Below are 71420 nucleotides of genomic sequence, written 5' to 3' on the forward strand. Positions count from 1 at the left end.
TTTTGCTTACTCTTTGCTCGAGTTCTTATCTATAGATATCATGTCGATCCAGAAGACTTGCCTCGCCATCAACTTTGATTCCGTTGTTAAGGCAAACAACGCAGGAATAACTGAGGTCTTCACCATGCTTGAAGCCTCTGGACTGAGGAAATTTCTGGAATGCAGCGCCATCTGCGATTTGCCTGTTTTGAAGGAGTTCTTCGCAACCGCTCAAATCGAGCATGGGACTATCAAATGCTTGATCAAGACAGAGGTCTACTCCTTCAATCAGAAGTTCTTCGCCAGCACATTTGATCTGCCCTCCAGGGGTTTGACAAAATGCACGGATCTTCCAGATGGTAACTGCTCTTATTGGTTGAAGGAGTTCTCAACTACTGATGCTCCGATCAAACTGCCGGCCCAGAAGACATCTCTCAAAGCTCCATTCAGGCTACTGACTAATATCGTGGCCAAGAATCTTCTGGCCAAGGCTGGATCTTACGACAAGGTGACGCTGGAGAAATTTCAATACATGGCTTGTATTGCCTCCAAGATCAACATAAACTGGTCAGACATTCTGTTCAATATTCTATGTGAAATGATCAGGGGCAAAGGGCAATCCGAGGGATTTGCTTTGCAAATCTGCCACATCTTGGGCGTCCTTGGAGTGGACTTTTTCAAGACTGAGCCTCTGCATCCCACCAAATGGCTCAACAAGTCTACGATTCTCAAATTCCTGAACAAGAAAGAGACTGCGGTCGACACCTTGCCCTCAACCGCAAAGGTTATTGCTATCCCTCAACCGCTTTCAACGGTTTCGGTCGTGGCCAAACCAGTCCATACCAAAAAGTCTGCCAAGCGTCAACTGATCATCGAATCTGACTCTGAGGATGAATCACGTGAGAATGTTCCACTGATTCAAGCTTTCAGCAGGTCATCCCCTTCGGTCTCCAAAGCAGCTGTGTCATCCACGCCTGCAGGCGAGAAGAAGAGGCAGCACAAGAAGCTAAAGTCTCTTTCTGGACTTGCTCCTACCCTGCCAACGGTCGAGACTACTACCGTTGTTGCTTCTACTGCTCCTCGTCCTACAAAAGGTGTGATAATCCGAGAAGGTGCCTCATCAGCTCCTGAGGTCACTCTAGCTGATCCCAAAGACAAAGGGAAAGGTGTGATGATCTACACACCCAAGGCTCAACCAGCAGCTACGATAGAACTCAATATGATCATCTCTCACGTACTCCGTACTATCAAGCGTCATCTACAACGTTTTGACAGATGGCATCACTCCCGCACTCACTTGACACTCGCTCAAATATTTCCTAAATGGAAATCTCTAAACGTCATTGAGCAGAAGATGCTTCTACTTGCTGATACTGAAGACATCGTGGAGGCTCTGGGAAGAAGACATCTCATAGACTTGAAGCTTCGAGGAAGCCTGCTATCACTGCTAATTAATGAGCGTGTCAAGAATTTCAAATCCAAGAGTCCTACCGCTGCCGATGACTTTGTGATTTTGACTGGACTACAGGATAGTCTACGTCAAATCACTCAACTACTTCAGCACTTCCAAGCTCTCAACAATGTCAAAACACCAGCTTCAGCAGCCTGTTTGCAAGCTTATGTGCTGGAAGCACAAGTGATGATGAAAACCTTTCTCACTCAAGATCAGGGTGAAGAAGACGTCTATGCTCTTCCTTCTTCAGATGGGATTCTGACCGATCTCATCACTGCTGACCTCTTTCAATCATATGCTCTAAGATCGAGTGTAGCAGCATCTTCATCGGTCGAGACCCCTCCTCAACCGCAGTCCAAGTAGTTACTCCACCGGAAGCAGTTGTGATTGCTCGCTCCTCTCCCGTGACGACCGCTCACACTTCTCCCGGTCATTCACAAGATGTTTTAGAAGTGGTTGCACAAGAGATACCTGTCACCTCTGTGACAGAGGCTCCTTGCAGTAGTGAAGCAACAGTGCCCCCAACGGAGATATCAAGCACTATTGTATCACCTGCATCTCCAGAACAGCAAGTGACTGATGCTGATCCAGCACTTCAACCGTCTCCATCTACTGAAAAGTTTATGGAAGATCTCATTATGGATGAACCAAGTGCTGATCCTGGTACTCCACCAACCATATTGGCTGCAGTCGAAACTATTACATCTCCAACTGTACCATTATTGGAAGGTCCATCGGGTAGCTCTCCAGCAAGTTCACCCGCACCACATCATCGTGAGTCTAGCCCTGTTTCACCAAGAAATGACTCAGAAGGGCAAATGATTCAGACTGATGATTCTTTAATTGAAGCCATGGCCGCAGCTCTAGATCATAACTTGATAAATCGGCTTCATGAGCTCATGCAAACGGTTAGGTCCTTCTCTCAAGACATAACAAACTCATCCTTATCGGTCGATAATTCACGCCAGACGATGATTCGGCATTTCGAGACCGTGTCTCGAGACCTCGCTCGTCTGTCCACAGAGATCACTAATCATCATCGCACTCAAATCAACACGCTCTCTACCGTCTCCGAACAAGTTATCCGATCCGAAAATCGCCTTCATAAGCAGTTGAATGATCGGATGGACACTATGCAAGCCACTCTACTTGCTCAAATCGATGCAAAAATAGACACTATGCAAGCCTGCCTTGGCACTCAACTCACTGAGGTCATCCTTCGGCTTAACCAAGGTGATGCCAAAAAGGGGGAAGAAGAGCAACGTAGAGCAGCAGAGGCAAGAAGACGTGAAGAAGAGTCCAGAAGAAAAGAAGAAGCCGATAGAAGAAGAAGAGAAGGCGATAGGTCAGGAGGAGCCAGTTGGTTCAAAAGATGAACAACTTATCTCTTCTTTACTTATCGCAGCCGCATTTTTTTTCTGTAGGTGTAATAAAAATGCTTATTGTACTTAATGAAATTCATTCTCTCAATGAAGTTCATTTTAATGCTTTCATATTGTTCTTGGAGCACTTAAGTTTTGTCATCACCAAAAAGGGGGAAATTGTTGAATCCGATATTTTGGTGATAACAAACAACAACTCATTGTATAGGAATGTGCTGCCAACCATTGTATTTCAGGAACCTACTACAACTTCTACCGAAAGCTTGTCAACCGCCTTTGCTCTCGACCGGCTGAAGTCACAAGCCTATCAACTGGCTATCAAGACCAGCAGAGGATAAATCTATCTACCGGAAGCTTGTCAACCGCCTTTATCTCTCGACCGGTTGAAGTCACAAGCTTATCGACTGGTTATTCAAACCAGCAGAGGACAAATATCTCTACCGGTAGAATGCCAACTGCCTATCTAGATATCTCGAGACAAGTACCTATGACAAGATGTTCTTTGCAGGATCTTTTATTAAAAGCAGAACCGGCGTTTCAGAAGATTTGTTGACTCCTGCAAATCAAGACAACAGGTTGTACCAAAATGGCAAAAACACAGAATGACTGCAGATAAAGCATTCGACCGTTTATTCCAGTTTTGGACCCTGGAAGTTGTCTGCAGTGTACGATCCTCATGCAGAATCATCAATGCATTTATGAGCATTAAATGTGCATTCAATGCAGCATCAGAACGTTCAAAATAAAGACGTTGATGATTGACCTATATAAAGGGAAGATTGCTCAAACAACAACAACAAGTGATACGAGACAACGAAGAGAGACAAGCAACTCAGAAAAATTTCAATCACTTGACTAATATCAGAAGTCCTCATCTGATATACTTGAGCACACTTACAAGATCAATCATCTGCTGCTCAAATAAACCCTCGCCTACAGTTCACACATCTGATCGTCAAGGATCATCCTAGGGTTTTCAAGCCTCTCGACCGCTCTGCAGTCTGAGAAGCTCAACTCAACTATACTCAGTGTTGAAGAGACTTGAAGCTGCTTTGAAAGCTTCCACCAGTCTGATAAGAACTGAGAATCTTATCTGTGTAAATCTAGGAGTTTCGGATTAGGCATTGGATAAGTCCTAAGTCTGAAGTGGGTGTATTACAAGACGTTGTAATAACCAAAGTCTTCTAGTGAATTCCTTCCTAAGTGGAAGAAGGGGAGACGTAGAAGGATTAAGCCTTCGAACTTCCATAAAATCGTGTTTTAGCATTTACTGCCACTTATCTCACATCCTGCTCATACATTGCATTATAAACTTTGCATCACTAAAACCTCTGAACTATTTCCGCACTATTTAAGTTGTTCAAAACGTTTTAGAAGTTGAGAAAACTGATTAAGTGAACTAAACTTCACTTGATCATTTTAAAGAAGTAGAAGAAAAGTTTCAGAGTGTATTCACCCCCCCCTCTACCCTCTGAACCGATCCCAACAAGATATAACATTGAATATTTAACAAAAGATAATATTATTTTATCTAAAAAATTATATATATATATATATATATATATATATTTTAACCGAAAAATAATTTCTGAAAATAGTGAAGATATTATTATCATCAAATTTAAAAATTCAAATAAAATATTATTGAATTCAAAAATATAGATAGAGATAACATAGGATATTTAAGAAAATATAATATATGATTAAAGTGATATAATTGTTGAAATAATTTTTTTAAAAATATAGATAAATATAAAATTTAATTTTTAATTTTTTTTTCATTATCATACTTATAGTTGTTTTTATTTATTTAATTTTATATACTTTATATATTAATTTTTGTTAATATAAAAAACATTTTATACTAATTTTACAGAGTTTAATGTAACTTATCTTATCCAAATATTATGTATCTATATTTTATTTTATTTATTTTTATATTTTATTTTTTTTCTATTTTTCTATTTCAAATTAAAATTTTTTTAAGATTTAAAAAATTTCTATTTTGTTTTTGTATAGAATACAAATATTGCATGCATCAAATTTATAATTGTTCGATAAATAAATTACTTAGAAAATAATAAAATTTTAAATATACAAATGTAATTTGGAGATCGAAGTAAGATATTAAAATAAGACATTTCTAAAAAAATAGGGATGTAACAACTTTTTTATTTATTTATCAAAACATCTTAACGGATATCAAATAGCTTATCTCATTGACTCAACTGTTTAAAACTGTTTTTTAATAGTTTTCCAAAGAAATTTGTTAAGCTTATAAACTCCGTCAAAGACCCTCCAACCATAATGAATTTAAATTGATTCCAATACTCTAAGGATTTAAAATCCGTTGTGATCACCTCAATTGTAGTGTAATAAATATAAAGATAAATTTTATTTTATTTTTAAAAAGTTATCTAAACAATGAAAACACATTTATATTGATAAATTTTAAATCATTTAATCCAATTCAACCTTATTTTATTTATATTTTAATTATTTATTCAAACAATCATATTTATTAATTTTGCCAAAAATTACATAAAAATAACATTCTATGCATCGCACAGGTGGAATACTAGTATATATAAACACAGAAAAGTCTGCTAAAAATAGTTTCCCGTCCAAAAATAATTTCTAAAAATAGTAAAGATATTATCAATAATCATTAAATTTAAAAATAAGATATGGTTAAAATTAAAATTATAGATAGAGATAATACTGAAGATTAAAAAAATAATATTATGAGTGATAAAATATTTGATCTAAAAATTTTAAAATATATATAAAAATCCGATTTAATTTTAAAAAATTAATTACTATTTATATTGATCAAAAAAAAAATTTCTTTTAATAATGTGGTTGTTTTGTATATCTATCTATATATCTATGCATACGAGCAGAAAATTATGCTAAAAATATAAACCAACATTATCCAACTAAAAATTTGGTTCTAAAGAGAGTATATACATTAGCATTATATTTAAAAATACAAATAAATATATGGCTGAATTTCAAATTATAGATAAATGAAATATTGAAGATTTAAGAAAAAATATATGAGAGTTTTAGATTATTTTATCTAAAAATTTTAAATTAAAGATAAAAATACAATTGAATTTACAAAAAATTTCAAATAGTTTTTTTCGTGAGCAAACAAAAATTAATTTTTTTGCTTTTAATAATTTAGTTGTTTTGCCTGTATACATATATATATGTACGCTACAGATATTAAAAAAAAATAAAGATGATTTAATAAGTGATAGACTATTTTACCCAAAATTTTTTAAATATAGACAAAAATACGATTGATTTTTTTAAAAAATAAAATAGCCTTTTTCCTAATTAAAAAAATTTATTTTTAGTTTTTAAGAGCTGGTTGTTTTACCAAGCAGTATACATATATAGTAGAGATTAAAAAAATGATTTTATTAGTGATAAATTATTTGATCTAAAAATTTTAAAATAAAGATAAAATAATATTAAATTTAAAAAAAAATAATTGTATTTTTACTATATGTATGGTTTATAATCAATTTTTAGGTTGTATTTGGATTGAGTCATTTGAAATCAGGGATTTAAAAAGTCAAATATAATTGAATTATACTAAATTATCCTTTATTTTCATAATCATGAATTAGCTCATAAAAAAATCACAACAAATTATTCACACTTACAATTAGGTGCAAATTCAATTTATAAATAGTTAATTTAGCTATTCAAAATTAAACTAAAACAATATAATTTTAAAAAATTATGCTTTCAATCCATGAATTTTCAATCCCTACATGAAATTAACAACAAATATTAATTAACATCTAACATGAAATTAAAATTTAATTGAACGCCTCATAAATCAAATTTAGTATAACCAGAGAAAGATAAAAAATATCCCAAACAACTCAATCTAAGGACTCGGGGCTAGGAAAATTGTGATCACAGAAGGAAAATGTGGAACGATGATCAACAACAAACAACACTAGAGTAAGAGGTGATGAACAGAGAAAATAATAAATATTGGATAAATAAATTTCTTAAAAAATAATAAAATTTTAAATATACAAAGATAATATGAAGAAGTAAAATATTAAAATAATATATTTTTAAAAAAATAGGGTGTAACAACTTTGTTTTATAAAAACATCTTAAAGATATCAAATAACTTATTTAAAGCGTTTAAAACGATTTTCTAATAGTTTTCCAAACAAATTTACAAATTTTATAAACTCTTTCAAACGTTCCTCCAACCACAATGAATTTAAATTGATTTAAATACTCTAAGGATTTGAAATCCGTTGTGATTAGCTAAATTATAGTGTAATAAATATCAAGATGAATTTTATTTTATTTTTTAAAGATATCTAAACAAGAAAAATACATTTATATTGGTAGATTTCAAATCATTTAATTCAATTCAACCTTAATTTATTTGTATTTTAATTATTTATTCAAACACTCATATTTACTAATTTTGTCAAAAAATACATAAAAAAAACACTCTGTGCATCGCACAGGTGAAATACTAGTATCTATATATCTATATATCTATATAAAAGTAGAAAAGTCTGTTAAAAATAGTTTTCCGCCCAAAAGAAATTTCTAAAAATAGTAAAGATATTATCATTAATCATTAAATTTAAAAATAAGATATGGTTAAATTTAAAATTATAGATAGAGATAATATTGAAGATTAAAAAAATAATATTATGAGTGATAAAATATTGGATCTAAAAATTTTAAAATATATATAAAAATCCGATTTAATTTTAAAAAATTAAATTACTATTTATATTGATCAAGCAAAATTTAATGTTTTTTTAATAATGTGGTTGTTTTATATATCTATCTATATATCTATGCATAAGAGCAGAAAATTATGCTAAAAATATAAACCAACATTATCCAGCTAAAAATTTGGTTCTAAAGAGAGTATATACATTAGCATTATATTTAAAAATACAAATAAATATATGGCTGAATTTCAAATTATAGATAAATGAAATATTGAAGATTTAAGAAAAAATATATGAGAGTTTTTGATTATTTTATCTAAAAATTTAAAATTAAAGATAAAAATACAATTGAATTTACAAAAAATTTCAAATAGTTTTTTTCGCGAGCAAACAAAAAATAATTTTTTTGCTTTTAATAATGTAGTTGTTTTGCCTGTATACATATATATATGTACGCTACAGATATTAAAAAATAAAGATGATTTAATAAGTGATAGACTATTTTATCCAAAAAAATTTAAATATAGACAAAAATACGAATGATTTTTTTTAAAAAATAAAATAGCCTTTTTCCTAATTAAAAAAATTTATTTTTAGTTTTTAAGAGCTGGTTGTTTTACCAAGCAGTATACACATATAGTAGAGATTAAAAAAATGATATTATTAGTGATATACTATTTGATCTAAAAATTTTAAAATAAAGATAAAATAATATTAAATTTTAAAAAAAATAATTGTATTTTTACTATATGTATGGTTTATAATCAATTTTTAGGTTGTATTTGGATTGAGTCATTTGAAACCAAGGATTTGAAAAGTCAAATATAATTGAATTATACTAAATTATCCTTTATTTTCATAATCATGAATTAGCTCATAAAAAAATCACAACAAATTATTCACACTTACAATTAGGTGCAAATTCAATTTATAAATATTTAATTTAGCTATTCAAAATTAAAGTAAAAAAAAATAATTTTAAAAAAATTATGCTTCCAATCCATGAATTTTCAATCCCTACATGAAATTAACAACAAATATTAATTAACATCTAACATGAAATTAAAATTTAATGCCTCATAAATCAAATTTTAGCATAACCAGAGACAGATAAAAAATATCCCAAACAACTCAATCTAAGGACTCGGGGCTAGGAAAATCGTGATCACAGAAGGAAAATGTGGAACGATGATCAACGACAAACAACACTAGATTAAGAGGTGATGAACAGAGAAAATAATAAATATTGGATAAATAAATTCCTTAAAAAATAATAAACTTTTAAATATACAAAGATAATATGAAAAATTAAAATATTAAAATAATATATTTTTTAAGAAATAGGGTGTAACAACTTTGTTTTATAAAAACATCTTAAAGATATCAAATAGCTTATTTAAAGCGTTTAAAACGGTTTTCTAATAGTTTTCCAAATAAATTTACAAACTTTATAAACTCTTTCAAACGTTTCTCCAATCACAATGAATTTAAATTGATTTAAATACTCTAAGGATTTGAAATCCGTTGTTATTAGCTAAATTATAGTGTAATAAATATCAAGATGAATTTTATTTTATTTTTTAAAGATATCTAAACAATGAAAATACATTTATATTGGTAGATTTCAAATCATTTAATTCAATTTAACCTTAATTTATTTGTATTTTAATTATTTATTCAAACACTCATATTTACTAATTTTGTCAAAAAATACATAAAAAGAAGGGTAAATTGCATATATCACCCTTGTGAAATCCCGTGTTAGCTAATAACCCCCTGTGAAATTTTTTTAAGCTAATAACCCCCTGTGATTCTAGATTTGTAGCATACACACCCTTTCTGACTAAAAAATGACGAAAATGCCATTGACTTTTATGAACTATTTAATTTATCATTTATTTTATGTAGGGGTACTTTCGTCATTTTTTAGCTGAAAAGGGTGTGTATGCTACAAATCTAGAATCACAGGAGGTTATTAGCTTAAAAAATTTCACAGGGGGTTATTAGCTAACACGGGATTTCACAAGGGTGATATAAGCAATTTTCCCTGAAAAGAACACTATGTGCATCGCACAGGTGGAATACTAGTTTTTATAACAACTAATTCGCACACAGCTTTTTAATCAAAGTTGTCATAAGAATTTCATTATAAACAATAATATTGCATTTATGTTCATTATAAACAATAATATTGCATTTAGTTAGGTCACTGTTAGTGAGATGAGATTGAGGATAGGTTAATTAAATTAATGATACTTATGAGGAGGCATATGCATTGTGGTAAAGCCTTCTTGTTCGATCACGTGATTAATTAATTGGTGACATTGTAGTTTCTTAATTATAAGGAGGCATGTTTATTTATTATTGGATGATATTTAAACGTCTCGTACGTGTATCTTCTCTATTTTGAATGTTATGAATTTTGTGTAAAAAAAAACGAGAAAACGTCTCGTGTTTATTAGACCACACCACGTGAGATGAGAATGAGTTTTTAGTGATATTTTTAGGATCTAAAGAACCTTAGAAGATGCCTTGCAAGCGGCGTAATGAGTCTCGAATCGATCGTTGGTTTTAACTTCTCAGTTCAATGTGGAAAACTAATAAAATTAATTTATGTTATGCTTGGATGGAAGAATTTTAAATCTATGGATTTCGATTCTATTTAATTGTTAACAATAAAATATATAATAGATCAAATCTTAAATCTATCACTACTTATTTACACATTAGTTATATAAAGTAAAATACATTTCAAATGAATCCAATATTGGATAGACTTGAAATCTATCCTAACTAACATGAAAGAAGTAGATTTAAAATTTATGTTTTTACTTCTATATACAACAAAAATACATTTGAATATTTTCCTAAGGGGGTGTCCAAGTTGGTGGAGTATGTGAACTCTTGGCCAGAGGTCAGGAGTTCGATTTTTCCTATGGCCTACCAACACCTTCTTGGACTAGTCTGTCACACAGGGCTTGCCTAGTGTGGTTTACCTGAGTAACGTAGTTTGCAGGCTATTGCGTTAGTCCAGGAGCTTAATTACCCAGTGCACACCGAATGTGCGGCTGCGGGTTCCCACGTCACAAAAAAAAAATACATTTGAATATATTTGAAATTCATGAATTTAAAATCTTTCTATCCAAACACAACCTTAAGGAAATGGCAAAACCGAAAAGAAAACTTCATGAATTACAACAAAATCAAAATTTGCTCTTAATTGTGAACCAAATAAACATCATTTACAAGACAACTCGGATACATAGAAACCAAAGGTAGCGTTTGAAAATGTTTTTGAAAAAGTGACTCGATGAGTCCTTGGTTTGTTAGGTTTCTTTGAAGGTTAATCGAAGTCCATTGGATTGATTTTATTTCTTGGACCAAATTAATAGGGCTAAAAAAATATAACTCGACGGAAAATAAGCATGGTGTGGAGAAGGTTGTAGACTTGTAGTCTATAAATTAATATAGTGCACAAATCCGCATCAAAGAGAAAGTAATAAAATAGTGGTACAAATGTATAAAATAGTGGTAGGTAGAAGAGTTTGTAATCTATTAATTCCGAGTCATTTACTTGTTTAGGGACGCTTTATATGAAGGTAAAAATTTTTATTGTAATTGTGACGAATTTAAAATATATGTCATTTAAAATTCATTTATGAATTAAGTCGATAAATATCTTTCTTCATATCAATTATATCAATCCAAATCTAAGAAAACGAAGTCGAAACCTTGTGATCCTCAACGAATCAAACCGAACATGTCGTAGAGAAATTTCATTTCCACCTTGATATGATTGTGGAAAGACTAGTGTTTTTTTAAAAAAACAAAACAAAACTAGAAAGACTAGTGTTTTGGTTTGTCATAGAAAAGGACAAGTAATTGGACATCCCCTCTAGTTTTTGGTTGTCATAGTCAAGTATCCAAATGATAAAAAGTGAGGCAAAGGCAACACTTTTTTTTTTATCGGTAGATGAGTGTTTTTCTTTCCTTTCTTAAAACAATTTGGTGAGGGGTGTGTTCTTTTTTTAAAAAGTAATGAAATTATCGAATATCGACACTTTCAAAGATTTTAATTTGGTGTTGTTCGTTGATTGGCAATGGAAATCTGCAAAATATTTCAAATCCCACCATTGCATGCACCACAGGGCCACTAAGAAATGTGATGTCTAAATAATGTTTATGAGAAAATGGACCCTTTTTTAACCATATCTTAGATTCATACATACGAGAATTGATTAAAGTTGATGTATATATATATATTTTATAATTTTGGGAAAGGGGCTTCAAAAATTTTGTTTTATACTATTTTGTATTTATAAATATGGAAACTTAATGTATATGCATGTACAAACTTAATTTAGATTTATATGGAGAACGCTCACACTGATATAGGTGAGTTGGTAAAGCCTGAGGTCATGACGTGGGAAGAGATTCCCCAGCATTGCAGGTTCGATCCTCGTGTGGAGCATATTCTCTGCTGAAATATTATAGGGGTATGCTCTGGGAGTTGGCCATGTTGCTCCCTCCCTCAAGTCCCTGCCGCTCGTGCACATCCCTCGATTTAGTTCATGCATGAACCAATGAACCTCTTACTCATGTGAGATGAAGTCTTCTTCGGGGTCAGCCATTTTGAGATTTATATGAAAAACACATCCTAAAAACACCCAGTTTCCTATTTTAGGCCAATAAATTTGTTTTTAGTTTCACATGCATTTAGTTGGTTTTCTTAAAAAAAAAAAAAAAAAACTCTAATATCGAACAAATTAGCAATGTTCGATGTTACATCAATAGTTAAGATGATAACTCATCCATGATCCATCTCCCGCGCCAGATGAAGAGAAAAGGTATTCGTTCTCGGGAACCTCAAAGCCAATGCTAAAATGACAAGTTATACTGCAAATAGAGTGGGTTGGACCCATTTTGATTGGACACCATATTGCGCCATACAAAAATTAGTGGAGCTCCAAATACCGTGAGTTCAATAATTAGCATTTAAAAAGCCTTTAGGGATGATAATGAAATCAAGCCTCAGAATATTCCCAAAAAATGGGTTTAATTCTATGTTTGCATAAATAATAGCAAGCATATAATGTGTCTCTATGCATTGATGTAGATCCTCTTGTTCTTAGAGCAATATTGAGCTCAAATTGAACTAAAATCGAGTCAAGTTGGATCTAAGTATGTACTAAGACTAAGATCTTCCGTCATATTTCTTCTTGATTCACAAAAATCGTACCCGAAATTTCTCTTCAAGGATCTCGAATTCCTTGCTACTAGGATCAAGATGTGTTATATTGATCCTGATTAGATATGCGCTAGATATTTAAATTTTAATAATATATAAACACGTTGCAAACATCTAGTCAAATGGCAAATATACAAATCAACTTTATAATATTATTTATAATTAAAAATTGAGCAACAATTTTCACTTTTCCCCTTATATATGCTCTCTCTAGTGCACCACCTACTAAAAAGAGTCCCAACAACTAATTTCCAGTACTCCGGAAAACAAGAGAAATGGCTTCAAACCCCACTTCAATTTCCTCCTATTCAACCTCCATGAATCAAGAGTTCATATTCCAAGATTTACATTCAAGAAAATTGTTACTACACACTCCTAATTTATACATCTCCCCACCTCCATCGCCTTCCCCGACGACGACCCTAGATCCGACAAACCGAAGAGACAGCAACTCCATCGATGCAAATGTTATTATGGTTCTATCAGTCCTATTATGTGCCTTAATTTGCTCATTAGGATTAAATTCGATCATAAAATGTGCCCTGAGATGCTCAAGTTTAGTTTCCTCCGAGTTAACGACCGATCATGCCGGTGAAACGACGACCGCTCGCGTAGCCAACAAGGGGATCAAGAAGAGGGCACTCAAAACGTTCCTCACAATAAGTTACCCGAGTGAAGTCAAGCTGCCAGGTTTGGACACGGAGTGCGTCATTTGCCTTTCGGATTTCGGGCCCGGTGAACGTGTTAGGGTTTTGCCCAAGTGTAACCATGGATTTCACGTCCGATGCATAGATAAATGGCTGAACTCTCACTCCTCGTGCCCTACTTGTAGGCAGTGTCTCATTGAAACATGCCATAAAATTGTGGGGTCATGTGATCTAGCCACAACTAGCACGTCGTCGGGGGCGATACCAGAGACTACTCCACAGCAAGAAGTTGCGAGGATTGAGTCTCTCCAACCTGAAGGTTTTATAAGAAGTACTCATGAATCTTGAAAAATGAATATATATTAGGATTCTTTAGATTCTGTCAAGTGTAGTACTTGAGGTTGATTTGAACTTCTTTTAATCAATGTTTTTTTTTAGGAAAACTGCTTTAATTACTTTTTAGTAGGGCCATGCAGTTTTCATTAGGAAATTTTAAATTATGCAATAATTAGTGTATATAATGTATTTCGGCAGTTTTTTTTTTCCCTCTTGGTGTCATGATTTGAAATTCATAATTAACAAAGAAAACTTAAATGTAATAATGAATCGAAATCGAGTTGAACTCGTGAAATTTTGTGATTACAAATTTGAGCCAGCAAATGTAAAAAAAAAAAAAAAAAAAAAATCCATTCTTGGACTCGATAAATTTGAAGCTTGAGTTTGGCTATCTCATGAGTGTAGTCATAGTTGAAAGTCAAAAGGCACGAAATGATTTGTGAGTTGTGACGTATGTTTGTCTCTTTGCAATTTTGGTCTTCTATATCGTCAAATTTTAGTTTCAGTCTGTTATATTTATTTTTTCACAATTTAAGTTCATTTTCTAATATGACACATTGATACAGTAACGATATAATGCAGTGCGATGTGACGATGATTTGTGTAGCTCTATCAACACTTTCAATAAAAAAAAATTACTAAAATTTCCAAAAACTAAAAGATATATAAGACTAAGACTGAAATTTAATAATTAATAAATGACCAAGATCACAAAAAAACAAACATATATATGAGAACAAAAAATACAATTTTTTTCCATGATAATTATTTAATTTGAGGCACAACTACAATTTTTTTCTGTATAATACTATAATGTAAGTTGTGTTCATCCCATTTTCTCTTATTTTACCCAGTTTCATATATATTTTTCACAAATAATAAAAATAAATAAAAGTAAAAGTATTGGAAAAAATAAGAGAAAACCGGATCAACATTTTAATCCTACAAAAAAAATAAAAATAAAAATAGAAGACTGAAATTTAAACATATAGATCTTACCAAAATCACAAGCCGATGTATATGACCAAATCGCAAATCTTTCAATGGGAATTCTGAAATTTGTCACTTACCGATTGTGAGTTGGACCTAATTTTCTAACTAAATGATGCCTACTAGCTCCCCCATGAGGGCAAATAGAAAGGCAGATGCAACCTTGAAAAAAATTTGTTAAGGTGGGGGTGTCAAATGTATCTTTCAAATGGATTCTTGTTGGTAACATACATATGCACATGTATTCACACGCCTATGATATTGATTGACCAATATATATATGCCACATGGCCAGATATATGACCACTAATTTTCAGACGTGCCCACAACAATTTTATAACATCCCTAAATAGTTTCAAGAAATTTCGACTAAATCAACATTTTGGAGTTTGGATTTAAAATATTAAAGTTGGGTCATTGAATTAAATTTGTGACTATGAGGTATAGTTTAGTTTGTTTGTTTCAACCTAGATATGAGTTTTATGAGTCGAATTAATTTTGAAAACTAGCATTACCACATGATACGTTATGCGTGTGCATATGTAAATATAATAATAGTACCATCTCTTGACACACATACAGTGTTTGTATATGTGTTAAACTTTTTTTGATGTTACATGTTTTTTTGTGAAAGATCGAGATATCATATGCAATTAAAAAAAGCTAAAAATTGTATTTTATAATATTTTTTATGTTAGAGACTATATGATAAATTAAAAAGGATAAATGACATGTATCATCCTTGTGAAATTCAGAGTTTGCTGATGACATGACCCCCTATATATGAAAGTTTTTTTGAGCTAATTGCCCATTGTGATTCTAGATCTATAACATAAACACCTATTCCGGCTAAAAAATGACCAAACTAACCTTAAATGACTTATATAAACTCTTTTATCACTCTTTATTAAAATTTTAAATTAAAATATCAATGCATTAACTTATATTTTCAATTAAGTTTATTAATAAAATCACTTTAATTAATTTAAATATTAAATTTTTTTAAAAATAATTAATCTTATTACTTAATTTAATGTAATAATACAATTTACTATTAAAATATATTTCTAACAAATATTAAGATAAAATAATTATATATAATTTTCATAGTTATTTAACTAAAATCTGGTTATTTTATTCACTTAAATATAGAATTATAAGACAAAATTAATTTAATTATTAATTTAAGTAGGAGTATTTTTGTTATTTTTTAGCCGAAAGAGATGTGCATGCTACACATCTAGAATCACAAGGGGTTATTAGCTCAAAAAAATTTCATAGAAGGTTATCAACAAATCCGAGATTTCACAAGAGTGATATATGCAATTATCCCAATTAAAAGTTATAGATGAATGTTTTATGAGATAAGATATTTATAGATAAACAAAAAAATTATCAAAATATGTTTTTTTGTTATTTTTTATTACACGAAAATTAAGTATTTTTTTTGTAATTTTATGAGTATTTTTGGTTTATGAAAAATTATATTATGATCTTAATTAAAATGAATTATTTAGGGCTCTCATGATATGGTGTAGATATATAAATACTATACAAATAATTAATTTAGTTATGTTATATATATATAATATATATATATAATATATATATATATATATATATGATACAAAGGGGAGTGAAGGACTCGAACTCAAATTTTATTCTACACTAATTGACGGACATGTGAGACCGATTGGACTACAAGCCCGTCTCTAGTTATGTTATATATAAAGAATTTCCAAATAATTTATTTTCCATCAATATATAGCTAACTAAATAAATTATTTGAAAAATAAAATTATATTATTTAAGTGCAATTGACGCATTTTATGTCTCACAAATTACACTCCATTATTGGTTTTGAACTCCATATCCGTATATTTCTGTCAATATATAGCTCTTTTCAGCCCAAAGAAAGTTGATTAGTATTATGTGTAAAATCATTCTGGTGCACGTGAAACTAGTTCTGAAGCAGAGCATGAGGCAAGCTGACTAACTGAGAATGTGATGTAACAAATTCAAGATTTCGACAATTTTGAAAAAAAAATGACAATTTAGTTGATTTATACATGTAAGTCCGTTAGATTGGTCCGTTCCGCAATCTAAAATAGTTGGTCTGGACTAGTCTTTTTCTAACCAGCCTAAAATAGGAGCCGTCCCGTCCGTCTAATCGTGAGCTGCAACAGGTTATGGACCGACCCACCCTGTTAACTCGTTTTGACAACTCTATTTATTATCCTGTTTATAGCTCAAGTGTAATATTTTTTTCTTGTATGTGTACCACTCAATAGTAAACTATGCAATTGTACGGTGTAACCTATGCATAAGGCTATCTCCAGCCACAAACTCTATTTTGGTGCAAATTTTGCATTAAAATAGTGTAATTTCTGCACCAAATATAACATTTATCTTCAACTCATTTACTTTAAATTTTTATCAAAAGGAATATTCTCGTAATATTTTTTTTTATTTTACATACATTGTTTCTTAATATTTAATTAATATCTATTTATAAATTTAATAATATAATTATGATTAGTTTTTATATGATATAAATAATATTATATTATTAATACATGTATTTACAATAATAATTAATTATATCATGCAAATTAATAAACACATATTATTAAATTAAAATGGATAAATGACTAAACATTAAAAATAAAAATAAAAAATTAGACATCTAATTATAATTAAATTGTGTATTTGAATATTAAATTGCTCTAATTAAATAAATAAATAGACATAATTATATACACAAATTAAAATATTTATCAATCAATTGTTATTTTATAACAACTAAAAACAAAATAAAAGAATTAAAAAAGGAAAAGTTTTCCGTGCACCAAATTTGGTGCAAAACAAGGGGTGCGCTATTTTGGCACCAAAATAGCGCACCCATAGTTGCTCTAAGGACATTTAGTTGAGAAATATGAAAATTCATTTCTAATTCTAAAATTCTAATTCTTATTTGAAAATCATATTTTCTCTTGTTTATTATTTAATTTATAACATCTGTATATTTTAACATATCAATAAATAAAATATTTTATCATTAGGTTTAGATGAGGGCAAAAAAAATATTTGATGCAATATATCTCAACCCAAGACACATTGTTCATTTCTTTTTATTTTTAATTTACGTTTTTTTTAATACATGAGGGTGAGAGATTTTCTATCTAAAGTATCTACATTACCCATACAAGTTGGATTTTAACAAAAGATCGTATGGGTATTGTGGTCTCATGACCCTTGCAACTAAGTCAATTGATCCTTAGCTTAAAATCCTTTTATATTTTTAGGCATTTCTATTGTGGTGAATCGAGAAAGTGCATAATTGTAGGGGTGGATTTTCGGTATACCGTATCAAAAATATCGGTATGAAAAAAATTCATACAGGTATCGATACTGAAATTTTGAAATTTTTATGTAGAAAAAATCCATATTGATACCGTATAAATACCCAAAAAAAATTCCTTATACTGAAAAAATATATGTATATCGAAAAAATTTTGGTACGGTATGCCGAAAACTCGGTATTCTGGGTTCGGCATGCCAGCCAGTGGCGGAGCCACATATAGCGGCACCCGGGCTTTAGCCCGGGTGACCCGAAAAATATTTAAAATTTTAAATATATTGATTTTGAAAAAAATTTAGATTAATTCGATAATAGCTCGTGTGATTCGATTTAAAAATTTAAATAATTCTAAAATTTAAAATTTTAGCCAAGGTAATTTAGAAATTCTGGCTCTGCCATTGATATCAGCCCTACATAATTGTACTCATCGACCAACGTTATCCGACGTACTACTATAGCTAGAAGAATAGAGTTATCGTACATATGGGAAATGATTATTTCATGTTGGACAAGCGATAACATATATATAATTGACCATATTATATATTTTAATCGATCTAAACGAGACAAACATCGGATTAGTACAAAACGATAACATATCACTCAGATCATTCAGCCCACCTAACACTACCTCAAAGTAAACACAACTATTTTGCAAATTTATAGTTTGAAAACATAATTAAGTGAGTGGTTGGTATGTTGATACGACCACCTTTCACTTTTTAACCATTTGATAGCTATTTAATTACGAAAATATCATTTTTTTTTTCAACTTTGATGGATTATTATTTATGAAAACATTATTTTTGCATTTTTTCAGTATTTATTTTTTGATTAAAAATTGACTGTACAAGTACGCAAAGCTTGTACCCGAGTACTATTATAAAATTAATTATTAACACTTACTAAGACCAACATTTTCCTCTAAATTTAATGGTTATCATCCATAATCTCTAATTTTACTCATACTTAAACTGAAAGTTGAAACTCATGGTTAAATGCTTAAAGAGCAAAATGAAATTATAGATTATGGATTCTGCTTGTTCAATATAAAAAAAAGAATTATGTCAGAATCTCAACGCGAATTTAAAAAACGTGACGAAATTAGGACATAATCTACAACACGAGAGATATAATTCGCAAACACAAAATTAAAAGTGAAAAATTGAGAATAAAAATAAACTAAGTATTGATCATCCCAACAAAAATTTGATTATCCCCACAAAAATATGACCTTTTCAATTTTTCTTCAAAAATGAAAATAATGATCTAAAAAATAACATAATAAAAATAATAAAGCGTTCCTAAAATAATAATAATAATAATAATAATAATAATAATAATAATAATAATAATAATAATAATAATAATAATAATAATAATGAAGAATTTAAAACAAATTCAAAATTCAAAATTTCAAAATCTGAACACCATTCATGCTGTATATAAATAGACACTTCTGGTCTCTGCGATGTCACCTCATTTGATTCCTCCTTTAGCGTTCACACCGAGGCAGACGAGGTTGCTGCAGAGGAGAGCCAAGAAATACTCGAATTATCGCATCATCGGTGCTTGGATTTCCATTTAATCTTTAGTTTCTTGCTCTCTTCACCAGTTTCCTCTCCAAATCCAGGTAATTATTGTCGTTTATCATGTTTCTGTTTTCGTTTTTCCATTGATAGCTGATTGAATTTTGTTGTTCTTTTTTTGGAATCGTTCGATTTATGGGTAGATCTGGATTTGAGCTGCGTGGAATAGAGCTTTTCTACGTAGTCTTTTTAAAATATGTTATTTGAAAATGTGGGATTTGTGATTTTTGAGATGCTTGTTTGATTTCAATCCGATCTGTTGTTTTGAAAGCAATATCTTTATTGATCTATCTGTTTTTGTTTTAGATCTGATTCTTTATTATGTTTATTCTTGCTTGTTTTGTCTTGAAAATTATCAAGTTGAATTGTTTCCTGTGTGAGTGGATGGGGTTGATAAAGCATCTTTTGCTTAGAATTCGTATGCTTGTATGAACTATGAATATCAGGTTACTATGTAGAAAACATGTATTGTATCTGCTTGGTTCGTGCTTGATTCGATGACTTTGTCCTATGGTATTGATTGAATTGTTTGTTTGTTGCAGTTGTTTAAAAATGGCCGATGGTGAGGACATCCAGCCCCTTGTCTGCGATAATGGAACCGGAATGGTGAAGGTTCGTGTATAATCTAAAATGCCATCAAAGCCCTTTTAGTTCTGAATCTTTCGATCTTTAGTTTAGACTACTGCTAATCGTTGTATTTAATTTAGGCTGGATTTGCCGGCGATGATGCTCCAAGGGCGGTTTTCCCAAGCATTGTGGGTCGACCTCGACACACTGGTGTCATGGTCGGTATGGGGCAAAAGGATGCCTATGTGGGTGATGAGGCTCAATCCAAAAGAGGTATCTTGACCTTGAAATATCCCATTGAGCATGGAATTGTCAGCAACTGGGATGACATGGAGAAGATATGGCATCATACATTCTATAATGAACTTCGTGTGGCTCCCGAGGAACACCCGGTGCTTTTAACTGAAGCACCACTCAACCCTAAGGCCAACAGAGAGAAGATGACTCAAATCATGTTTGAGACCTTTAATGTTCCTGCGATGTATGTAGCTATCCAGGCTGTGCTGTCTCTTTATGCCAGTGGTCGTACAACCGGTGGGTATAAGGATTTGAATCTGAACTTTGTTGGCTTATACTCTGTGCAAACGGTTTTTACCTCATTTACATCAATTTATTTGGTTGAGCAGGTATTGTGCTGGATTCTGGTGATGGTGTGAGCCACACAGTGCCAATCTATGAGGGATATGCTCTACCGCATGCCATCCTTCGTTTGGACCTTGCTGGTCGTGACCTCACGGATTACCTTATGAAGATCCTCACTGAAAGAGGTTACATGTTCACCACTTCAGCTGAACGGGAAATTGTCCGTGACATGAAGGAGAAGCTTGCTTATGTTGCTCTCGACTACGAGCAAGAGCATGAAACTGCCAGGGGTAGTTCTTCTGTTGAGAAGAACTATGAGTTGCCTGATGGACAGGTTATCACAATCGGAGCTGAAAGATTCCGATGCCCAGAAGTCCTCTTCCAGCCTTCTTTGATTGGAATGGAATCTGCTGGAATTCACGAGACCACCTATAACTCCATCATGAAGTGTGATGTAGATATCAGGAAGGATCTCTATGGTAACATCGTCCTCAGTGGTGGCTCCACCATGTTCCCTGGTATTGCTGACCGTATGAGCAAGGAAATCACTGCCTTGGCCCCGAGTAGCATGAAGATCAAGGTGGTTGCACCACCAGAGAGAAAGTACAGTGTGTGGATCGGAGGATCCATTCTTGCATCCCTGAGCACTTTCCAACAGGTCAGTCATCTTCTCCTATATCTTTTGAAATAAATATTTCATAATCTGTTAAAACACAGAGAATGTTTTATAAATTATTGCTGATGCATGGTTTTATGCTTAAAAACAGATGTGGATTTCCAAGAGCGAATACGAGGAGTCCGGTCCTTCCATCGTCCACAGAAAATGCTTCTAAGCTTTATGAAACATTTATGGTGAGTTCAATATCAATCAGTTCTTTTAGTCGAGTCTTCATGTTATCTTTCAAGGATATTCAATTTGGTTCTCGCAGCGAAGTTTTGAGGTGCGGGGTTGTTAAAGGGGAGGATACTTTCTTATGATGTGTCAAGTGTCAACTTATCTCTGCTCTCATTAGTTCTCGTTCTCGCTGTTTTATGGATGATGAACATGTAATGACCTTCATGTGTTGTAGAATTATTTATTGCCCTTAAGATGGACGTGTCCCTTGTGGAGGTCGTTTGTAGAGTGAGTTATATTGATGTTGTCTGTTTTCCTTTATCCTACATTTCCTATTTTGGCCGATTTCTTTTGAAAAAACAAGGATGTTAATATATGTTGTATGAGAATTTTTAATCTTTATCTTCAGTTATTTATTCTTGAAAATCTTCTTCTACTAGTTGTGGATAGAAATCGAGTGTTAAATTCTTGGTCTTGGCTTGTGCACCTATCTAAATTTGTGGACAAAATCTTATTTTATGCTTGCCTCCTCTGTGTTTGTGATGACACAATGTGGGCTTGTCCTGATCTCAAGGGTCGCTACGTATTTTTTTTGCCTATCGCCTTCCTAGCCACACATTTTAACTTCGTTTCCAACTACTTTTTCCTTGTTTTTTTCATAAACATTTCTTGAATTTTCAATAATTATACTTTATATATGGATTTCATAATATTTTATAGATTCCTTGATCCATTTATGTGATGAAATTAAGTAAATGCAAACTTTGGGGTTTACTTTCAAATAATAGATAAATACTCTTAAATAATAATGTTGATTAAAAAAAATGAAAGCAATGAGTATTTTTACTTTTACAGCTGGGGATTCATCCGATGTAGATAGATAATTTAGATGGATTGTACAGTTCAAAAGGTGGGTTGGCATGTGAAGATGCCTTGTGTTCTTTTAATTGAACCTTGGCCATTTGCTCAGCTGTGATTCCATTCATATATACGTTTTCTTATTTAATCTAAATTAAAGGCTCATTGGTGGTGGCCATTTTCATCATTTTTAATGTTATATATATTGGAAATTTACATGCGTTGCTAGCATGGTGTATATTAAATTGAATGTTCTACTATTATCTAAATTTTAAATCTAAGTCGTATAATTTATTTAACTTAATTAAATTGATTGTCTGAATTAATTCAGGTTGGTTTAATATATCTCGATAACATAATTTGTGAGGATATGTTTTGGCGAGATCAACATTTTGAGGTAAATGAAAAGATAAAGGAATATTCTGGAAATTTTATTTTTAGAGTACAATTTGAGGCAAATGTGCTGTAGACGAGTTTTGTGTTTGATGTAAAAATCATAAGACATGAATTAAAATAATGCAATTTGGATATTGTGTTACATCTATAATTTGATAAACCTTTTTGAGGGAATAATAATAATAATAATAATAATAATAATAAAGTCGATAGAAATACTAATCACCCTCTCAAATTTCAAGGTGTTCAAATTTGTTTCAGATATTGTTCTAACATCCACTTATATGAAGTTAATTGATCACACAACATTATTATTTTTTCGATTTCGGTAATAAATTAAATAGAATAATAATTTATTAAAAACAGAGTTTCTATGTAAAAGCTTTCCATAATATGATAACTTTGTACTCCTTGTTTAAGTGGTCATTGTTGAAAAGTAATTTCGACTATATAGTAATATCAAGTGGATCCAATATCAAACAATTTTTTAAGCTCCCTCTCTTACCAATGACTGAAATTATAGAAATATTTTTAAAGGACAAGTTGGGAAATTTTTGTTTAAGGATCTCAAATAAGGCCTTTTTACATCATAAAAACTAGCGGCATCGTACACGCATTACGTGTGAAACTTAACCATTTTTTTTTATATATATTATAATTTTGCTAAAGTGAGTCGATATTAGTGTTTGATTTGGAGTGCAAAGATGTTTATTGTGATATAGAGAAGGTGATGATAATTGTATAACCTCTTTCCCACTTTTTTTCTCAACCTAATTGAGTGTTGCGGTTAAGTTTTGTTTTGTTATTTTTTAAAAAAAATTTGTAATTTTTTTTGTGACCATACCAAAAGAGACCATGCTATGACCCTCTTACATAATAAATAGGTATAGATAATAATGGAACCACGCCAATCTTATGTGATACCGTTTTGGATTTAGCTACACCAAATATATAAATGAGTTTTCATTTTCAAATTTTAGAAAACTCGAAAACAAAAAAAAAAAATCACCTGACAAAATCCAATGAAAATAGGGTTTAGAAATGATTATTCAAACGGACCCATTGGTTGTAGGTTCGAATCCTACTTAAAAAAATTTGATTCATTTTGAATTAACGAATTCAAATCTATCCGATTAAGGACATAACACAATCCGAAACCGAAATCCCATCAATCTGGATTAGAAGTATAACCCAGTTCGAAACCGGAATGTCATCGAACTGGATTAAAAGATCGTTGTTATCAATTTTTTTATTTGATAAATTTACAAAAATAAGTTTTCAATATATTTTTTATTAAATAAAAATGGAATTGAACACAATATTGATAAATGGAGTGTCCCAACCCTGGCAAGGTTTAGCCCAATGACGACTTGTATTTGGGCTCACTTTTGCACAGGTTGTCCGGCGTCGTTTTACAAGCTAAAACCCTCTCCAGAAATGCCCCAAATACCTGATTGATCAGAGAATGAAAACCCTAATATCTTACTAGATCTCTGAGCAATTTACAAACCCCAGAAATCTGCACACGATTTAGTGCATTGCATTCGTATATCTGCGGGCCCAACGTTGAAATGCTGAGGAGACGAGCGATCTCGCTTCTATCAACCTCAATCCGCGCAGCTCAGAGAGATTACCCAAAACCCATCTCGGTATCTTCGCCTTTCGAGCCCCACCGTCGCGATTTCCTGCAGACCTTGCGATTTCCGTGGGATAATTCGAAGCCAAGTTTTCATTTTCACAATGCGAGGGCTTACAGCAGTTTATTAGCGTTGAATGATCTGAGGGATAATCCCGGAGCACGAAAGCAGAAGACCCGGAAGGGTCGGGGAATCGGGTCGGGCAAGGGGAAGACAGCTGGTCGTGGGCATAAGGGTCAAAAGGCTCGTGGTACGATGAAGTTTGGGTTTGAAGGTGGCCAAACACCCCTCCGCCGTCGTCTCCCAAAACGTGGATTTAAGAATCCCTTCAGCCTCACATTTCAGGTATTTGCTTGTTCGCGTGCGTTGTGTGATGAATGAACTTGTCATTTGTTTTAGACTCCGCGCGTCAGTAATTGGTGATTAGAGCGCGGAGGAAGAGACGCTCTTTTCTTTGACAATCTAGTGGTTAATTCGTGCTAATGTCCTTTGTCATTGGGTGCCTGCACTTGCTTATTTCGTGAATTATGTTCATGGTTCATGGCTCCACATTTAATTTTTTTACTTTCTCGTGTTTGTCCCTATAGATGTTAGTGTGTTATCATTTATAGTTATTACATTGAGTTCTTCGTGGAAAAACAAATGATCATTGCTTTGCTCATTTAGGTGTATCAATGCATTCATGCCAATGCTAGTTAATCTGGACAATTAGATTTACCTTTTTATTTGGCGTGCTACATTGGTGCATCCTAACCCATGTTCAGTTCCTTAATATATAAACCACATCGACAAGGCTTATGCACTTTTGCTTCTTGTGAAAATTTTGTCGATTGATAGTCCTGTATGTGGAACTTCACTATGAGAATTATAATTCCAATAAATCGAGGTCTGAGCTAATGCAATTATGCTAGTATTTATAAGTCTTGTCATCCTCAGCTCTTCAAATTATTGCAGACACCATATGTTCAGTCGTAATACTTTTTGGTTTTGACCAACTCTGATGAAGAATGAGCGAACTGAATATTTAATATTATATAAATGATGCTTTCTCATTGTCAAGTGAGCCGATGCACAAACGTTCACGAGCATGATGGAACTCAAGGTTTCCTAAGTTCATGCTCAGTTTTAGTTTTTCAAGAGCTCACATGCATGAATTTTTTGCGAATAGTTAGTTATATATGTAATAAAAGTTAATATTTTCCGTGTTATATAAAAAAAAATATAGTATTATTTTAATTTATGTGTGAATTTTGAGGTTGCAAATTTGTTCATAAAATTTGAGCTTGTGAGTGGAGCTCATGAGCCAAAACTTGAGCTTCCTCGTGTGAAGTCAAATAAGATCGAGCTCAATTTTTTTGGGGTCAAATTTGACTCTTTTGAACCTTTAGTTAAATGCCATTCGTTATTCTTCAGTCATATGGTTTTCATTGAATACATGATCTGGTTGAGTCGTTGACAAGCTTGCTCCTCCCCCTCTATTGTGGCCCTATGAGGATTTTATTTAATAAAAGCACACTATCAATCTGAATAATATCTATATATATATCTCTCTCCTTTTGTGGCATTCTCACATTCACATGGAAAATACATTCTTGATTTTTTGTGCAGAAAAAAATGTTGCTTTTCAAGTAATTGTCTGTAATTATATTTCTGTGATTGTGACAGCCAGTCGGTTTAGGGAAAATTGCAATGTTGATAAATTCTGGAAAGATTGATTCCTCAGAGTTGATCACGATGAAAACTCTCAAGGTATGCACATTAGTTTTGCCCACATCTTCTTTCCCCACTTTATTTCTAGCTTTGTCTGACGACATTTTTTTTTTTAACAAAAGGACGCTGGAGCAATAGGGAAGCAAATTGAAGATGGTGTTAGACTGATGGCTCGTGGTGCTGAACATATTCAGTGGCCCATCCATCTTGAGGTCATGTTCTTTTTTGCTCCTTCTTGAAGCTTATTATAGATTTGATGTTTTTATTAATTCATATATACTCAGAACAAATATTTTTACATATTATATATGCACAGAATTGTGATTTGTGAGCTCCTTTCAGTCATTCAAATTAAGGTTTTGGCCCCTCCTAGGCAAAAATTCTAATTCCATGCTTCTCAGGTACGGAATTTAACAGTATCTTGGAATATTGTGGGTTTTTTATACAGGTTTCTAGAGTAACTGTGAGGGCAAAAGCTGCCGTAGAAGCGGCTGGTGGATCAGTGAGGAGAGTCTATTATAACAAATTGGGGTTGCGGGCTCTACTGAAACCGGAGTGGTTTGAGAAGAAGGGCAGGTTGCTTCCAAGAGCAGCAAGGCCTCCACCAAAACAGAAAGATAAAGTGGATAGCATCGGTCGGTTGCCTGCTCCAACCAAGCCAATCCCTTTTACAACCGAAGAAAAAGATGCCATGGCCGCTTGAACCGAGCTCGGAGTGATTCTAATGTTGTAAAGCATAGCAAAGTGCTGATTGTGGTTGTCTGAACGAAAATAAAAAAATTATTTTCTTGGATTTGTATTAGGATTTTCTTTTTGAGAATCAAACATTGGTAGGGATATAACAAAAGCATGATTATGATGCGCTTATATAATTTTCTTTCCCTTTACTGCGCCCCTAATATTTTTGTTTGTTTGTTTTTTTTTTATTTTTCAAAAAAGGTTAAAAAATTTTGTTATAATTTGAAAATATTGAACAATGTTTAAGAAATATTTTTATAAGACATATTTTTAAGAATTTGAAAATATTTGAATAATGTAATTCTCACAAAGGAAAAAGTTAATTATAAATTGTTCGAATTAAGATAAGTAATTAAATTAAAAATTAAACATAAATTCAGTGTTTAAATTATAAATTTATAAATTGATATTTAGATGGACAAAAAATGCAAGCCCCAGAAAGTCAATTGGTAAAATTTTTTATTGTCATATATATATATAATATGATTCGGATCATGAAAGATTAATGCTTATTGACAGAAATTTTATGCTTATTAAAATTTTCCAAGTTAGGCTCATCATGCTCATAAAAGGTCAAGGATTCTAATTTTGAAGGGTGGCTGAAATTTCGGGTACCCGAAAGTCGGGTAACGATTTTTATTCGGTTCGGGTAGTAAGAAATCACTACCAGATTTGTCGGGTACTCTATCCGAATTATCCGAACCCGACCCGGACGCCCACCCTCGGCGATACTTATCTAGCAGACTAGCACAGAGTACCATATTGGGATAGAAAGAGAGAGAACAAAATTCGAAAGAAACCCTCCACCCAGTCCGTCAATTGGGGGAGCTACTTAATCTTATTCAAGGTAAGGAAAAATGGGTTTAAGATGGTGAAAGTTGTGGTTTTGCAGAGGATGACAGAAGAAAGTTTTGGTTTTGCGGAGGATGGCAAAATTTCTTGGTTAGTTTATTGCAGTGTTTTATGTGCTGTGGTATTTTGTATAACTAAAGATTGAATTGAATACATGCTGAGATGTGGAAATTTTGAAGTAGTGGACTGAAATCTGATGAAATTAGGGCAGAATTGTGTCTGTGATTTTGCATATTTGGTTTATTTTATTTTATTCTGTTTTCTTTCGGCGAAAAATGCCTGGCTCTTGAAACTTGCAAACAAAATTCTTGTCTATGTGGAGTGAAATGGAATGAGGATGAAATACCAATTCTGTTTTTAAATTTAAAATATTTGGTCGATTGAAATATCTGATAAAAATGTTTTAAAGGTTAGCACTGTGAAGCACCCATATTTTATCTTGGTTTGCTCGTCAAGTGAAAATGGATTTGAGACTATGTTTGCATAATGCATAATGTTGTGTTTCACTTTCACCGTTGTGTTATATTATTATGTTGAAATAAGAGAATATCTGGCATCTTTTATTCACATCTGCACCATGCATGACCGTTTTGGAAATTATTTTGTATTATTTTCAGATTCAATATTTTAGTATCACATCGGAATTGTGCTTAAATAATTATTTTTGACAGTTTTGGTTTAGAAAGTAATGAAATATGTATGCATGATCTTGCTAATATAATTATTTATGAATATGTTATGTTAATTTTGGGATATAGTTCGTTATGTTACAAAAATTCAGATAGTAGCATCAGAATTCAGGTTGGTCCTCAATAGGTGTCTTTCCTTGGTTTTAAGTTTTAACTGGTCAAGTACGTTCATATTTTTTGCAAATAAAGAAAATTACTCACAGTTAAACAAGTTTATTGAAATTTGTGCAAGGAAAAGTTGATGAATTGTCATGGGGTGATTGTATTATTTCAGAATCTGGGAGGTTGATTTTATTGTGATTCTTTCTATGTAACGAACATGAATGCTTATGCTATACGTTCATGTCGTATGCAATTTGACATCTTAAAGGGTGTTTGATGATGATGTCGTCATTCAAATGTTTTGTTTCCCTGCAGCTGAGTAGCATTTTGTTTTGAGTTTGTGTGGGTCGGAGAGGACGAACATGTTTGCTACAGCAATAAGGTATGTTGCAAAGAAACCAAAACCAAAGATGAAGCCAATAGAACTCAAGACACCACCGGAGCAAACACAAACAATCACTAGGGTGATTTTTGACATCTTGAAAGAACATGGTCCACTAACTATTGCTGATACCTGGGAGCATGTTAAGGTATTGTCTGGACAATGGTGCTGATCCCAAATTAAATGAAAAACAGGAAGGAAAAAAAAAAGAAAAAAGAAAAAAGAAAATAATAACACATCTTCCTGTATCTCGTATATAAAAATCTGGTTGGGTTGGTTCTTCAGGAAATTTAGTTTTTGCGATCTCCTGCTTCAACATAGTAAAACTAGGCATAACGATTACAATTTAAATAATTGAATAGTTACATTAATTGTAGGTGTCAAATAGGCATTTGATCGTGGCTCATAACTTCAAAACAAAATGAATGATGTGGTTTTATCTGCTACATGGTGGTAATGATACGATGAATCATGTCTCCGGTAAATACTAGAATAGATTATTTAGTGCAGGATGTAGAATTATAGGTTGAATTTTGTTGAATGTAATATTTGACTGATGCTGTTTGTTTGAGCAGGAAGTTGGTTTGAGGGGATTGGATAGCAAGAGGCACATGAAGATATTGTTGAGATGGATGAGGGAAAGGCAAAAGGTGAGGCTACTATGCAACCATGTTGGGCCTCACAAGCAATTTCTCTACACTACCTGGTTTACAAAAGCTGGCATCAAGCCGACCAAATACCCTGGATTTGGCACTTCTACTTCAACATCTAAGTCGTCGTAATTTGTTCAAGGAAAAATGGAGGAAGAAGTGGTTCATAAACTAAAACTATGCATCATTTTTGGTTGTAGATGCCACTAGTTTTGTAGCCACTTGTTTGAACAGGTTAAGCTTTCCGGCTGGTGGTTGGAATGTTGTGAAGTTAGCTTTACTTGTTATACTCAAGAGAACGATGCGTGAGTAAAGTTTCGTTTAGTTGTAGACTTGACTGACATTGATTTTTACAAAATGCAATGGAATAACGTAAAAGCATGTTATGTTGAAATATAAAACCTACTGAATTTATGCGAATAAAAGGGACTTGGTACAAACTTAATAGTTCATTCCTGTATGTTTATGTGTGTGAGTAGGGCGGGGTAGAAGTCCTCTGGATTTATCATCAAAACCCTTCTGTTCTCTCATCTTCTTTGGATCAAGGAGCCTTGGTTTGGAAAGACGAGTTCTGTGAATGCAACTTCTTCGAAAATATAATCAAAGCAGCAGTGCTTTACAAGTTGAAATGATATGCATTAGCCGGTAAAATCCACCAAATGCATTCTGAGCCCCCTTTTCGTATAAATCCAAAGCCGAAGAAGTTATCTCAAGTATATATATAACTATTTACTCAACCACTAGCACGAGGAAATACAGACTCCAGCGGGTTTCCACACTGTCAACAATGGGATGCCAGTGTGGGCTAAAAAGTCAATATCAGATAGTAAAGAATCCAATATGAACTTTTAACGTATATGAACAGAATTTAACACAAATTGAATTTCTTGAAATTAATAAGGGATCAACACTGCAAAGGTTCAACTATTTTCTCGTGCACAAAAACTCACGTGAGACTGTCTCACCGTCATTCATTGTATATCTGCTGTTGGTAAAACTTTATCAACGCCTTGCAAAAATAAAACTTCCATTTTTGTTTTCTAAAACAGACAAGTAACTTCACTTGCATATTAGAACCAAGCAAGTAAAGAACGAACTCACTGGAAGTAAATATAATGCTTTGTTCAAGAATTCAAAATGAATAATGAAAGAACAAACAACTTGAATTTGAGGATCAAAATGACTCAAAATAATTGCACGACTCCTTGTAAGGATCTCTGGCTATAAAAACCCATCCCAAGCCTGATCATTAGCAAACTGCAGACATCTGCGGGCACTATTCCTCAGGCTGTTGCTCTGTATTTTGGGTATTTTGCACCAAGTAAAATTCCATGCTTGGAAACTGCAAGTGCGGAAGCAGAAAATGCATAACTGATAAAATACACAGAAATCATCAGCCAAAACAACGGAAAACCTTTGTGCGATAATAAATTGCAAACCATAGAGATGTAAATGATATATAAATTATAGCTACTATATACGCATAAAACACAATCAATTGAGGTCTGATTAAAGTTCAGACTCCGCACATAACACCAAAAACAGAGGAAACAATGGATTATACTTCAAAGAAGATCAAGAAACATCAACTAGAGGGGTAAACAAAAAAGATTCAAGAAATCAAATCCATTGAGAGATTACAGCCAATAACTCCCTCCCAAAACACAGGAATATGATAAGTCATGAGATCAAACATCCAACAATGAGAGATTACAACCAAATACTTCCTCCCAAAATATATAGGAATATGATAAGTACTGCTGCCTCTTTCTCACTAGTAGCTGCTGGGGCAGGAGGAGGAGCAAGAGATTGGGAGCTGTCCATGGTATAGAATTTTCGACTTGATCCAACATACATTTACTTCGATTGATGTTTGGAAATCGGGAACTATCTGTTAACAGCAACATTAGCAAAATTAACATCGGAAATTAAAACAGAAACTTGCTAAATCCAACAATACAACTAAAAATTTCACCTCATTCCATGACAACTTTTGCTCCCACCGCGATCATCTTCTCGATAATCTTTTCAGCTTCCCCCTTGGGGACCCCTTTCTTCAACAAAGTGGGCGCTTTCTCCACGAGATCCTTGGCCTCTTTCAACCCCAAATCCGTGCACGCTCTCACTTCCTTAATTATCTTGATCTTGGCAGCCGCATCGAAACCCCCCTCGAGCTTCAAATCAAATGCTGTTTTTTCCTTCTTCTCCTCTTCTTTCCCAGCTTGCCCGCCATTTGCTTTCCCCTTCACCCCCGCCATTCCCGGCGCAAATCCCATCCCCGGCATCATAACCCCCATCATGGGCATTTCTTCAATCCCCATCTTTTTACGCAAAACCTCCGCTAAATCTGAGATTTCGAGCAGTGTGAGCATCGAAACTTCGTCCACGATTGCTGAAACTCTTTCGGATGGGGGAGGCTTCGATTCCTGAGCTGAAGCCGCGAAATTTCGAATCAAATTGGAATTTTTCCGGCGCGTGATCGTTTGAGAGATCAATCGAGAACAGTGGCGCCTCATCTTGGATTAAAATGTCAATCAGTGGAGAAGAAATGGAGCTTTGCTTTCATCTCTCAGTGAAATCGCAAACCCTCTACTCTGAGGTTTAGAGGCCAAGATGGGCCGGGTCGAATTAGATAGGTGGGCACGGGTCGGGTTTTCCTACATTCGAGTCATTTAGTTGGATTCGAGATAATTAGAGTTGTCAAAACGAACTAGCGGGTGGGTCGGTCTACAATCCGTCGCGACCCACCATTAGGCGGGGCGAACCGGCCTACCTTTTAGGCGGGTTGGCAAAGAGTAACACTCTTTTAAGACGGTCTCATCCGTGAGACAGGTCAACCCTACCTATATTTATAATAATAAATAATTATTTTGACATAAAATATAATATTTTTTAATGGATAACTCATATAAGAGACCCGTCTAAAAAAAATGACCCTTGAGACCGTCTTATAAGAGTTTTTGTCGTTGGAAAAACATCAACCAACCCACCTATTTTAGGTGGCGGATCGGGCCTACGTGTAATTTGGTGGGTTTTGACGGACCAACCCGCAGCCCACCACAACCCACCATTAGGCGAGACGAGCCGACTCACCTTTTAGGCGGATCGGAAAATGCCAAACTAACTCACCAATTGTATATGGGGTGAGCCTATCGACAAACCTAGCCCATTTTGACAATTCTATATATAACTTTGAGCCCGTTTGGATTCTGTAGTCATTTTTTAAAATAAGTGCTTTTTTAAGCTATAAATTTTGACTTCTAAAAACCAAATTTTTTTAATTAAAAAAGTGCTTTTTTAAGCACTTTTTTACTCATCAAAACACCTTATCAGCTGAAAAAGCACTTTTTTTTAAAAAAAAAAGGTGTTTTTTTGGGCTGGCTTCTCATTCCAAACGGGGCCTTTATTTATCTTAGGCTAAAAATTGCATATGACTGATTTTTTTATTTGATTTGTTTGTAAAAAAATTATTACGATTTATGTTCAAATTATTATGTTTTATCATAAATAAAGTTGGCAAAACTCATGAAGTCATGCTCTCTTTCATTCCCATCAAATTATATTATCTAACAATATCAAATCCAAGAATAACAATAAGTTTTTGAAATAAACAGTAATCATTATATACGAATACATAAGTTCGGTAAAATGTAAATATCATAATTCTAACTATTTTTTGACACACAATACATATGTGGAGTTGTGTGAGAAGGATTTTGTTACAATTGATTTTGAAATTTAGACCTTGAGTTATACATGAGATTTTTATGTCGGATGAGTTATATGACATTTGTAGTAACCTAAAACCCATTTTAAGATAATAATATGATAAACATGATTAATTGTTAGTATTTAACCAACTCAAGGGCTTAACTGGACTTCAGAAGCAAAAGTTGGACTTTTGTGCATGGGCCAGTTCGGAGGCTCCGAACTCAGCATTTCGGAGGCAACGAAGTATAGTATTTAACTTCGGAGGCAGGGCAGGATCGGACGCTCCGAATCCTGATCGGACGGTCCGAACTCACTCAGCCAACAATGCACGATGACTAAGTCACGAGTTTTGACATGTGTCCAAGAGTCAGTAGATCGGACGGTCCGATCCCAAGTTCGGACGCTCCGATCGTCACGTGTCATGCATGCAGAGTTCGGACGCTCCGAACCCGGAACGGAGGCTCCGAACTTCGCCGAGATTTTGCCTATAAATAGGGTCATTCGGATTCAGTTTTGAAATACGAATTCCGAGTTTTCTTCTTCAGTTATATATAGTGTGAGGTATACACTTGAGGGCTCTATCGGTTAATAGAGAGGTTCTGAAATAATAAAGGTGTTGTTATAGTCCTCCAAAACAAGCGACTCCAAAGCGCTTACTACGGACGAAAGTATGGTCCGGAAACCTTATTAAGTTTTGGAAGTATTTACTAGCTTAGTTAAGGCTTATAGAACTTATGTAGTGATACGTTGAACTTTTAAATATAGGCTTGGAACCTAGGTCCTACTAGACTTGAACTAGTTTAAAGATATGTACACATTGACTGAAATTGTCAACGAGTATACATGTTTATATGTTACATTTCTATGACATTATTATGTGGCATGATGTATGGTTTACCGCATTTCATATTCATATGTCATGTGCACATACCCGCTGAGCCTATTCCTTTGTTATACATGTATTTAGTCTAGAGCCGGATGTACCGCTATAGCGGAGGGTTCTAGGATATATTCTAGAACCGGATGTACCGTTATAGTGTGGGGTTCTAGGCGAGTGTGGTTGTACCCAAAGATTTGATCCGAGCGGTCACAACACTCATTGACGCCGGTTATTAGCATCACTTTCAGATGACTTATTAACCGTCATCACGATTGCATGCATCATATACATATGTTTACTCATGTTTATGTACTGGGCGTTAATCGCTCACGTCCTAGTTATTATCTTGGACACCCCATTTCACGGGGCAGGTCGCAGGATGAACGAAGCTGGTAGTTCGAGGCAGGACGAGGAGCAGGAGCTTTCAGTGAAAATTTTATACAGCAGGATTCGATATAACTATATAATTTTAGACAGTTTTATTTAAATCTTTTCGATATGGTTGTATCACTACTAAGTTTAAGTTTTGAACTATTGTATTAAGTTTGATATGTAAATTATGTGTTATGTTTCAGTATGTTTTAGTCTGTTAAGTGATTATGTTTTAATTAAGATTAATGCATGTCATAGTTGCCAGTTAGTAGACAATTCAATGGTAAGTTAGATCCTACCTATACAGGCACTAACGATGGACATTTATCAATAAATGTGGGATCCATTATTTTTTAGTGGATCCCGCGTGTATTGATAAATGAGGATCATTAGATCTATTATGTGAGTAATGTCTTTATAGGTAGGTTGAAATGAACCGCGATTCAATGCAGGGTCACTACAACATTATTAATATTAAATTTTAAAGTTTGTAGAAAAAATATATATTTTTATAAACAAAAATATAATAATATGGATAAATGTTTTATTTAAATTTTTATCGACCGAAACTTGCATTAGTTGAAATCAGCAGAATTAGGTTAGAATTGTATTAATTCCCAAAAGCGATACACGAAACCCTAATTGTATTTGGGTTCGCTTGCGTTGCACCGATCTATTTCCATCTGTTCGGGATAATATTATTCAAACTAATTATCAATTCTCGTTCGGTGGTTTTATCCTTCAATCATGGCAACAAGTAAGTACTCGCTGAGTAGTTTCATCATTTTGAAGATGGGATAACGAACTTTATTTATGTGCAGGACTGCAATACGAAAATAATTGTGAGATTGGTGTTTTTTCCAAGTTGACCAATGCTTATTGCCTGGTCGCTATCGGTGGTTCTGAAAATTTCTACAGGTATCGGTTTAGTTGAACCTATATGTTGTTTATTTTGTTGGACTTTCCTTAGATGATAGTTTTAGATACCCAGCAACAACCTGGAAAATTTCAAATATTGATTTGGGATTTCTCTAAATATGTGATTTTCGTGCAAAAAAATGCATTTTTTGGCCTGCTGGATTAATTATCTGGGTTAAAATGATGTTATGGTTTGTGCAGCACGTTTGAGGCTGAGTTAGCTGATGTTATTCCTGTGGTTAAAAGCTCTATCGGGGGCACTAGAATCATTGGGCGTCTTTGTGCTGGTGAGAATTATGTATTTTTTTGGCTTTGAAGGTTATAGCATTTGTGCTGCTTCCTTGATTACATATTTAAATGTTGGCTGATTAATCATTTTTGCGCCTGTTTTCAAAATTACCTTTGGCAGGAAACAAGAACGGGTTGCTTTTGCCTCACACTACTACCGATCAAGGTGACCTTGTGACTCACAATTTACTGATTTAACTTGGTACATGAATAGTCTAACAAAAATATGATGAATTTGAACTTTCACATTCAAGAGTTAGACATTGATCAAAATTGTCAGGTAAAAGTCTTTTTATCGCAGAAAATACCAAAAACTGATTATAGGGAACCATTTCTACCGAACAAAGAGGAAACTAAATGGAAGATTCTATGGTTTCAGAACAGTGTGCTGGTTTAATATTCCACTTTTCACCTTGCTAATTAAAAAATGTGGTCAGAAGACTCAGAACTAAGTCTTGTTTCTTCAATAGATTACTTGAAAATGGACTAAGAGTGACTTTTCTACATGCCATGTTCTTGTTATACGTTTTTTGTTTCGCTGAATTGAATGTCTATCTTTTGTCTTCTGGTGTTAAAGAATTACAACATTTGAGGAACAGTCTGCCAGATTCGGTGGTTGTGCAGCGCATTGATGAGAGATTATCTGCTTTGGGAAATTGCATTGCATGCAATGATCATGTTGCCCTTACACATCCTGATCTTGACAAGGTAAACTTTTTTGCACTTATCTAAATTCTAAACTTCCTATTGTCAAGAAGTTATACGTGAACATAGTGAAATTGTCAATATTTTTGTTAGAAGAGTTTGATTCTTGTTTTATTTGAGCTGTTAAATTCTCGTGGAAGAAAATAATTTTCTTTTTATGGGAACTGGCAAATATAACCTACAACTTATTGATGTATTTTTATTTTTTTTTGCTTGCACAAAAATGTGTTCTTGGGTCGTTGTATTGGTAATAGCTCTTTGCAACACTCTTCTATCTTGAAAGTTTGTTGTTCTGGTTGGGCACTGGAGATAGGCAAATATCTCCAGTAATAGCTTGTCTTGTTGGCAAAATGTGTAGATAGAGTTACTTTTGAAACCTTGTCAATATTCTTCCATAACTTTAGTGCTGGGCGATGGGACTTTTGCATTTTGGATAGGACAATTTTGAGGTGGGTGGTTGTATGGACTTCCTAGTGACCTACTTATCAACAAGGACCATTACCGATTCTCTTAATTAGTCTATGAAAGTAAACACGCTAATTAATATTTACCACTTAACGGGGAAATTGGATCTTACTTGCTCATCAATCTAACCCGAATTTATGCTCTAAATGAAAGTTGAAATTTAAATTACATGCCAGACTCAGTATTCTTTATCATGTAAGCCAACAAAACTTCAGAAAGGTAATGAGTTAATGTTCTTTTGGTGCTGTTTGAAGTAATATGGTCTTAATGACTCGTTATGGAGAATTATTTCCCTATGCTGTTTACTTTGTTCATGTAGCAAGAGAAGTTACCAATTTTCAATCTTATCAGGAAACAGAGGAGATGATAGCTGATGTTCTAGGTGTAGAAGTTTTCCGGCAAACAATTGCTGGCAACATACTTGTGGGCAGTTTCTGTGCATTTTCCAATAGAGGTGGCTTGGTAAGATTCACATCCTCTTATTCAAATCACCTTTTCCGTATAAAGTGAATATATTTTTCCTTTTTTCTGATCCTATGCTCAAAACACGTTGGCTATTGAGCAGGTCCATCCTCATACATCCATCGAAGATCTAGATGAACTTTCAACCCTTCTTCAAGTCCCTTTGGTTGCTGGAACCGTGAATCGTGGCAGTGAAGTGGTAGCCGCTGGCTTGACAGTAAATGACTGGACAGCATTCTGTGGATCAGACACGACTGCTACCGAGTTATCTGTCATTGAAAGTGTCTTCAAGTTAAGAGAAGCTCAACCTAGTTCCCTGGTCGACGAGATGCGAAAATCGTTGATTGATACATATGTTTGAGTTCCTGAGAACATCAAGTTTTACTGTGGCTTTTTACTGTATTTTTAGTATGGAGATTTTATTTGCAACTGTCAAGGCATTATGTAACTGTCTTGACAATTTTTAATGTACGGTGTTCTACTGTCTTATTATTGTTATTATTATTGGATCTTTTTTTTTTTGAAACTATTATTGATCATATCTACCGTCTTATTTTGATTCTGAGTGAAGTTTCATTTAGCCTTGTGGTCGCCTCTTGTAGGAACAAAGAGGTCACACACAAATTCTTAAAATTATCCAAATATTTATTTATAATATATGGAAAAATATTTTTTTTGATCCATTAACTTGTCTATTTTTTGGTTTTGGTCCATTAACTTTTCAAATTTTGGTTTTGATACACTAACTTTTAGTTTTTGGGTATTTTGGTCTAATTGTTGATGTGATACCGGAAAATGATGACGTGAAATCGAAAAAGTGATGACGTAAAATCGAAAAATGCTGACATGTCTAGCTGTTACATCAGCAATTGGATCAAAATCAATGAAAATTAAAAGTTAATGTACTAAAACCAAACTTTGAAAAGCTAATGGACCAAAACTAAAAACTGAATAAGTTATTAGAACAAAAAAATTATTTTCACTTTATATTTTTAAATTAAACTAAAAAAATTTACGCTATTCAAACGGTCGCCCAACTTGTTTTGTTAGGTTATAAGACTAGTGACAAATAACAATACAAGTCTTCCTTCTAAATTTCATTCACTATGCCATATAATACGACTCAAATTATTATTTCACAATAAATGTCATGGTATGGTAATACAATGAGTGACCATAATAAAATGCACATTATAATTGATGTAAATATCAATGCATTATATATTTGATATATTTTTAGCATTATTTTACTACGTACGCTTGCATATTAGAATATGTAGCTAGCGTTAACAAATTTAGGATTCTTTGTAAATTATAATGGAATTTATGTTAAAAAGAATAGTAATAAATTAAATATTAATTTAATAATAATATTAATTGACCATTAACCAATTTATAATTACATCTTTGGTTTTTAATAGATATATTCAAATAAGATCTTTAAAAAAAGACAGGATTACCTAACTTTTTTTCAAAAAACAATACAACTTTATTTGATAACTTATAATAATAACTTATAAGTTGTTTTTTTTTTTAAAATTACCAAACACAATTTCATGGCTTAAAAGCTCTCTCAACCTTTTAATGTGAAGATTATACTATATTAGTTAGTTTCCCTGTGCAAATTAGATTTCTTTGCTACTTTGTTTCCTTAAAACAAAGTTTTTCCTTTCCCTACTGATACGTATATTTAATACATAAAAGCAATTTTAATTTTCCTACAAATCTAAAGATTCTTTTCACGGCTACGAGGTTTCTTTCCACATACAAAGAATCCCATCATGATATATATTATAAACCCATATATATCTGGCACTTTTTTCATGCTAAAGAGGGAGCAGTTGGATACTAATTTGGGAAATAAGGAGGAGCAAGTGTAGTGAATTAATTGGTTCTTGATTTTGTTTATCGTGTAATTGGAAACCATTTTATGAGGGGATTTTAGATTATTTTTGGTGATTACATGTTATATGATGAGGTTGTGTTTGTATCGATAAATTTGAGATGATGGATTTTAAATCTATTGATTTCAATATTATAACGATGGAGTTACGTAGCACAAGAACAATGGTAATTCCAATGATTGAAAATTAATATGATTCGTCTCTTAACTTGTTCAACTTCAACATGATGGGGACCTAATATATTTATGTCAACACATGAAATCTTAGATATTTGAGTCATTGGTGGTCATTAAATTTACAAAGGGATAGTAACCGACACTTTTCTTCTTCAAAAATAAAAAAAAAATAATGAGAAGCACAAGAATTTGCCCGGTGAAAATCCTCCGACATTTAATGACAAATGAAGGAATAGGTTGAAATGTTCAAATGAGAAGTTATCTTAAAATTAAATAGACATCTTCACCTTATTAAAATTTGGTTATTACCCATCAATAGTACTATAATAAATAAATCATTCTCATCAATTCTGATAAAAAAAATTGTATATCATAAATACAAATTAAAATATATGTATCATTGAAAAAAAAACGGTCGATTTTAAAGGTCGGAACACCAGCATAACATCACGTGGATCTTGTTTATTGTCTCGATTTACACGACTATGATTGAATTTTTTTTACTTGATTTAGATATTTCTGAAAAATTACATTGTATTTTTCATTAAATATTTAAATATAAAAAATTTACTTTATATAATATTTTTACAAATATAATAAATTATATTTTAACTCAGTATATTCTGAATTGTAATTTTGTTAATATAAATAATAATATTATAGTATAGATAAAGAGAAAAACATCATTACATTATATATTTATAAATAATTTTTAATATATATTACTTTTGAATATATAATTTGTTAGTTATATATATATAAAAATTTTTAGCTGCACAACCAATGATGTCCAACTCGATTTCGATCACTAAAATCCGATCCGTGTTTTAGTTATGCGAAAAAAAAAAAAAAAGTGTAACTATGTGTGTAAAATTTACGCATTCATTGTACATATCACATTTTTCTTGTTGAGACGTCTTTAAAGTTGGGAAAATGATCCTCTCATGTGAGAGGAAACAAGTTAAATAAATTATTATTTAATCTTGTGATATGAATAAGAGAATGTTATTACAATATACAGTATCTCGTGCTGTTTTTTTTTCTCCACAACAGAGGATCCGGATCCCTTTATTTGATACTTTGTTTAAATAAACATCACTTTTACAAGCATATTTCTACTCGTTTATATTTCTACTCCAGCCTATATCAAATATTAATTATATATATATATATATATTATATATATTATATGATAATAAATAACAGAATCACGTTAAGTTTAATTAAAAGCAATATAACATGAAAGAAGTATGAGAAGTACCAAACTCATATTGATTATTTTTTTGAAAAATATATATAGGAGGGTTTTTTAACGGTTTATTGTATAATAAAATAATTGTTTCGCGTTTGAGGTAATTAAGAGGGAAAAATTTATGTTTCTAAAGTATCACGTCAAAGAAAGAGGCGTGAATAACTTTAAATCACGCCTTCAAAGTAGGCTTGACTTAAAATATAATAATTTTTTAATACTTGAAATCACGCCATATTGATTGGCGTGATTTCAAGTGTCAGAGATTTGTTTGCATGTCTGAGTGACTTGATTTAAATATCAGAAATTTGTTTGCATGTCTAGGTTAGTGGAGAGACTATGCTAGCACATGGACATTGCTACATCTAACGGTTTTTTTTTTTTTTTTTTTGCATTCCAGATGTTTTACATCCAACAGTTGTTTTTTGTCATTCATACCCATATTAAATTATCTGATCGACGCACTCTTAGAGTGTTATCCAAATTATCGGGTGTAATCAGACTAGATATATGTGTTTGTTGCTGATAAGAAACACTAAGATCTGTAGGTCCAGCCTGTAATGTAATCCTATTATAAATGAAAATAATTAATTTATTACAATGAAACTAGTAATTGATTAAAGACAATTAAAAATAATAATAATAATACGTTAACGATAATAATAATAATAAGTTAACGATGATTATGAAATAATAAAAAATAATTGAACAATGAGTAAAATAATTATAGCAATTAATTTTAATTATAATCATACACTAAAAATAAAAATATATATATAATATGACGATATAAATTTAATTTAACTTAACCGAATTTTGTCCTTACCCTATTCAAAATAAAAAAAATACTTTTTATTTGTTTTCAAATCATAAAAAACAAATAAATTAGTAATTAAGTAAAATTTGTTCATGAACATGAAATAACCACCACTACAACAACAAAAATAATAATATTGGATTGTAATCTCGTTAATTATTTATTTATTTATTTAATAACAATCATATATTGTAACACTCGGTATTTTAAATACGTAAATCCGCATGCATAATTAGGATATTTAATTATTTAAATTTTAGATTTATGGGTTAAATAATTTTGTGAATTATTTGTGCATGATTTAATTTATTTTTAAGCATTTAACCCATAATTAGTGATTTTTATGATTTTTAGTATTTTAATTATTTTATCGCGTAGACGGGACCGTGGACGGACGAGATGACAACTTTCTAGCCAATTAATTTCATGAGCCTTTTTAGAGCCCTAAAATATTATTTTGAGTTTTATTATCTCAAAATTTTTAGTATTTAATTTTATATAATTTTAGGAGTCCATTTTTATTCAAAATAAGCCAAAATATTGACTTTTTAGTATTTTTAAAATTCCCTTAATTATGTATTTCGGGATTGTTAAATTTATTATCAGATTTTAATTGTTAGTTAGAGTTTTAAGTTATATATTTTGAATTTAAAAACCCTTATTTATATATTTTAATTATCCTAAAACCTATTTTAATAAAAAAATAAAACTCTAACCTAATCTACCCCAAACCCATCGATCCCTCACACTCTCAGCCGCCACCCCCACTATTCATCATCTTCCTCAACCGAGCAGCCCTAAGGAAGAACACCATAGCCTCGGTTTTTGAAGGTCCAAAGCAAGTCGTCGTCGTCTCGGAGTCGTCCCACGCCCGTTTTTCTCTTCATTTTCGGTAAAAGGCATGATTTTCTTCCAACTTTTTCATACCTATCAGATATTATATTGTGTGGATTGTGTATGCATAAAAAACTTTCAAGTTTTTCAGAAGATGGTTCGGTTGTCTCAGGTTATGCGTAAGGTTCTTTGTTTTCCTTCTTCATGATCACGTTTTCAGGTCCACCATGGCTGGTATGGCTGCTGGTCAGAGTCCTAGGTAGGGTGAGGAGGGTTTGGACCGAATGGCTCGAGGGGCTCGAGCCAATCGAGCCAGGAAACCATCTAGAGTCGATCGGCCTCCATGAGGCGCAGGATTAGGGTTTCAGGGAAGGGGGCTCGGCCTTGGCGGTTCAGGCTGCATGGGGTCGGGGTCTTGGCTAGGTTCGAATCGCCCAGACGTGGGCTACGTCTGGGCGGCGGGGCTCCGGCCAGGGGTGGCCGGAGCAGGGCGGCAGCAGCCCTAGAAGGGCTGCTGCACGCGGCGGCCGAGAAGGAAAGGAGAGGGTGAGTTCGGGTTTAGGTTAGGGCTGGGTCCGGGTCGGGTCAGTAGGGTAGTGGGTCGGGTTTAGTGGGTTCGGGTCCGGGTTTGGTGGGTCGGGCTCGAGTATTTTTATTTTTAAAATATTTTATGAATTAATGGGTTTTTGGGCCAATTAATTTGAAATAAAATTATTTGGACTCTATTTGGGCTTTTAAAATTTTAATTAAGTTAGTCCATTAATTTTATGGGCTTTTGAGCCCATAAAAGTTATTGGGCCAGTCTATGGGTTTTGGGCCCATTGGGCCAGTTTAAGTTGTTATTGGGCCTAGAATGCTTTAATGGGCTTTAATTATTTAATTGGGCTTAGAATAATTTTTATTGGGCTTAAGTATGTTATTGGGCCAGTCTCAGTGTTAATGGGCCAGATTTAAGTAAATGGACTTGAGTGTTAGGTCCAGCAGTCCAGGACCATCCGTGAGAAATTTGCATGTGTCCTGATTATATATTTAATTATTTTATGCATTGAAGTTATTTTAATATTTATATGTTAGTAAGAAATTAAATTAAATATATATGAAGGACACACATTTTAATTAAGTACATGCATTCATGAAATAATTTTATGCATAATTAAATGTTTAAGGTTGAGTAATAATAAAATATTTTATGTTGGAAGTTGAAGTAGTGTGACAATTTAAGGGGGATTCGTCCCCATATGTGAACTATTGAAGGGCAGTTTACTGCCAATTTAAGAGGTGATTCGTCACCGCCACGTACGTTGGTTTCCACGTTGATCAGTATTTAATGTATGATTTAAGGTTACACTACGGATACAACCATGCGATGTTAGAAAATTAATTGCTCAACAATGTTTATGTATTATGTTATTTAAGTTATGTTATGTTATGATATTTTCAAGCATGCTCATTCATGTATATGTATGTATTAGTATTTAATTGTTTTAAATTATTTTAAACCCTTGTTATGTTAGCATGTTGGGCCTCTAGGCTCACTATACTGGTATGGTGCAGGTGAGTTCGTTGAGGATGAGGTTGTACCCACCGGAGGCGAGGATGTATGAGCGGGCATGCAGTGACCCTGTGACCGTGATAGATGTCTGAGTCACATGCATGTTTAGATTATGTCAGCACGTTACGCATTTTATAATATTTTTCAGTGGTTGTGAGTTTTGAATATTTTATTGAATATTGTCAGTGCATGCAAACTTTAATCATTTTTCTTATACAGTATTTTTAATTAAATGTTTGACTCAGATATTTATTTTATTTAAAGAATGCAAATTTTTATTTAAGTTATTTATTTATTTATTTATTTTTAAATCTTTTTATTCTGTGCATATATGTATGGGCATATATGTACAACTTTTATTTAGTAAGTATATATAAAAAAAAAAAATTTCCGCATATTTATTTATTTATTAATTATAGAGTTAGGGTCGTTTCATATATTGAACATTAAATAATTTATTCTCGTATTTATTTATATAATAATAACGACAAATAAATATATATAATAAAAAAATAAATTTGACACTAAATAAAATAATAATAATTTATAAATTATTATTATTATAAAGTTAGTAATAATTTACTAATTCGAAAAATAAGAATAATTATATAATGAAATGATAATAATAATTTTCTTAATATTTCGGAACAAATTTATATGTTTTATACTTATCACATTAATTAGATTATTTGTTCCATGTAGTAAAAAATGATAATAATAATAATAATAATAATGATAATAATAATAATAATAATAATAATAATAATAATAATAATAATAATAATAATAATAATAATAATAATAATAATAATAATAATAAAAATAATAATAATAAATTCGGTACTCATTCAGAAAATAATAATCATGATAATAATAACAATTAACCAAATTATTTTAATTGTAAAAATATATTAGCCTAATACACAAATAAATTATACTACCATAATTAACAAAAAATATTATTACCATATTACACAAATATACGATAATAGCATAATCAAAATTTACAATCATTAATTAAATATTGAACATAATTAAATTGAATAATGAAAATAATATTCAAATATTCACTCAACTTAGTATTTTTTTACACAAATGTACTTCGATCTGAAGATTTGAACCAAATTTACCTGCAAAAATACAACACGAACAACAATTTTTTTTATTGATAATTTTGATACTAATAATGAAAAAACTTTCAAACCTTGTGCTGCTCGGGAGGAAGCGTGAAATACTTAATTGGGGGATAGATGTCAATATGGTTCAATTCATAGTAAGACAATAAAAAATAAAAATAAAAAAGAATTTGAACAAATTAATACATCCATACCCAAGGTTCTAAAAAGCGTGAAACGCGTTAAAACGTGGATGTCAAACTTCGAGCTTTTCGAGCTTATAAAGCGAGCTTAGAACGAACTTAAGCGTGAAAAAATGTTTTCAATATTTACTATAATTTTAATTATTTTAAGACAAACATTAAATAAAATGTTAGTTTAACCATAAATATAAAATTTAATAGATAATTCAAGTTCTAAACTATAAATACACATATTTATAAAAATGTTTTCATTTAAAAAAAATGAAATCTTCCGTTCTAAAAAGCGGTCACTTAATCAAGTTTAAGTATATTAAAGCTTAAACAAAATTAAGCGTCGCTTAAGCGAATTAGAACACTATCCATACTCGTGACTTTGCTTCTGACTAATCTTCCTTGGTTATCAAACCAAGACATGCAAACAGATTTTTGATATTGAAATCAAGTCACTCAGGCATGCAAATTTGAACAAATCTCTAACACTTGAAATCACGTCAATCGATGTGGCGTGATTTCAAGTATTAAAAAATTATTATTTTTTAAGTCACGCCTATTTTGATGGCGTGATTTAAAGTTATTTACGCCTTTTTTCTTGGCGTGATATTTTAAAAACGTAAATTTCCTTTTCTTACCTCAAACGCGAAATAATTATTTTATTTTACAATAAAACGTTAAAAAACCCATAGGATTTTATGTTTTGGTGACTAAATCAATTCAATTTGTATTCAAGATAGCTGCAACGTATTGGTTCAGCCCATGCTCCAGTTCTCAGTAGAGAAGATGAGTCGTCGCGTTCGGAATATCATTTTTAGAATGATATATGATATCATTTTACCTATTGAATTTTAAAACAACAATATAATAATAAAAATATTATATATATAGATATATATTGTCCAACAAAATTATTATTTATAATAAGTCTGGCATAGAATCATTTTCCCAACAATTTTTACTTTTGTAATAAAATTAAAAAAAAAACTATAATTTACCCAACCATAAAATATTATTTATAATTGTGTCCCCCTAATTCAAAAACCAATATCTATGAGCAGTGATGGAGTCAAGAAATTAAATTAAGGGACGCGAAAATGATTATTATTGGACGGAGGGACGACATCGATAAATCATTTAGAAAAAGAATTAACTATTATTGCAAATTTGAAAGATAAAATTCTATAAATAAGACAGTTGAAGGGTGACTAATGCAACAACTGAAATCCCCATTGGCTCCATCTCTAATAATTGAAGACTATGACAACATAATATTTTTGGGCAGAGAGAATTAAACAAAGTTAAAAAATTATCATTGTTGGAAAATAAAGATAACACTTAAATCAAAACATATTTATTCCACAAATAAACAAGTGATCAAAAAAGATTTCTACTTTTTTTATATTAAAAAAAAACTAGGTTGGCAGGAAACTAAAATTCATATAGGGGTGTGTAACTTGTACTTCCGGGAAGCGATCTCCGCATAGAAAATGAATCCAAAAATCACAATCTGCACAATGTAAAGCCATCCCATCTTCGAAGCCTTCAATAATATAATGGCAAATCCCACAGATTTGGTTACCAATACTCAGCATCCTCACCAAACTCAATGGATGATCATTGTGACTAGGATGTTTCACGGTGCCAGTACCAAACTTGATCTTCGAAAATTTCCCTAGTGAAGGAATGCAATCGACATGAAATGATTGGTCACATTCCGCGCAGTGATAGAACCAATACATGGGATCAATGTCTTCTTCGCAGAATTCACAGAAGCATTCGGTGCTATCGGAGTGGTGTTGGGAAGAAGACGCGAACACTAGAGTCAGGGGATGTTCGTCGAATTTGTGGGTGACTGTCTTAGGCAGAAATGCGCAATGAATGTCTATGTTGTAATCACACACACTACAGTTGTACACGTAAAGTGAGAACCTATGTTCATTACCACAACACGAAATCGACGCTTCAAATGGACAATAACCAATGAGAATAAGAGGGTGTTGCCGGTGTGAATCATGCCTGATAACTTTCGGAGCCAAGGCACATTCAAGACAAGCAACTATGGATATACGCTCACTGTATGAGTATCCGAATCCGTTACAATACATGTGGCAAAACTTACACCGAAAATGAGAAAAGATATGTTCATCCCATATTGGTGAGGCTAGGCTTGCCATGAATTCTGATTGGTAAAATGAGTCACTGATAACAAGAGGTAGATCTGCACAAAACTTGTGGAGGAGGAAATTGCATTCAGATTGGGCACTACATCTATAATATGGAGGTGAAATAGGTTGAATGCATGCATTGCAAACCGATTCTTGCGTGGTAACGTCGACCATCATCAAGACCAGAGGATGCGGGTGGTACTTTTCTGGCATGTTCTTAGAATTATTACCCTCTCCCATAGTCCTCTCCTTTAACACTCTACGCATTATCAAACTTAGAAATGTATCTCGTGACATAGTCGGTAATTGAAGCACAATACCTGGAAATTTAGTCATATGTTTTCGTGAGAAACTCTACTAGTTCCTAAAAAAATATAGGAAATGAGAAGCAAGTATACAAGTTACCTAAATTCTTCATGTCTGATGTTGCACAATCCAAATGAGCCTTAAGATGACATACAAAACAAAAATAAATCCCGAACCTTTTTGTTGCCATTTCCCCACAAAGTAGACAGTTGTGACTTGCAATATAGTATTCTAGCAATGCAGAGCTTGAGTAAAGGAGGGAGAGAGTGTGATTATGCTCCTCGACTATCGCGAAGCTGGGTAACAAGGCGCAGTCCTGATGAATCCAAAAATTACATCGGTGACACGAGTAGAAATAGCCCTCATGTTCTTCTCCACAAACGTCACACAACAACAAAACCACTTTACATGTAGCTACAATGGGGTGTTGCCTGTGGCTGATATGTTGGATTTGGATGTCTAAAGGAAAACCACACAAAGGGTGGAGAACAAATTCACACTCGGAGCAATGGTAGGTGAAATTCTCGCACGACTTCCCGCATTCACCGCACAAACAGTTCACGTCCTTTGGCTCTGCAAACAAAGCAAGAACATGTCTTCTAACAGAGTATATAGTGGCGAAATCGTGGTGCAATTCGTGGGGAAGCTGTGTGCATGCTTGGTGGAGGTAAAAGCTGCAATCTTGAAGGCCACAGAAGTAATATGGACTCGACAAAATATACAGCCCACATGCGTTGCAACAGAAGGGAATTTCCTCCGATTCATTAAAAAACAGTGCATGTTCGTGACCAAAATGTTTAATCTCCTTCTTTGGTTTTTCGGAAATCTCTCCCACGCTCTCTGTTTGGTTCATAGACATTTTTTTTTTCCTGTGACAAGATGAGACAGTTAACATATGATGGTATATATATATTGGTCTTCAATCTTAGCACTTGCTCAAAGTTGAGTTCTTGGAGTATGATATCAGCAAACATCAACCCTTTTCAACTTTTACTATTCTTCAATTCTACTTGTACACTTCATTTGAATATTCTATATATGAATATATCTATATACTTCGATCATTATTTTATATGTAATTTGTAATACGTTTTGGGGAAAATTGAAAATTTTAAATGAGTTAATTATAATGAACTATAATTGACTTCTATATCAACTTAGCCTAGTCATTTTTTAAGGGTCAGTTTGAATACAAAAGTAGTTGACTTAAAAAAGCACTTAAATAAGTCCAGCTTTTTAAAGTTGTTTTCTTAAAAAAAAACATAAGCGCGCGGTTTTAGCGTTTAGATAAATATTGAAAAAGTGATTTTTTAAATAAAAATAAAAGTAGAAGTCAAAAAGCAAAAATTTTTTGCTTTTAAAAAAGCACTTATTTGGAATTAAATAAGTATTTTTTTTAAAAAAAAATAGCTGTTGTAACCAAACCCTTAAATTTTAAGAAAATTATTTTTTTTAAAAATAAATAAATGCTTTTTTTTTATCGACTTCCGTAACCAAACGGACTCTTCGTACAAACAAGGACAACTACAAAATAATTGTTACATGAGCTCATCGTTCAATCGTGTTACCGTAGGCATGTCTCTGTGCATGACAAGATTATTTCTTTTACACTATTGTAATCTAATTTAATAATTATCTCACATACAGATAATGAGTAAATTATTTTAAAAAAAATTCACGTGGATTGGTTGTAAGTACGAATCCTATAGTCAATTTAGAGATTTATTTTGTTGTATTTGTATTTATCTATCGTTTTTTTTTCCTTCAAATTTTACGCTTCTTTTGTCTCATTTTATATTATTTTCAATTTTTTAAAAATGTGGGAAAAAAACTTAAATATAATAAGCTGGTCAAACAATTCAAGGCCAGATCAAATCGTGATCTCATCCAAGAACAACCTTAGGGTTTTGATTCCTATTAAAATGTAAGAAATAAGTTCCAAAAAATGGATCCGAACAGTAAGTAAAATTGAAATCAAAACCACTAGGGATAGGGAACGAGAGTAGGTCTCTTCGTATTTTTATACGTGAGACGGGTCAACTCTACCTATATTTATAATAAAAAGTAAAAAATAAAAAAATAATATGTAACACTTCAGTGAGACGGTCTCATTCATGAGACAGGTCAACTCTACTCATATTTATAATAATAAATAATATTTTTGATATAAAATGTAATATTTTTTAATGAATAACTTATATGAGAGACTCGTTTCAAAAAATAATTTTTGAGACCATCTCATAGAAGTTTTTGTCAAAAATAATATTTTTTTTATGGATGAACCAATTAATAAGAGATCCGTTGCACGAAATTGACTCGTCAAACCGTACCATCTCACAAACAACTTAAAAAAATATATTTTCAATAAGCTCAGTATATAAGATCGAAAACCAATTTTCGAAACAACCAGGTAAAAACAAAATTAGATTTATCAAATTTGTATCATTGTATGCTTAGATTTTAATACGAGGCCCATGAGGCCTCAACCTTATGCCCCCACTTTTGGGGGACCCAAAAATTTAAGTAGACTAATAGTTTAGTTATTTTTTTTTCGAGCATTGGCCCAAAATATATGGCCCAGTTAGATATATAATAATTATAATAATAACCCGTTTCCAAATCTTGATGATGTTAAATCTATTGCCAAATCTTGGAACACCTCACGTTTAATCTGCTGATCTCATTGGTTCTTATCCAATTGAAAATTATCTATTTATTTTTGTGTAGGTAGGTGTAAATGTGTATAATATATGTTTTATTTGTCGGCAAAAGAAAGAAAGAAAATTAATTAAAAACAAGTGGATGGCAAATGGCAGCATGTGGCAGAGGAAAAATTGTGGCAAGCCATGTGTACGTACAACAAAGAAGGGAAATTCATATGAGAATTTTCTTTCTCACAAACATACCGAGGAATTGCCCTATAAATAGGTGCATCTGCTCCTCATTTCCATTATCCGATCTTCTGAGTTCTCTTCCTTAAGATTAAATAGCATTCAATACATTTGAGTGTGTTTTATAATATTTGAGAGATAGGTTTTCTCCTGAGAGTGTGTGTCTCTTTGCAAACACAGAGAGAGGTTGTAATTCTTCAAATATTATAGTGGAATCTTTTGGTCTTGCCCGTGGTTTTTACCTTAATAGTTTTTGGGGGTTTTCCACGTAAATCTTGGTGTCTATTTTATTCTTCAATTTCCATAGTTTCTATCTCGTGATGCCGCACCTGGGACCAACAAGTGGTATCAAAGCCTTGGCATAAAATTTCTTAAAATTATGAGTATGCTCTGTGGTTGCAGCTGTGACTAAGGGTGAGCATTCGGTTAATTCGGTCAAAAACCGAATCGAATTAACCGAAACCGAATTAACCGAATTGCATTTTGATTAACCGAACCGAATCGAATTTATACTAAAACCGATTTAACCGAACCGAATTAAAAATCGGTTAATTCGGTTAACCGACCGAATTAACCGATTTTTTTTAAAAAAAAAATTAAAAAATTAAAATTTTTATAAAATTAATAATTTAAATATGACATTTTTAACATTATAAAATATATATTGAGATTAAAAAATTAAAATAAGAAAAATTAAATAAAATATTAAATATAAAAACATTTAAAATATATTATAAATTATATATAAGGCCTAATAAAAAAAATTCAAAATTTAATTATTTATAATTCGGTTAACCAAATTAACCGAATTTTTTTTTAAGAAAACCGAAAACCGAACTAACCGATTTAACCGAAATTTTATAACATAAAAACCGAATTTCCGAATTAACCGAACCGAATTTTCGAATTGATTCGGTTCGGTCGGTTAATTCGGTTTAACCGAAATTTTGCTCACCCCTAGCTGTGACTGATCTTCCACATCAGAAAAGATTTTTTGAAGATTGTATAAGGCAGGATTCTTGTAGTTAAGATGACGGCAAAATATGAGATATAAAAGTTCAATGGGAGCAATTTTTTGCTGTGGAAATTGAAGGTGCAAGAAATTCTAACAAAGGAGCGTTGCTTGAAAGCTATTGGAGATAGACCAGCGGAGATCACGGATGATCAAAAGTGGAACGAGATGAATCACAATGTTGTTGCCAATTTGCACTTGGCTATAGCGGATGAATTATTGTCAAGTATCTCTGAAATAAAAAGCGCAAAAGTTATTTGGGATACGCTGGCAAAACTGTACGAGGTCAAGTCACTACACAACAAAATTTTCCTAAAAGAAAAAGCTTTATATTCTTCGGATGGCGGAATCCTCATCGATGACCGACCATATCAATACACTGAATAATCTATTTTTCCGGCTCACCTCTATGAGGCATAAAATAGAGGAAAAAGAACGTGCGGAACTTCTACTTCAAAGTCTACCAGATTCATACGATCAGCTCATCATCAATGTTACCAACAATGTTCTTTCGGATAATTTAAATTTTGACGACGTCTTAACTGCGGTTCTTGGAGAAGAGAGTCGTCGAAGGAACAAGGAAGATAGGTTGGCAACGTCTAAACAAGCAGAGGCTTTACCGATGACGAGAGGAAGATTGATGGAGCGTGACTCCAGTGGGAGCCACATATATCGTAGATCCAAGTCAAGAAGTAAGAAGAAAAATATTTACTGCTTTAAATGTGGCGGTAAAGGGCACTTCAAAAGAAAGTGTACGAAGAGCATCGATAAGGGATCTCAAGAAAATGTGGCCAGTACTTCAGGCGGTGGTGAAATATTATTCAGCGAAGCAGCAACAGTTGCGGAAGGAAGACACAAATTTTGTGACGCATGGATTATGGATTCATGAGCGACGTGGCACATGACGTCAAGGAGATAATGGTTCGACCAGTATGAACCAGTCTCAGGAGGATCTGTATTCATGGGAAATGATCATGCCTTGGAAATCGCTGGGGTCGGTACCATAAAAATCAAAATGTTTGATGGTACTATTCGCACCATACAGGAGGTACGACATGTGAAGGGCATAACAAAGAATCTTTTGTCTTTGGGGCAATTGGATGATATTGGGTGCAAAACTCGTGTTGAGAAAGGAATCATGAAGATTGTGAAAAGCGAGCTTGTGGTTATGAAGGATGAAAAGGTTGCTGCAAATTTGTATGTATTGTTGGGGGAAACACACAAAGAGACGGAACTAGTTGTTGCATCAATTGGTTCGGGAGAAGAATCAACAGTGTTGGGGCATAGAAAGCTCGGGAATATATCAGAACGAGGAATGAAGATTCTCTCAGAATAGAAGCTGTTGTCGGGGCTTACAAAAGTGACTTTACCCTTTTGTGAGCATTGTGTTACCAGTAAACAACACAGATTGAAGTTTGTCGCGTCTACTGCCAAGAGCAGAGGAATATTGGAGCTGATTCATTCTGATGTTTGGCAAGCACCGGTGGTATCCCTAGGAGGAGCGAGATACTTTGTCTCGTTTATTGATGATTTCTCTAGGAGATGTTGAGTGTATCCAATCAAGAAGAAGTCAGATGTTTTCGAAGTTTTCAAAGCGCGGATTGAACTTGATTCTGACAAGAAAATCAAGTGTTTGAGGACTGAAAATGGAGGAGAATATACCCGTGATGAATTTGATGCATTCTGTCAGCATGAGGGCATCAAACGACAGTTCACGATGGCTGACACGCCTCAGCAGAATGGAGTGACGGAGCGGATGAACAGAACTTTGTTGGACAGAACAAGGGCCATGTTGAGTACTGCGGGTTTAGCCAAGTCATTTTGGGCAGAAGCAGTTAAAACCGCTTCTTACATCATTAATAGTTCTCCTTCAGTGGCGATTGATTTGAAGACTCCGATGAAGGTGTGGACCGCCAAGCCAGCTGATTATTCTCGATTACATACATTTGGAAGTCCGGTGTACGTTATGCACAATGAACAAGATCGAAGTTGGATTCCAAATCCAGAAAGTGTATCATCTTGGGCTATGCTGATGGAGTAAAGGGGTTTCGCTTGTGGGATCCTACTGTCCACAAACTTATCATCAGCAGAGATGTAACGCCCCGATTTTATCTTAATTGTCTTTATTTGAGATAATCGGAGATTCCAGAGATCAAGAGCCGACTTGATTTTGATCAGGGTCCTTTTTGCAAATTTCGGAATTTTTAGGGACTAAAATGCAATTTTGGAGTTTATTAGATATTTAAGCAAGCTATTGACTTTCTCTTCACTCCATCTTCCTCCTCCAAGCCGTTTCCTCCATTGATGAAAGAGAAACGTGAGTTCAAGCTTCCAGATTTCAGTCCGAGCTCGATCCGTCCGTTGGAATTTATTTCTGAAGGCAGATTAGCGATCACGGCTGCGAGAGCTTCATTTTATTGTAAGTTTTTCTACGATCAGATATATTCTAGTTTTGGGATGTTTTTAGAATCGATTGAGTTTCTAGTATGTTGATCTAGGCAGAGTTCTGATCGTTTATTCTCTGTCGGTTTCGAAATAGAGCGTCGTTCGGATTTGTTATGAATTTTTGAAGGGATTTTCGAAAGTTGAGTTTTATGATTTGTTAGAATTGGATTGTTATTGTAACGCCCCGTTTTTATCTTAAATAAATTTATTTGAGTTAATTGGAGATTACAGAGTTCACGAGCCGACTTGATTTTGATTAGGGTCCTTTTTGCAAATTTTGGAAATTTCAGGGACTAAAATGCAAATTTGGGATTTTATATATTATCTACACTTGTATTGACTTTTCTCATCATCCTCCTTCCTCCTCCCAACCGAGATACTCCATTAGAGACGCCCCATATCTTGCTCAAGCTTCCAGATTTCAGTCCGAGCTCGATCCAGCCGTTGGAAATTATTTCTGAAGGCAGATTAGTGATCACTGCAGTGAGAGCTCCGTTATACCGTAAGTATTTCTCTGATCGGATATGTTTTGTTTTTCGGAGGTTGTTAGAATCGATTTAGATTCTAGTATGTTGTTCTTGGCGGAGTTCTGATCGTTTATTATCTGTCGGTTTTGAAATAGAGCGACGTTCGGAATTGTTATGATTTTTGGAAACCATTTTTGAAAATGTTGGTTTTGAGATTTGTTGGGATTGCCTTGTTGTTGTTGTTGTATTAGCATTTAATTGAGTTGATATCGGTAATGAACTGCTGTCTGCGTTTCCGGTTTGTTCAGTTTTTAGCCGTTATGCCGTCGGTTTGAGTTTTGGGATTTCGAACCGTTTTTGAGTTGTTGAACTTGGCTTGTAAGTTGATCATGGTTATTGATCTTTGATTTGTATCTGAACAGATTCGTTTGGAGTTAGTCAAGCCCAGGGTTAACAGCATTTGTTCGTTTCAGAGATTTGGACGAAGAACGGTATAGAGAATTACCTTGAGCCTTGTTGTTGTTTAGATTGGTTAGACTTTGATACAATCTTTTGTTGTAGATTCCCAGAAGTTGGAACTGCTGCCTTGAAAGGTAAAAGTAGTCATCGATAGCGGGATAGCATACTCGGGACAGTTGTTTCTCGAGTTTTCCTTAAAAGCACATACTTGCATCTACACTTGTTCTAGCATGGGAAACTTGTGTCTTGTTGATTTGCTTGAGCTTTTGTTATATGGCTATGTTTTATGTTTCTGTTATGCATTCATCTTGAGCCAACTTTGATTTCAGCGGGCAGAATAGCCCTTTTTGTTTAGACGTTTGGGAACTATAATTGAGTGGCCTAGGTCGTAGTTGTTTCGCCTAGTGCTAGCATACTCATTATAGTTGCTCAAAGTCTAGAGGAGTGGGATACGTGGCACCACCTCGATTGGGAGAGTCGGTGAGTCGTTACATGATCTCATCCTCGGGATCCCAAAAGCACAGCAGCAATCCCTCGTTTATCAGATTTGATATCCCGGTTTAAAGACATGCATTTCATTTCATTGTTATTGATTACGTTGTTGTCTTGAAAGCATGTTTATTGTTGTATTACTTGATATGTTGCTTTTACTGGGATTATCATTTTCACCGGTTATCCAGCTGTTGCTTTGTTTTGTATGTGTACTTGGCAACAGATGGGTCAGGAACAAGTCAGAAGAGGCATGGTTAGCTTCGAGGAAAAGATGTAGAAGTGAGACTCGGTTTAGAAGTCGATTTCAGCATGCCAATCTAGTTTATGTTAGAACATGTTTAGTTATCGAACTTCATCGTTATATTGTTGTTGCATGTTCTCGACTTTGGTTCGGTTGTTGAACTCCAGAACTCATGTTTTAATTTGAGGAATCAAGTTTGTAACGCATGTTTATGTTTTGAAATATTGTATGACTTGATGTTCTTGATTTTGGCAATTTATAGCACCGGAGCAGCCAAGAAGGCGCGCTCGCGCACCTGCGCCCCTTTCCGGGCAGGGCGTCATGTGCGGCCGCGCCTCGAAAGGGCGCGGCCGCGCATGAGCCAGGGCGCCGTGCGCGCCCGCGCCTGATGAGGCGCGGCCGTGCGGGCCCTTTTAAAAAAAAAATGTGTTGGCTTTTAATGCTTGCTTATTTTAATTTCTCCTTTAATTGATGTTTAGAACCGAGGTCTCACATTAAGTGGTATCATAGTGTTAAGATTCTTGGTTGAACTAGAGTGAGCGGGGTAGATCGAGTTTGCGTGTATCGACTTCTCGCATGTGTTTGAATTATTTAACTGTGTACTTAATTCCATGCGAGCATGCTTTATTGTCGAGGATTATTGAATTACATGGTTTTGTGATTTAAATTTATAAAGCATGATCTACTTGAGATATAACTGTTTCGGTTATCGACTGGTATCCGATATTCCAAGCGGTTGTAAGGGCACTGATTGTAGCGATTGAGATATCTCGTGTCCTAACCTTTGATTATCAGATGGGTCCTCGTCGAGTGAAAAACAGAAACACACCGCCAGTTATCCCTGCGACTGAGCAAGCTAGCACTGAAGTTGATCAGATGTATACTACAGCGATGCCTATGGAGACCTTGCTGAAGAGGTTTCAGTCGTTCAATCCGCTGTTGTTGATGGGTTCAGAAAATCCAGTTGACTGTGAGAGTTGGTTGGATGATATTGATCAGTTGTTCGATTCAATTGACTACACCGATGATCGCCGAATCAGGTTAGTCATTCATCAGCTTCGTGGGGTTGCTAAGAGCTAGTGGATCATGACAAAGAAAGCAATGGAGAGTAGAGGTACGGAAGTTACTTGGACTCTTTTTAAATCTGAATTCTATAAGCGGTTTTTCCCTATCTCGTACCGTAAAGATAAGGGAGCAGAGTTTGCCAATCTGAGGCAAGGGAATCTGAACATTAAAGAGTACGTAGCCAAGTTTGATAGTCTGTTGCGTTTCGCACCGCTAATTGCCGGAGATGAGGAAGCAAAGGCCGATCAGTTCATCAATGGTTTGAACCCCGATGTCTTCACGTTGGTGAACACCAACAGACCTAACAACTTTGCGGATGCCATGAATCACGCAAAGGGAGCAGAAGCAGGCTTGTGGAGGCAAAGAGGTAATCAGGTGGCACCTCAGCAGCAGAGGCAGTATCAGAACCAACCATCTCAGTATCAGAATCAGCCACCTCAGCATCAGAACCAACAGCAGAGGTATGAAGGTGGTAGCAATGGGGGAAACAGAAAGGATCAGTACAAGGCAAGAGGTAAGCAGTTCAAAAGGCAGGGGAACAGTTCGTCTAGTTCCAGTGGTTCCCGACAGTTTGGTTCAGGGCAGAGTTCTGGATCATCATCCTTGTAATGCAGCAAGTGTGGGGGAAGACACTCACCGGATCAGTGTGTGGGAGTCTTCGGTAATTGTAACACCTGTCAGCAACCGGGACACTTCTCTAAGGTGTGCCCTCAGCGTTTTAGAGATCGAGCTCAGAGTGGGAGTTCATCTCGACCTACAGCTCAACCCGAGAGGCAGTCTTCTGCAGTGCACTCTTTCCAGCCTTAGCAGCAGAACAGACAGGGAGGTAACTCTAGTGCGAACCAACCTCCAAGACAGCAAACACGAGTCTTTGCTTTGACAGAGGATCAGGCTCAGGCAGCACCAAACGATGTTGTAGCAGGTAACTGTTCTATTTTCGGTTATTCTGCTCATGTCTTGATAGATGCAGGTGCTTCCCATTCCTTTATCTCTGATAAATTTGTGTTATTGCATGCTTTGCCTACCGAGTTGTTGTCTACTATAGTAGCTGTTACTTCACCCTTGGGTGGAGGAATTGTTTCTGTCAGATTAGTCAGGAACTATGAACTGTGTTTTGAAGAAAATTTGTTAGAATTCGACTGTATTGTACTTGGATTGTCAGATTTTGATTGTATTGTCGGTATAGATTCTTTAACCAAGTACAGGGAAACAGTCGATTGTTTTCTGAAAGTTGTCAGGTTCAGACCTGAATTGGCAGACGAGTGGAAATTCTTTGGTAAGGGTTCTCGATCTAGAATTCCTTTGATTTCAGTGTTATCTATGACTCGTTTGCTACAGAAAGGTGCAGAAGGATTTTTAGTGTATGCAGTTGATGTACTGAAATCTAGCCCAGCTTTGGTAGATTTACCGGTGGTTAGAGAATTTGCTGATGTGTTCCCGGAAGATGTTCCTGGTTTGCCACCTATTCGAGAAATCGAATTCAGCATTGACTTAGTGCCAGGTACTCAACCTATCTCCAAAGCTCCGTATCGTATGGCACTTATTGAATTGAGAGAGTTGAAGGAGCAGCTTGAGGATTTGATTGCCAAGGGATACATCAGACCTAGTGTATCACCTTGGGGTGCTCCTGTGCTTTTTGTTCGGAAGAAGGATGGTTCTATGCGGCTCTGTATCGACTACCGCCAATTGAATCAGGCTACAGTTAAGAACAAGTATCCTTTACCCCGAATAGATGACCTTTTTGATCAACTGCAGGGTTCTTCTGTCTATTCTAAGATTGATCTGAGGTCAGGTTATCACCAGTTGAGAGTGCGAGAGGAAGACGTTCCTAAGACCGCATTCAGAACGAGGTATGGTCGTTTTGAGTATATAGTCATGCCGTTCGGTTTGACTAATGCTCCAGCGTTTTTTATGGGTTTGATGAACCGTATCTTTCAGCGTTATTTAGATGAGTTCGTCATTATTTTTATCGATGATATTCTTATCTACTCGAAGAACCGTACTGACCATGCAGAACACTTGAGGACCGTGTTGCAGATTTTGCGAGTTGAGCAGTTGTTTGCCAAGCTGTCGAAATGTGAATTCTGGTTAGATCGAGTTGTCTTTCTAGGTCATATTATTTCTGAAGATGGGATTTCTGTCGATCCCAGCAAGATTGAAGCGGTTATGAATTGGCCTAGACCTACTTCAGTGCCGGAGATCCGAAGCTTCATGGGTTTAGCTGGTTATTATCGCCGATTCATCGAGGGTTTCTCGTCTATTGCCAAGCCTATTATCCAGCTGACCCAGAAGAATGCGCCTTTTGTCTGGACTTCAGATTGTGAGGCTAGCTTTGTTGATCTGAAGAGGAGACTGACCAGTGCTCCAATTCTTTCTATTCCGAAGGGTACTGGAGGTTTCACAGTCTATTGTGATGCTTCTAACCGAGACTTGGGTTGCGTTCTCATGCAGCATAAGCATGTGATAGCGTATGCATCGAGGTAGCTGAAACCGCATGAGACTCGTTATCCAGTTCATGATCTTGAACTAGCTGCGATTGTATTTGCTCTGAAGATCTGGCGTCACTATCTTTATGGTGAGTCTTTCGAGATCTTTTCTGATCATAAGAGTCTTAAGTACTTGTTTTCACAGGCAGAGCTGAATATGAGGCAGAGAAGATGGTTAGATCTGTTGAAGGATTTCTATTGCAAAATCAAGTATTATCCGGGAAATTTGAATGCAATTGCAGATGCCTTGAGCCGAAAGCTATGTTCTTTATCTCTTTCTACTATCGGTGTTTCTCAGTTGATCGATGATTGTTGCACTTCTGGTTTAGAGTTTGAAACAGATAGGGAGACTATCAGAGTGTTTGCTATTCAAGCCGAGCCGGAGTTGTTTGTTGCAATCAGAGAAGCACAAAAGTTTGAGCCGAGAATTCAGATTTCAGTAGAGAAAGTCAGATCGGGTCATCAGTCTGAATTCCAGGTTAGAGATGATGTTTTGCTTGTGAATAACCGTATTGTTGTGCCTGATATTTCGGAGTTGAGACAGCGTATTCTCCGAGAGGCTCATTGCAGTCGGTTCAGTGTTAATCCTGGAGGTTGTAAGATGTATAACGATCTGAAGATTCAGTTTTGGTGGAAGAGAATGAAGAGCGACGTAGCGAGGTTTGTATCTCGGTGTTTGAATTGTCAGCAGGTGAAAGCAGAGCGGAAGCGACCAGGAGGTCTGTTGCACAGTCTATCTGTTCCTGAATGGAAATGGGATCACATTTCCATGGATTTTGTCACAAAGCTACCACGATCCGTTCGAGGATGCGATGCTATTTGGGTAGTGATCGACCGATTGACGAAGTCTGCTTGTTTTATTCCGTACAGGATGACGTATCGTCATGATCAGATGACTGAGTTGTATGTTAGCAATGTTGTGAGATTGCATGGGGTGCCGAAGTCGATCGTTTCAGCCAGAGACCCTAGATTCACTTCGCACTTCTGGCACAGTCTTCTGGAGGCACTTGGTACTCGATTGCATCTGAGTACAGCTTATCATCCTCAGACCTATGGACAGTCAGAGCGGACTATCCAGACGTTAGAGGATATGCTGCGAGCGGTAGTGCTAGACTTTAGCACTAGTTGGCAAGATTCTTTGCCTCTTGTCGAGTTTTCTTACAACAACAGATTCCAAGCGAGTATCGGTATGGCGCCTTTTGAGGCATTGTACGGTAAGAAATGCCGATCTCCGCTGTTTTGGGATGATTTGTCCGAGTCACCAGATTTGGGGCCGGATATGCTTCGAGATATGGCAGAGCAGGTTAAGATCATTCAGACCAGAATGAAGTCAGCTCAAGATAGGCAGGCGAAGTATGCGAATGTCAGGCGTAGACCTCTGAGTTTTTATCAGGGAGACCGAGTCTTTCTGAAGATTTCACCTTTCAGAGGCACTGTTAGATTTGGGAAGAGAGGAAAGTTATCTCCGAGATTCATAGGTCCGTATGAGATTCTCGAGAAGATAGGCGATCTTGCCTACAGACTTGCACTTCCTCCGTCTTTATCTGGTATTCACGACGTTTTTCACGTCTCTATGCTGCAAAATTATCATCCAGATCCTTCTCATATCCTTCAGCCTGATGAAGCCGAGTTAGACGAGACTCTAAGCTATTTTGAACGACCGATTCAGATCCTTGATCGGAAAGAAAAGCAACTCAGAACCAAGTTGATTCCGTTGGTGAAAGTGCAGTGGAGCCGTCACGGAGTCGAGGAAGCGACTTAGGAGACAGAAACTGACATGAGACAGCGTTTTCCAGAGTTATTCGGATGACGTGAGTTCTTCTTACTGTCTGTAGTTCTTTATTCTATCTTATGAGTTGTGGTTCTCGTTGATTTCGAGGACGAAATCTTTTCTTAGTGGGGGATAATTGTAACGCCCCGTTTTTATCTTAAATAAGTTTATTTGAGTTAATCGGAGATTACAGAGTTCACGAGCCGACTTGATTTTGATCAGGGTCCTTTTTGCAAATTTTGGAAATTTCAGGGACTAAAACGCAAATTTGGAATTTTATATATTATCTACACTTGTATTGACTTTTCTCATCATCCTCCTTCCTCCTCCCAACCGAGACACTCCATTAGAGACGCCCCATATCTTGCTCAAGCTTCCAGATTTCAGTCCGAGCTCGATCCAGCCGTTGGAAATTATTTCTGAAGGCAGATTAGTGATCACTGCAGTGAGAGCTCCGTTATACCGTAAGTATTTCTCCGATCGGATATGTTTTGTTTTTCGGAGGTTGTTAGAATCGATTTAGATTCTAGTATGTTGTTCTTGGCGGAGTTCTGATCGTTTATTATCTGTCGGTTTTGAAATAGAGCGACGTTCGGAATTGTTATGATTTTTGGAAACCATTTTCGAAAATGTGGGTTTTGAGATTTGTTGGGATTGCCTTGTTGTTGTTGTATTAGCATTGAATTGAGTTGATATCGATAATGAACTGCAGTCTGCGTTTTCGGTTTGTTCAGTTTATAGCCGTTATGCCGTCGGTTTGAGTTTTGGGATTTCGAACCGTTTTTGAGTTGTTGAACTTGGCTTGTAAGTTGATCATGGTTATTGATCTTTGATTTGTATCTGAACAGATTCGTTTGGAGTTAGTCAAGCCCAGGGTTAACAGCATTTGTTCGTTTCAGAGATTTGGACGAAGAACGGTATAGAGAATTACCTTGAGCCTTGTTGTTGTTTAGATTGGTTAGACTTTGATACAATCTTTTGTTGTAGCTTCCCAGAAGTTGGAACTACTGCCTTGAAAGGTAAAAGTAGTCATCGATAGCAGGATAGCATACTCGGGACAGTTGGTTCTCGAGTTTCCCTTAAAAGCACATACTTGCATCTACACTTGTTCTAGCATGGGGAACTTGTGTCTTGTCTTGAGCTTTTGTTATATGGCTATGTTTTATGTTTCTGTTATGCATTCATCTTGAGCCAACTTTGATTTCAGCGGGTAGAATAGCCTTTTTTGTTTAGACGTTTGGGAACTATAATTGAGTGGCCTAGATCGTAGTCGTTTCACCTAGTGCTAGCATACTCATTATAGTTGCTCAAAGTCTAGAGGAGTGAGATACGTGGCACCACCTCGATTGGGAGAGTCGGTGAGTCGTTACGTGATCTCATCCTCGGGATCCCAAAAGCACAGCAGCAATCCCTCGTTTATCAGATTTGATATCCGGTTTAAAGACATGCATTTCATTTCATTGTTATTGATTACGTTGTTGTCTTGAAAGCATGTTTATTGTTGTATTACTTGATATATTGCTTTTACTGGGATTATCATTCTCACCAGTTATCCGGCTGTTGCTTTGTTTTGTATGTGTACTTGGCAACAGGTGGGTCAGGAACAAGTCAGAAGAGGCATGGTTAGCTTCGAGGAAAAGATGTAGAAGTGAGACTTGGTTTAGAAGTCGATTTCAGCATGCCAATCTAGTTTATGTTAGAACATTTTTAGTTATCGAACTTCATCGTTATATTGTTGTTGCATGTTCTCGACTTTGGTTCGGTTGTTGAACTCCAGAACTCATGTTTTAATTTGAGGAATCAAGTTTGTAACGCATGTTTATGTTTTAAAATATTGTATGGCTTGATGTTCTTGATTTTGGCAATTTCTAGCACCGGAGCAGCCAGGGAGGCGCGCCCGCGCGCCTGCGCCCCTTTTCGGGCAGGGCGTCATGCGCGGCCGCGCATGAGCCAGGGCGCCGTGCGCGGCCGCGCGGGCCCTTTTAAAAAAAAAATGTGTTGGCTTTTAATGCTTGATTATTTTAATTACTCCTTTAATTGATGTTTAGAACCGAGGTCTCACAGTTATGGTGGAACGTTGGTTGATTTGAGTCTATTGGATTGATATAATGCTGTATGCATTTTCGATTTATCAGATTATAACCGTTATGCAGCCGATTTGAATTTTAAGAATTTTGGAAGTTTTGTTGAGTTTTGGGATTAATTTGGTTTGGATGGATTGTTATTGGACTGTGTTTGTATCCGTACAGATTGATTGAAGATAGCGGAGTTCAGAATTGACAACTTTCGAATCGTTGAAGAGTTGATCGAGGTTTGGTATCGAGTTGATCTCATCCTCGGAAGTTGACTTGAATTATCTTCATCGTTGAACTTTGTTTGGAATGGAATTTTGATTTGGAATTCTTGTATTGTTGTTGTTTCCAGGTTTGGAGAATCGACGTTTGAAAGAGGTATAAGATGACTTAGATTGGAACGGAACGAGTGACTTGAATCCGACTTGATTCGAGTGTTCCGGAAAAATCACATACTTGCATGTTATTTGATTATTTGAGTTATTTGAGTTATGTTTTGCATTGCATTCATATTGAGCTAAGAATCCTTGATTTGAGCAGCGGACAGGACGACCCTTTTATGATAGACGTTTTGGGGATTATATTGTGAGTGGCCTGGGTGTAGCCGTTTCACCTAGTGCTAGCATAATCCTTATAGTCGCACCAAAGTCTAGAGGATGAAGATACGTAGCACCACCTCGATCGGGGGAGTCGGTGAGTCGTTTACGTGATCTCGTCCTCGGGATCCCAAAAGCAAAAGCAGCAACTCTTTTGATTATCCGACTTGATAATCCCAGATTTTAAAGACATGCATTGCATTTATGCATATGAATTAAGTTTTAGACATGTTTGTGGGATTTGCATGGTTGATATTTGATTAATTGGAAGTTGATGTATTTCGATTTGAGATGCTTATCTGATATTGCATGTTTGTCTTTTTTACTGGGAATATTATTCTCACCGAATTATCCGGCTGTTGTCTTGTCTTTGTATGTGTGCTTGACAACAGGTGAGGCAGGATTGAGTCATAGACGACAGGGATAGAACGAGAATGAAGAATAGAAGTGGGACTTCGAGTTAGGATTGGAAATGCATGCCAATCTAGTTTATGTTTTGAAAGTATGTTTAGAACTCGAGTGTTGTTGAATATTAGAATTGATTATGAATGATGAATATTGAAGTTTGTATGTTGATTACATGTTGTAGGATTCGTAATTGATCATGTTAGATTGATATTAGATTGAGTTGAATTGTTGAATTGAGATTTGAAATATGTTCAGTTTTCTGGAAAAATTCTGTTGCCCAGGGTGCGCTCGATCCTATGAAATGCTGGGATCGAGCGCAGCCCCTGAAATTATTGAGGCAGTAGACTCAGCATTGTGGTGCGCTCGATCCTGGCTTTTTGCCGGATCGAGCGCGGAACATATTTTTTCTCGGCAGAGAGTTCAGGAATATGGTGCACTCGATCCTGGAATTTTCTAGGATCGAGCGCGGCACTATTCATTAAAAAAAAATTTTCTTTCCTTTTCTTTTAGGCTTTGATTAATGATGTTTAATTATGGATTATTTGATATTAGCCGATTAGAATCGAGGTCTCACATTAAGTGGTATCAGAGAGATAAGATTCTTGGACTGAATTAGAGTGAGCGGGATAGATCGAGTTCGCATGAATTGAATTCTCGCATGTGTTTGAATTATTTAATTGAGTTATTAAATAACATGCGAGCATGCTTTATTGATTGAGAATTAATTGAATTACATGATTATGTGATTAAATTCTAAAGCATGATTTACTTGAGATATGAATTGCTTGGATTTTTGGTTCGAATTCGAATTTTCTCGGGATGGTTGAATTATTCGAGAAAGAGGTTTTGGACACCGAATGTTGGAAGATTGAGGTGATTGTGTTCTAACTCGCTTGAATATGAGATATATGTTCTTGATGTATATTGAACAGGAATCGAACTGCATAGAATCCAGTCAGGATAAGGTTATACCGCGTCTGATCAGATGGATATCTATTCGACATTGATTGAAGAGTTATTGATGAGATTTTAGTCGTTTTAATCACCGACTCTGAAGAGTAATGAGAATACCGCGGGATGTGAAAGCTGGTTAGTAGAGATCGATCAGATATGGGATTCTCTGGACTACACTTATGACTGATGGATTTTGGGTGAGTTCCCTTATTTCTTTTGAGGAATCTAGATGATGAATTCCCTTCTTGTTGAGCTTTTGGGTTCTTTAGTCGCAACTCTGGATTTTTATTGGGAATAAGATTGAACTAGGCAGTATAGTACTTAGGCTTTTGGATTTGGATTTTTGTTATCCGTTGAATTGTTCCTCTGGTAAGAATTTTGATTCAAGGATTTCTTTGATATTATTCTATAGATGAACCGTTTATTTCAGAATTGTGCAGAGGAATTCTCTTTGTTTGTAGTTGATGTTATAATCTAGCCCAAATTGGCTGATAAACCAGTGGTTGAAGAGTTTGCTGACGTATTCTAGATGAGATTTCTGGATTTCCTCCGAGTTATGAGGTTAGTTTCAGCAACGACTTGAGATCGGGACTGTTCTTATCGTTGAATTCTTATCTTTTGGAATGAGAATTGTACTGATCATTCGGAGCTTTTGAGGATCGTATAGTAGATTTTGTGCCGAACAATGATATGTTATTCTTCGATGTCTGAATGCTGTTTGGATCGAGTTGTCTTCCTCGATTTTATGATCTAGATCGACGTCCTTATCCGAGATTGGAAATTTATGAATTCTATCCCTGATTCTTCGAGGGATTCTTATCGTGGGTGAAGCCGATTACTTCGCAGAGTATGTTCTTCTGTTTGGACTTCATCTTATGATACTAGTTCTTATTGATTGCAGAAGAGATTGATCAGCGCTTTAGTAATTTTTACTTCCTTCTGGACTGATGATCTTCAGTGTCAGGAACTTCTTCTTATTGAGATTGTGGTATGCTATTGTTCACAAAAATCATTTATTTGCTTGAGCATCGAGACAGCTGAAGACTCTCGAGATTCAATGTCTGAATCTGGACTTTGTGCTCGCAGCGATCTTATTGATCAGAAGATCTGTTATCTTTTGTCTTATGAGGAATTTTCGTGATCTGTTCTAATCTTAGGAATTGGAGTATTTGTTTTCGTAGACGGAACTGATTTGGAAATAGAGAAGAGGATTAGATAATATGAGATTCTGACTGCGAATCTTTCCTGAGGAATTGTATGCAACAGCTGATGCTCTGAGCCGAAAGATCTGTTCTTATTTTATCTACTATCAGTATTTTCTTTGATCGATGATTGTTACACTTATGATTAGAGTTTGAAACAGATAGGATGCCTATCAGGAATTTTGCTTTTGAGCCGAATCAGAATGAGATAGAGATTACGTTCGAGGGATACGTCGCGAGACTTCTGTGACCTGTTTAAGTTGAGTTGCTATCCGTGTATGATTGACGATTATTATTCTGATATTGTTTTCCCTACGTATTGGTTCTCATACATGATCATATGTTAGATTTCTGTCAGGAATATTTTTTTTGTCAGATTGTATGATTTGCAGAAGTCTGTTAGTTTAGACAGAGATCTTTGATGCACTCGTGCTTTAGGAAAGGACTTCGATGAGGTTTTGTGGTCTGATTTCAACATTATTTAGTTCGATACCCTCAGAACGACGGACAGCCAGAGCAGATGAGTTGAAATTTTGAAGTTATGCCATGAGTTGTAGTGCTCGACTTAGAACTAGTTGGCAGAACTCCGAATTCTTGTGGAGACTTCGTACAACGACAGTTTTTTGGTGAATTCTTGAATGCACTTTTCAAGAGTTGTACGAGAAGAGAAGAAGATTCCAGTTGATTGGAGGTGATTTTCTGTGTCACCTGTTTTGGAACCAAAGATGAATCGAATTGTGACTAAGCAGAGGAAGATTATTCTGACGAGAATGAGTCGAATTTGGATTGACGGACTTGAAGGAGTAAATTGGAGAGACGCAGTTCGTGTTAGAACCGTATTTGATTTCGAGTACGAAATCTTTTCTTAGAGGGGGAGAATTGTAACGCTCCGATTTTATCTTAATTGTTTTTATTTGAGATAATCGAAGATTCCAGACTTCAAGAGCCGACTTGATTTTGATCAGGGTCCTTTTTGCAAATTTCAGAATTTTTAGGGACTAAAATGCAATTTTGGAGTTTATTAGATATTTAAGCAAGCTATTGACTTTCTCTTCACTCCATCTTCCTCCTCCAAGCCGTTTCATCCATTGATGAAGAGAGAAACGTGAGTTCAAGCTTCCATATTTCAGTCCGAGCTCGATCCGTCCGTTGAAATTTATTTCTGAATGCAGATTAGCGATCACGGCTGCGAGAGCTTCATTCTATCGTAAGTTTTTCTACGATCAGATACATTCTAGTTTTGGGATGTTGTTAGAATCGATTGAGTTTCTAGTATGTTGATCTAGGCAGAGTTCTGATCGTTTATTCTCTGTCGGTTTCGAAATAGAGCGTCGTTCGGATTTGTTATGAATTTTTGAAGGGATTTTCAAAAGTTGAGTTTTATGATTTGTTAGAATTGGATTGTTATGGTGGAACATTGGTTGATTTGAGTCTATTGGATTGATATAATGCTGTCTGCGTTTCCGGTTTATCAGATTATAGCCGTTATGCCGCCGGTTTGAATTTTAAGAATTTTGGAAGTTTTGTTGAGTTTTGGGATTAATTTGGTTTGGATGGATTGTTATTGGACTGTGTTTGTATCCATGCAGATTGATTGAAGATAGCGGAGTTTAAAATTGACAGCTTTCGAATCGTTGAAGAGTTGATCGAGGTTTGGTATCGAGTTGATCTCATCCTCGGAAGTTGACTTGAATTATCTTCATCGTTGAACTTTGTTTGGAATGGAATTTTGATTTGGAATTCTTGTATTGTTGTTGTTTCCAGGTTTGGAGTATTGACGTTTGAAAGAGGTATAAGATGACTTAGATTGGAATAGAACGAGTGACTTGAATCCGACTTGATTTGAGTGTTCCGGAAAAATCACATACTTGCATGTTATTTGATTATTTGAGTTATGTTTTGCATTGCATTCATATTGAGCTAAGAATCCTTGATTTGAGCAGCGGGCAGGACTGCTCTTTTATGATAGACGTTTTGGGGATTATATTGTGAGTGACCTGGGTGTAGCTGTTTCACCTAGTGCTAGCATACTCCTTATAGTCGCACCAAAGTCTAGAGGATGGAGATACGTAGCACCACCTCGATCGGGAGAGTCGGTGAGTCGTTTACGTGATCTCGTCCTCGGGATCCCAAAAGCAAAAGCAGTAACTCTTTTGATTATCCGACTTGATAATCCCAGATTTTAAAGACATGCATTGCATTTATGCATATGAATTGAGTTTTAGACATGCTTGTGGGATTTGCATGGTTGATATTTGATTAATTGGAAGTTGATGTATTTCGATTTGAGATGCTTATCTGATATTACATGTTTGTCTCTTTTACTGAGAATATTATTCTCACCGGATTATCCGGCTGTTGTCTTGTCTTTGTATATATGCTTGACAACAGGTGGGGCAGGATTGAATCAGAGACGACAGGGATAGAACGAAAATGAAGAATAGAAGTGGGACTTCGAGTTAGAATTGGAAATGCATGCCAATCTAGTTTATGTTTTGAAAGTATGTTTAGAACTCGAGTGTTGTTGAATATTAGAATTGATTATGAATGATGAATATTGAAGTTTGTATGTTGATTACATGTTGTAGGATTCGGAATTGAGCATGTTAGATTGATATTAGATTGAGTTGAATTGTTGAATTGAGATTTGAAACATGTTCAGTTTTTTGGAAAAATTCTGTTGCCCAGGGTGCGCTCGATCCTATGAAATGCTGGGATCGAGCGCAGCCCCTGAAATTATTGAGGCAGTAGACTCAGCATTGTGGTGCGCTCGATCCTGGCTTTTTGTCGGATCGAGCGCGGAACATATTTTTTCTCGGCAGAGAGTTCAGGAATATGGTGCGCTCGATCTTGGAATTTTCTAGGATCGAGCACGGCACTATTCATTCAAAAAAAAAAATTTCTTTCCTTTTATTTTAGGCTTTGATTAATGATGTTTAATTATGGATTATTTGATATTAGCCGATTAGAATCGAGGTCTCACAAGAGATGTTATCTTCGAGGAAGATAAAGTAAAGGGATACAAAAGCACACTGAATTCAGAAACTACTATCATTCAGTTGGAAAATAAGACAAACGAAGATCAAGTTTCTTGTGAAGCAGTACCAAAGCACGAGGTACAAGAACCAGTTGAGTCAGAGGTTTCCAAAGTGAGGCAGTCAACTCGAGAGAGAAGACCACCAGGTTGGCTTTCAGATTATGTCACTTAAAGCAACATTGCATATTTTTTATTAACAGAGGATGTTGAGCCTTCGAGTTTCCATGAGGCTACTCAAAGCTCGGATGTATCCGTGTGGATGACAGCGATGCATGAAAAATTGGAAGCATTAGACATAAACAAAACTTGGGATATTATTACACTACCACGAGAGAGGAAAGCTATTGGTAACAGTTGGGTCTATAAGATCAAGCGTGATGGCAATAACCAAGTGGAGCGGTATCGTGCAAGATTGGTTGTCAAAGGGTACGCTCAGAAAGAAGGTATTGACTTCAATGAGATATTTTTTCATGTGGTTCGACTTTCAACAGTCAGGGTAGTATTGGCATTGTGTGCGGTGTTTGAACTACATCTTGAACAACTAGATGTGAAAACGGCATTTCTTCATGGCGATCTTGAAGAAGAAATCTATATGCTCCAGCCAGAAGGTTTTGCAGAAAAAGACAAAGAAAACTTGGTTTGCATGTTGAACAAATCTCTGTACGGTCTCAAACAGGCGGCGAGGTGTTGGTACAAGAGATTTGATTCATATATCATGAGCCTTGGGTACAACAGACTCAGTGCAGACCCTTGTACGTATTTCAAGAGGTCTGATGACGATGATTATATCATTTTGCTGTTGTATGTGGACGACATGTTGGTAGCAGGCCCCAACAAAGATCGGGTCCAAGAATTGAAGGCACAGTTGGCTAGAAAATTTGATATGAAGGACTTGGGACCAGCAAACAAGATTCTAGGGATGCAAGTTCATCAAGACAGAAGTAATAAGAAGATTTGGCTTTCCCAGAAAAATTATTTGAAGAAAATCTTGCAACGCTTCAACATGCAAGATAGTAAGCCAGTTTCAACCCCTCTTCCTATTAACTTCAAATTATCTTCTAAGATGTGTCCTAGCAGTGAAGCAGAGAGGATGGAGATGTCTCGAGTACCGTATGTATCACGAGTGGGAATTTTGATGTTCGCCATGATTTGTACAAGACCAGACATTGCACATGCAGTGGGAGCAGTCAGTCGGTATAAGGAGAATCCTGAACAAGAGCATTGGAGCATGGTTAAGAGGATCCTTAGATATATTAAGGGTACCTCGGTTGCTGCGTTATATTTTGGAGGATCAGATTTTACACTCAGGGGCTATGTGGATTCAGACTACGTAGGTGATCCAGATAAGAGAAAATCTACTACTGGATACGTGTTTAGAGTTGCAGAAGGTGCAGTAAGCTGAGTTTCAAAATTGTAAACGATTGTGGCATTATCTACAACAGAGGCAGAATACATGGCAGCTACTCAAGCTTGCAAGGAGGCAATATGGATTAAAAGGTTATTGGAGGAACTTGGGCACAAACAAGAAAATATTCCTCTGTTTTGTGACAGTCAGAGTTCCTTGCACATTGCAAGGAATCCAGCCTTTCATTCCAGGACTAAACACATTGGAGTTCAATTTCACTTTGTACGGGAAGTAGTAGAAGAAGGAAGTGTGGATATGCAGAAGATCCATACAAAGGATAACATAGCTGATATTCTGACCAAGCCAGTGAGTACAGACAAGTTCGAATGGTGTAGATTCTCAAGTGGCCTAGCAAAAACTTAAGCAGCAGGGAAAGGCAAGATTAAAAGGACGTGTGGAGCTGTGTTTGATTCTCAAACAAATCTCCAAGTGGAAGAAATGTCGGCAAAAGAAAGAAAAAAAATTAATTAAAAACAAGTGGATGGCAAATGGCAGCATGTGGCAGAGGAAAAATTGTGGCAGGCCATGTGTATGTACAACAAAGAAGGGAAATTCATATGAGAATTTTCCTTCTCACAAACATAC

General features: G+C 34.7%; 7 protein-coding genes across 10 annotated transcripts; 5 read left to right on the top strand and 2 right to left on the bottom strand.

Moving 5' to 3' along the window:
* Positions 1 to 13039: 13039 nt before the first annotated feature.
* On the top strand, positions 13040 to 13804 carry LOC140867285 (RING-H2 finger protein ATL78-like). Its single transcript, XM_073272358.1, has one exon. It carries the CDS (start codon positions 13071 to 13073, stop codon positions 13788 to 13790), a length of 720 nt encoding a protein of 239 aa, XP_073128459.1. The 5' UTR covers positions 13040 to 13070; the 3' UTR covers positions 13791 to 13804.
* Positions 13805 to 19592: 5788 nt separating this feature from the next.
* Positions 19593 to 22104, top strand: LOC140894655 (actin-7-like). 2 transcript variants are annotated; one of them, XM_073303221.1, is made up of 6 exons: positions 19593 to 19762; positions 20261 to 20330; positions 20426 to 20819; positions 20912 to 21525; positions 21635 to 21719; positions 21797 to 22104. In XM_073303221.1, the coding sequence occupies exons 2-5, from the start codon at positions 20271 to 20273 to the stop codon at positions 21698 to 21700; spliced, it is 1134 nt and encodes a 377-aa protein (XP_073159322.1). In that variant the 5' UTR covers positions 19593 to 19762; positions 20261 to 20270; the 3' UTR covers positions 21701 to 21719; positions 21797 to 22104. The 2 variants fall into 2 exon arrangements, with proteins under 2 accessions (XP_073159322.1, XP_073159321.1); XM_073303220.1 differs by having other exon boundaries at positions 19594 to 19762; positions 21635 to 22104.
* A 2214-nt stretch (positions 22105 to 24318) lies between these two features.
* Positions 24319 to 27179, top strand: LOC140866527 (uncharacterized). Its single transcript, XM_073271529.1, has 4 exons — positions 24319 to 24938; positions 26259 to 26342; positions 26426 to 26515; positions 26752 to 27179. The coding sequence occupies exons 1-4, from the start codon at positions 24528 to 24530 to the stop codon at positions 27004 to 27006; spliced, it is 840 nt and encodes a 279-aa protein (XP_073127630.1). The 5' UTR covers positions 24319 to 24527; the 3' UTR covers positions 27007 to 27179.
* Positions 27180 to 27790: 611 nt separating this feature from the next.
* Positions 27791 to 30046, top strand: LOC140866621 (uncharacterized). Of its 2 annotated transcripts, none has more exons than XM_073271651.1 (3): positions 27791 to 27983; positions 29000 to 29214; positions 29642 to 30046. In XM_073271651.1, the coding sequence occupies exons 2-3, from the start codon at positions 29047 to 29049 to the stop codon at positions 29846 to 29848; spliced, it is 375 nt and encodes a 124-aa protein (XP_073127752.1). In that variant the 5' UTR covers positions 27791 to 27983; positions 29000 to 29046; the 3' UTR covers positions 29849 to 30046. The 2 variants fall into 2 exon arrangements, with proteins under 2 accessions (XP_073127752.1, XP_073127753.1); XM_073271652.1 differs by having other exon boundaries at positions 27863 to 27888; positions 29005 to 29214.
* A 663-nt stretch (positions 30047 to 30709) lies between these two features.
* LOC140866273 (uncharacterized) lies at positions 30710 to 32296 on the bottom strand. Of its 2 annotated transcripts, XR_012144838.1 has the most exons (3): positions 31692 to 32296; positions 31475 to 31607; positions 30710 to 31058 (listed from the first exon to the last, which is right to left on the bottom strand). XR_012144838.1 is itself a non-coding variant. In XM_073271234.1 (2 exons), the coding sequence occupies exon 1, from the start codon at positions 32230 to 32232 to the stop codon at positions 31693 to 31695; it is 540 nt and encodes a 179-aa protein (XP_073127335.1). In that variant the 5' UTR covers positions 32233 to 32296; the 3' UTR covers positions 31068 to 31607; position 31692. The 2 variants fall into 2 exon arrangements, 1 of the variants encoding a protein (XP_073127335.1); XM_073271234.1 differs by lacking the exon at positions 30710 to 31058 and having other exon boundaries at positions 31068 to 31607.
* A 2968-nt stretch (positions 32297 to 35264) lies between these two features.
* On the top strand, positions 35265 to 38037 carry LOC140865521 (eukaryotic translation initiation factor 6-2). The gene is made up of 7 exons (XM_073270187.1): positions 35265 to 35436; positions 35501 to 35597; positions 35799 to 35884; positions 36007 to 36051; positions 36463 to 36593; positions 37407 to 37517; positions 37621 to 38037. Exons 1-7 carry the CDS (start codon positions 35427 to 35429, stop codon positions 37876 to 37878), a joined length of 738 nt encoding a protein of 245 aa, XP_073126288.1. The 5' UTR covers positions 35265 to 35426; the 3' UTR covers positions 37879 to 38037.
* An 8736-nt stretch (positions 38038 to 46773) lies between these two features.
* LOC140860844 (uncharacterized) lies at positions 46774 to 47823 on the bottom strand. The gene has a single exon (XM_073263848.1). It carries the CDS (start codon positions 47821 to 47823, stop codon positions 46774 to 46776), a length of 1050 nt encoding a protein of 349 aa, XP_073119949.1.
* Between the last annotated feature and the right edge of the window lie 23597 nt (positions 47824 to 71420).

The sequence above is a fragment of the Henckelia pumila genome, chromosome 4 (genome assembly GCF_033568475.1).
Source record: "Henckelia pumila isolate YLH828 chromosome 4, ASM3356847v2, whole genome shotgun sequence".
Classification (NCBI taxonomy): Eukaryota; Viridiplantae; Streptophyta; class Magnoliopsida; order Lamiales; family Gesneriaceae; genus Henckelia; species Henckelia pumila.

Excerpts from the sequence above, each read along its gene's own strand:
- LOC140866273 (XM_073271234.1), bottom strand. The coding sequence starts at position 32,232 with ATGAGGCGCCACTGTTCTCGATTGATCTCTCAAACGATCACGCGCCGG.
- LOC140894655 (XM_073303221.1), top strand. The coding sequence starts at position 20,271 with ATGGCCGATGGTGAGGACATCCAGCCCCTTGTCTGCGATAATGGAACC. Across the intron at positions 20,331-20,425 it reads ATGGAACCGGAATGGTGAAG|GCTGGATTTGCCGGCGATGA; the intron begins GTTCGTGTATAA and ends TATTTAATTTAG. Across the intron at positions 21,526-21,634 it reads CCCTGAGCACTTTCCAACAG|ATGTGGATTTCCAAGAGCGA; the intron begins GTCAGTCATCTT and ends GCTTAAAAACAG.
- LOC140867285 (XM_073272358.1), top strand. The coding sequence starts at position 13,071 with ATGGCTTCAAACCCCACTTCAATTTCCTCCTATTCAACCTCCATGAAT.
- LOC140866621 (XM_073271651.1), top strand. The coding sequence starts at position 29,047 with ATGTTTGCTACAGCAATAAGGTATGTTGCAAAGAAACCAAAACCAAAG. Across the intron at positions 29,215-29,641 it reads ATACCTGGGAGCATGTTAAG|GAAGTTGGTTTGAGGGGATT; the intron begins GTATTGTCTGGA and ends TTGTTTGAGCAG.
- LOC140866527 (XM_073271529.1), top strand. The coding sequence starts at position 24,528 with ATGCTGAGGAGACGAGCGATCTCGCTTCTATCAACCTCAATCCGCGCA. Across the intron at positions 24,939-26,258 it reads CCTTCAGCCTCACATTTCAG|CCAGTCGGTTTAGGGAAAAT; the intron begins GTATTTGCTTGT and ends TGATTGTGACAG. Across the intron at positions 26,343-26,425 it reads TCACGATGAAAACTCTCAAG|GACGCTGGAGCAATAGGGAA; the intron begins GTATGCACATTA and ends TTTTAACAAAAG.
- LOC140865521 (XM_073270187.1), top strand. Across the intron at positions 35,598-35,798 it reads GGTTCTGAAAATTTCTACAG|CACGTTTGAGGCTGAGTTAG; the intron begins GTATCGGTTTAG and ends TGGTTTGTGCAG. Across the intron at positions 37,518-37,620 it reads TTTCCAATAGAGGTGGCTTG|GTCCATCCTCATACATCCAT; the intron begins GTAAGATTCACA and ends GCTATTGAGCAG.
- LOC140860844 (XM_073263848.1), bottom strand. The coding sequence starts at position 47,823 with ATGTCACGAGATACATTTCTAAGTTTGATAATGCGTAGAGTGTTAAAG.